Source organism: Cicer arietinum, chromosome 3 (assembly GCF_000331145.2).
Source record: "Cicer arietinum cultivar CDC Frontier isolate Library 1 chromosome 3, Cicar.CDCFrontier_v2.0, whole genome shotgun sequence".
Classification (NCBI taxonomy): domain Eukaryota; kingdom Viridiplantae; phylum Streptophyta; class Magnoliopsida; order Fabales; family Fabaceae; genus Cicer; species Cicer arietinum.
Genome location: NC_021162.2, coordinates 64,791,806 through 64,849,390, shown reverse-complemented (window position 1 = coordinate 64,849,390; position 57,585 = coordinate 64,791,806). Strand labels below are relative to the sequence as shown.

General features: G+C 31.3%; 4 protein-coding genes across 6 annotated transcripts in view; 2 read left to right on the top strand and 2 right to left on the bottom strand.

The window, feature by feature from the left end:
- The first annotated feature begins 28,400 nt into the window (after window positions 1-28,400).
- Window positions 28,401-32,650, top strand: LOC101512057 (cation/H(+) antiporter 15-like). Its single transcript, XM_004493119.4, has 5 exons — window positions 28,401-28,830; window positions 29,588-30,604; window positions 30,849-31,097; window positions 31,201-31,538; window positions 31,718-32,650. Exons 1-5 carry the CDS (start codon window positions 28,600-28,602, stop codon window positions 32,361-32,363), a joined length of 2,481 nt encoding a protein of 826 aa, XP_004493176.1. The 5' UTR covers window positions 28,401-28,599; the 3' UTR covers window positions 32,364-32,650.
- Window positions 32,651-36,150: 3,500 nt separating this feature from the next.
- LOC101511741 (uncharacterized) lies at window positions 36,151-37,978 on the bottom strand. Its single transcript, XM_004493118.4, has 2 exons — window positions 37,839-37,978; window positions 36,151-37,301 (listed from the first exon to the last, which is right to left on the bottom strand). The coding sequence occupies exon 2, from the start codon at window positions 37,278-37,280 to the stop codon at window positions 36,318-36,320; it is 963 nt and encodes a 320-aa protein (XP_004493175.1). The 5' UTR covers window positions 37,281-37,301; window positions 37,839-37,978; the 3' UTR covers window positions 36,151-36,317.
- A 1,512-nt stretch (window positions 37,979-39,490) lies between these two features.
- On the bottom strand, window positions 39,491-43,056 carry LOC101511409 (probable glycosyltransferase At5g03795). 2 transcript variants are annotated; one of them, XM_004493117.4, is made up of 3 exons: window positions 42,586-43,056; window positions 40,536-41,103; window positions 39,491-40,078 (listed from the first exon to the last, which is right to left on the bottom strand). In XM_004493117.4, the coding sequence occupies exons 1-3, from the start codon at window positions 42,935-42,937 to the stop codon at window positions 39,580-39,582; spliced, it is 1,419 nt and encodes a 472-aa protein (XP_004493174.1). In that variant the 5' UTR covers window positions 42,938-43,056; the 3' UTR covers window positions 39,491-39,579. The 2 variants fall into 2 exon arrangements, with proteins under 2 accessions (XP_004493174.1, XP_027188203.1); XM_027332402.2 differs by having other exon boundaries at window positions 42,613-43,056.
- An 8,950-nt stretch (window positions 43,057-52,006) lies between these two features.
- The window catches only part of LOC101510884 (uncharacterized), an 11,001-nt gene continuing 5,422 nt past the window's right edge, over window positions 52,007-57,585 (top strand). The window contains exons 1-12 of one of the 2 annotated variants that reach the window (XM_073365896.1): window positions 52,007-52,860; window positions 53,230-53,788; window positions 54,053-54,256; window positions 54,850-54,954; window positions 55,379-55,444; window positions 55,527-55,691; window positions 55,852-55,926; window positions 56,046-56,197; window positions 56,417-56,552; window positions 56,628-56,697; window positions 56,794-56,921; window positions 57,007-57,063. In XM_073365896.1, coding sequence (XP_073221997.1) covers window positions 52,187-52,860; window positions 53,230-53,788; window positions 54,053-54,256; window positions 54,850-54,954; window positions 55,379-55,444; window positions 55,527-55,691; window positions 55,852-55,926; window positions 56,046-56,197; window positions 56,417-56,552; window positions 56,628-56,697; window positions 56,794-56,921; window positions 57,007-57,063 — 2,391 coding nt within the window. In that variant the 5' untranslated portion in view covers window positions 52,007-52,186. The remainder of the gene's footprint in view (window positions 52,861-53,229; window positions 53,789-54,052; window positions 54,257-54,849; window positions 54,955-55,378; window positions 55,445-55,526; window positions 55,692-55,851; window positions 55,927-56,045; window positions 56,198-56,416; window positions 56,553-56,627; window positions 56,698-56,793; window positions 56,922-57,006; window positions 57,064-57,585) is intronic. The other variant, XM_004493116.4, reaches the window with a different exon arrangement.

Here is a 57,585-nt window from a genome sequence, read left to right as displayed (position 1 = left end):
TAATAATAATAATAATAATAATAATAATAATAATAATAATAATAATAACAACAACAACAACAACAACAATAATAATAATAACAACAACAACAACAACAACAACAACAACAACATAGAGTAACAATTCATTGAATCTAGTTTTCAAAAATGGTCAAAATAACATAGAGTAATAAACCGTCAATTTCACCGTAACAATGTATTTTGTTTTTAAAACTAAAAAGAATTTGTTAATAATAGTAATAAAAATAATGATAACATCAAACGCTATATTTAAAATTATCTGTTGTCATAAAACCATTTATTATACATTAATTTTCTTTTATGAGTAACAACATCAACAATTTTACCATAAGAATACATATTTTAATTTACAAATATAAATCTTGTATCAAAAATCATCATTTCAAAATCAAAGATTTTATCAAATTGAGTCAGAGAGAAAGCAAAAATATTAATACAGTATAGTAATAAATTAAGCATAACGAAACCAATATATTTCCTTTACTTCTAAGTTTCCTCACAGCCTTTCTGTGTGGAGCGTGGGGCACACCTTTCTCGTTATTTATTTATTTTGTTAACCTAATTGGAATTTATACTCATGTACTAACATGATTTTTTGTTTTAGCATTATTTCAGTTAATTTATATTCGATATTTTTTTTAAATAAAAATTAGCGACATATAGAGTCAAATCAAATAGGAATATATATGTACTCAAAAAATAGTAATTAAAATTAATATAAAATACGTAATTACATAATAAAATTAAATGAAAAAAATACATCTCATTAACTGTTAATAATGGGAAAAATGTGTATCTTACATTATATTCACGTATAATAGTTTCGTCCTCGAAACTAGCATCAGGGAAAAGCTTTGGGTACTGCTCCCTCATCTTGTGTTCACGTTCCCAAGTGACATCTCTGGTGGCTTGATTCCAAATTACATTCACCAAGGGAATTTCCTTGTTGTGGAGCATCTTGACCTTTTTATCTTCAATTCTTATGGGTTTACTTCAAAAGATAATTTGTAACACCCCGTTTTTTATACAACGCGACGCGAGTGTAATTTCTTTTTAAAAACAAAAATCAAATTTTAGAAATAAAGGAAGAAATATTTTTGGATAAAATATTTAAGTCGTAACACAACGACAAAAGTCAACAGGCAGCGAAAATAGTTTTTGAAACCAAAATCCAAAGTATGTAAACAAGAAAATACACTGGGGCTATGAGACCTATCAGACATAGCTCATATCCCTGGGGTATTCTCGGCAGACACCTGTGTCGCGGCTTAAAATTTCGAGTGTTTCTCGAAATTCAATGGAGTTGCCACTAAAATTTATTTTAAGATAGGGAAAATATTGGGAAATCCTTAAAAATAGAAAAAAAAAATAAAAAAAATGGTATTTGAAACCAAATTTTGAGTTCGGGAGTCGATTATGCAGTAGGGAAGGTATTAACACCCTACGACATCCGTTAAAACTTCGGTTACCTATAATTAATTGTGCAAAATTAATTTAACTTAAAGTGTAATTATTTATCTTTATTATTAAATATGAATAAGGATTACTATTATTATTATTATTTTTTAAATACGATTTTGGAATAAATGTGTTCAAGGAATAAAGGAAACAAAAATAAAATAAAAATTATAAATGCGCTTGGCAAGAATGCGATTTTGCTCCTACGTATCTTCCGGTGCGATGGAGAAATCAAAGCTACGTAGTTCTTAATTAGAAAATGTTGATGTGTTGAGTGTGTTTTAAAGAAAATTTGTTTTGTGATAAAAAAATGTTTTGACAAAATAGAAAAAATAAATGAGTTTGATTAGAATAAATACTTTAAAATACGAGTTTTAAGACGATCAAGCTGTACAACTCGTGTCCCAAAATTCAAGGAATAAAGAAGATGTCACATCTAATTTAATCCTCTAAAAAGTATTTTATTATTCTCAATTGAGTTTCAAAACCACCAAGTAGTACAACTTGTGTTTTAACAACTCAGAGATAAAAAAAAAAAAGAGTTACATCTAATAAATAAGTCAATTTTAGATTAGCTCATTAAAATAAATAAATGAATGAATAAATAAATAGAATAAAATAAATAAATAAATAAATAAATAAAAGAGTTTTAGAACTATCAAGTTGTACTACTTGTATCCTAACAACTCAAAGATTAACAAGAGTTGCATCTAATAAATAAGTCGATTTTAGATTAGTTCATTAAAATAAATAAATAGAATAAAATAAATAAATAAATAATGAAAAGTTTTAGAACTATCAAGTTGTACTGCTTGTGTCATAACAACTCAAAAATTAAAAAGATGTCACATCTAATTAATTTTTAACATAATATTTATTTATATTTTTTATGATATAGTTGATATTTAGTTATGAAGGAAATTAACTTATTTTCTTTAATAAAAAAAAAGTAAAATGAATAGATTTAAATGAGTTGAGTTTGAATATATTTTAGTTATTAACCCAAAACCTAGGCCCAACCCAACTTAATAATAAAAAAAGGGTCAAAACTGAAACTAAGAAACCCTAATTTCATTTAAGGAAACGGCCAACTTGAAACACAAAGGAGGCGGCCAACATGAAATTGCAAAGGGGGCGACCAGAAACGCGATTGGAACCAGGATGCGAAAACGAAAACGATATGAGGGAACAACGACAGTGAGGAATGTGACGACAACCTCGGCGACAGTGAGGAAGGTGATGCAACCTCGGCGACGGTGATGAAGGTGACGACAACCTCAACGACGGTGGCAGCACCGACAACAACAATGGCGACAGTGACATCCACGATGGCAGCAACAAAAAAGACATCATCACAGGTTCAGATTTTTAATCGTTTTATATTTCGTTCATTAAATAAAAAGTCTACATTTTTAAATAAACGAGTGATTGTATGATGATGATAAAGAGCAAGAAGAAAAATACCTTATTGTTTCGTGTTTGTTATTTGTTAATGAAATTCTCTCTGATTTCTTCCCCTTTTCCTTCTTTGTATATGTGTTTGTTTTTCGTAGAGTTAATTTCAGATCCCCTCTCCCTTTACTTTGAAATTTGATAAGGTGTTTTTATAGAGTTTTTGATCTGTTTAGTTACTTTCTTGCCTGCCTTTGTCCTTCTCCATCAATTTCTTGTTTGATGTTTTAATTATTTGCTCATAATCTGCGTTTTTCTGCAACTCTGATGCCATCATAATTTTAGATTATTTTGTTTTTATCTGATGATTTGCTGAGCTTTTATTTGTCTTTTAGTTTCTTTTTTTTAAACTAAAAAAAATGTCTTTTTGTTATGCATAATGTGTACAATGGTTGATTTATAAAAGTTATCTTTTTATTTCTCTAATTAGTTACAACAAGTACAAATGTATCAATGAGCATGGCTTGTGCATCAATGGCAGTCAACATCAATATATCAGGGTTTGGCAGTGAGCAAAGGCAACAATAGAGAACAAAACTGGAAACAGCTGGCTTGATTTGAGTTAGTTTGACCTAATTTTTATTGTAATTTAATTTGGCTTTATTTTTAATTTGTAATTTGATTGTAAATGTAATCTGAAATTGTAATTTGGTTTGATTTTAGAATTGTAATTAGATTTTAAATTGTAAATTTATGAGACATAATGAAATTATTTTTTGTAATTATTTTTATTTCCTTTTTTAAATACATATTTCCTTTTTTAAATACATATTTCCTTTTTTGATTTATTTTCCTTTTGATTTATTTTTAACAAAAAATGGATAAAATTGGGGTACTACAACCTGCATAAAAGCACTGCCCCAAGAATCTCGACTTTCTCCACGTCACATCAAAAACTAGAACATGGATCCATCAAAATAAAAATCAAACTGACAATATAAAGTATAGGTACAGTCTTCCAAATTGAAATAAATACAATCACAAAAGAAAGACATATAACCCTTATACAACCATCTAATCTGATCATGCTACAAAAACTATATGACCCAAGTGATCTCCACGCGCCCCGCAAAATTCTCCTAACACCGCATCAGTCTGGTATGTCTAACAACCGGTAGGATGATCTTGATCCTCATATGAGAGCAAATCCCAGATTTCCACAATAATTGTAAAGGTCACCAACCGAAATTAACAAATATCACATAGCATTTACAGAAATCTCGTATTCGAATATAGTGCAAGTCAGTGGCAAAATGTGTGTTGTCGTATTCGAATACAACTGCGAAAAATGCAGATTTTTAGTTTTTAAAACGTTTTGAAATCATTCAACACTTACAACACAAAATCAATCATCACACTTACCAATTACGACACAATCACAAACAACGATTGAGTATGTTTATACAATCATCACAGTATATCAAACATGACTCGCGTTTCAAACACCCTATTGCAATGCGTATGTGCCAAAATACATGATTCCAGAATTCCAACCAAAACCCTCCTCGAAGGGGCGTAAATCATAATTGTACCGTCTTTCACATGCCTTGTACTAATTTCCAAGTGCCACCCATCACATTCTCGCACGATTTACTAAAGTGTCGCCTATCACAAGTCTTACACTGTTTTCTAGACTGCAATCGCTCACAGATCAGCACATTATAGAGTGCAATCTCTTACATATCAGCACGACGCGATAATCCCCATAAGGATAAGATGAACCAACAAATCACATGACATCATATCGTGGCCCATCCGGTCACCACTATCACCATGGCACATCCGGTCACCATGTACTATGAAATGTATGAGCATACTCTGACACTTTTCACCAAAATCATTAAGTAAATGCAGCTTTTAAACGATTCTCTATTTTTAATACTAATTTAACACTAATGATTTTTCAAATGCAACACAGAGCATACTCAAACATATTTATTCACTCCAATTTCTACTTTCACAAACACACATAAATCACATCTCCAAATTCAATCTACACATAAATTGAATTAAATCCATTTTCCACCAATTCACACATAAGTTTCTTCTCAAAAATTCATAATATTAATTATGAACACATCAATCACACCAAACATGAATCACCATAATTTTCAAACATTAATCACCCATATTCAATCTCCCCAAATTTCAACCATAAATCACCAAATTCAATCTCCAAAATTTTCAAACATTAATCATCAAATTCAATCTCCAAAATTTTCAACCATAAATCACCAAATTCAATCTCCAAAATTTTCAAACATTAATCATCAAATTCAATCTCCAAAATTTTCAACCATAAATCACCAAATTCATTTCCACAATTTCAAACATAATCGCACACAAATCACACCAATTTTCATTTCCACAAAATCCACACATAAATTAAATCTCATCAAATCGCACATAAATCGGTTTTGAACACATAAATAGATCAAAACTTAATCCCATAAATTCACATATAAGGTCATATGTGCAATCTAGAAATTTGGTAGGAGCCGTTACCTTCGTTGTAGCTTTAACAACTGATTATGGCACCGCGATTAATTACGGTAAAATTTTCGCTCGCGTCGTCTCTTCGAAAACTAGCTCACTAGCACCGCAACGTGGCGATGAACAACTTCCCCTTCTGTCACTTCTCGAAAGGAAGCTTATATCTAGAAGAAAAATGATGATTTGTGTTGGAGTTTTTTAAACTCACCCACACTTGGTTTCAAAATAGAGAAAAACGAAGAAGGGAGAAAGCTATCGCGAGGCAGGAGGAAAACATTTTTTTTTCTGTTTTCTTTCTTTCTTTTTCACCAACACATGTGTTTTCCTTGAAGTCAAAGAAAGAAAAGAAAAAGATGAAGGCTAGAAGAAGAAGAAAAGAATGGACGGAAGCGAGCTGCACGAGAATGTTTTCTTTCTGTTTCCTTTTCCTTTCTTTCTTTCCTCTCACATGAACCTATATATATAATTAAAACTAATTCAACGAATATCTAAAAACTCTTACACACATCTCAATCTATTTTGATAAAAATATATACTCTCGTCGCAACTCAATTGACAAATGAATTTTTCAGCAACAAGTGATATTTTTAAAAAGTCTGCCCGTTATTAAATTCTTCGTAACATAATTAAATTATTCTTCAACAAATAATTTTAATCGAATTTCCAAAAATATATTTTTTGGCATTTAACTCACAAAATACCGAAATTTGGGTTAAAAGCCTAAGAAATTCAACACAAAATACTCTAAAATTGTATAACTTAGGATTTAAAATTTAGGGTCTTACATAATTTATCTTTCAATTGCACTACATCTGGTTCAATGGCATGTGATGTGTAACACCCCGATTTTTAACAGCGCGAGTGCATTTTTTTTTTCAAAAACAAATTAATAAAATACCATGTCGTAACACAAACGACAAAAGTCTTGAATAATTACATCATATATACAAACAAGCTAAAATAGTTTTTGAGACGATAATCCAAAGTATACAAATAGAAAAATACATCCGGGTTGTGAGACCTATCAAACATCGCTCATACCCCTGAGGTATTCTCGACAGACACCTGCACAAAAGTACTGCTCCAAAAATGTTATCTCCTCATGGTCACGTCAAAAAATGGAACATAGACCCACAAAAGCAAAAGTCAACTGACAATACATCGCCCATACCCCTGAGGTATTCTCGACAGACACCTGCACAAAAGTACTGCTCCAAAAATGTTATCTCCTCATGGTCACGTCAAAAAATGGAACATAGACCCACAAAAGCAAAAGTCAACTGACAATACATCGCCCATACCCCTGAGGTATTCTCGACAGACACCTGCACAAAAGTACTGCTCCAAAAATGTTATCTCCTCATGGTCACGTCAAAAAATGGAACATGGACCCACAAAAGCAAAAGTCAACTGACAATATATGTTATAAATACAGTCATCCCAACACAAAATAAGTACAACTACAATAACAAGGGTGACCTCCACACACTGCACAAGTCTCATCTGACGCAATATCTCTCTTCGAAGTAACCTCCTCCTCATCAACATCCATAGAAGGATCGGTCTCCTCAGAAGTCAGATCCACCCACGAGATAGGTGGCTTCGACGGTGCTGGGATCTCAAAACAATTATCTACTTCAGCGACAGTGGATAAGGGATCACTCACCGGAAGCAGATGCTCTGACTCGACCCGTCTAGACGGTCTTGCAATATCTCTTCCCAATGGCATTGACCCATTTTCCTTTCCGACAGTCCTCGGTCCAGCCACTGTATCTCCAGCTCCTACGGTGGCCTCCGCCTCAACTCTAACTACGGAATCCCATGCATCTTCCCATGTTCCACTTATCTTGAGCACCAGTTCTGAAGGTACCAGACAGTCGACCCTCTCACAGGTTAGCTCCACGAGATATATTGCCCCAACTCTCTTGCTTATCCTCACTACCCTCCCCGTATAAATAGCCCTGCTTGAGGTGGGGTTGTATACCCAAGCAGTCAGCGAGTCTCGATCAGGGAAGTCTAACGACGTTTCCGTCGTCAAGGTAACAATCGGTGGAACGAACTCGGGTATCATCTGAGGGCAAAGCCCAATTTCCTCAATAATGTAAAGGGTGACAAACCGAAATTAACAAATAACATTTAACACTCACGTCATAAAGACAAGCAATAACAGAGTCTGTGTATACAATTATCATATTATAACAAACATGACTTGCATGCCAAGCACCCTAATGCAACGCTTATATGCCAATGCACATGATTCCGAAATTTCCAAAACAAAACCCTCCTCTAGAGGCATAAATCATAAATGTACCGCCTATCATAGGCCAATACTAATTATCGAGGTGCCACCCATCATAGATCATTACTAGAGTGTAGTTTATCACATACCTACACAATAGTTAAATCCTCGTAAGTATATGATGATCCAATCAACTCATGGAACCATCATGTGGCTCATCACAGTCACCGGTTAACCTCGTGGTCCATCACGGTCACCACTGACACTGTGGCCCATCATGGTCACACTAGCTATGAAATGCATGAACACCCTCTGACTCTTTTCACAATAATCATTATGTAAATATAGCAATTAAAAGACTATCCTTTTAATACTTATTTAACACTAATAATTTTCATACTTATCACATAACATACTCAAGACAAATTTTCCTCAGTAAAATTCATAACATATAACACGTATTTTCACTCTAGAATATATAATCACGTCAATATTAATCATCAATTCATAACATGTAACGACACGTATTTTCACTCTAGAATATATATTCACGTCAAAATTAATTATCAATTCATAACATGTAACAACACGTATTCTCACTCAAAAATATATATTCACGTCAAAATTTATTGTCACTCATTCACACATCAACCACACATATAGAGTCCTTGTATGCAAATTAAAAATTTGGAAGGAACCCTTACCTTAGTTATAACTTTTCCAACGATTATCACTACCACAATCAAATACAGCAAAAAATCTCGTTTTTGCCGACACCTTTAATCAAATAGTGTTTGACTTAGTCAAATTAATCCCTTAAACTTTAACTACTTTACAAATAATTTCTTACTCCTAACCTTCTTAGAGTATATTTTACTAAAAGAGTTTACAATGAGTAAGGACTAATAGTATTATTAACCACAACACACTTTCAATATATAAAACATATTTTTTGAAATTAACATCCTTATATTTTTGGCATAAGCTTTTTTGAGTTGACGACTCTACCAATCATAGTAGTGGGTGTAACACGTAGGAAAACATGCTCACCTTCTTCGAATTCTAAGGTTCTACAACGTTCATAAGTGAATACGTAGTTGCAGGAGAAGAAATGATGCAGGGAAGAGAAAAAAAAAATTAACCCTAATTTTTTCAAACCCTAAGTAAAGTTAGTGCAATTGGGACGCGATGGGTAACCCGCACCTGGTACTTCTTTTATCTTGTCTCTGTCTTGTCTTTTTTTTTTTGTTCTTGTTTTATTTTGGACCGGGTCAGACCCAACCCGTTGCTTATGGGTCAGGTCGGATTCGTAGGACTAACCGGGTCTAATGCAACCCTCAATTACAACACCTGAATCTACAAGTCAGTTCTCTCAACTTTCAGCCTAAAACCTTCAGATCATTGAGACACTACAACACTTTCACCCTATAAGTCAAGTCTTTTGGTTGCAAATGTTTGGTTCCTCCAACACAAATTCTTCCTCTTGTGAACCTTCCAATCCACTAGATTAGCCATACAATCATTATTATGCCCGTACACTTGCTTATTCTGCAGAGGCAAGTACTACTCCATTTGCCTTCACCATAAATGGATCTTGATGTGGCTGTATACTCAATTATGCAATTTAAAAATGTATTGTGCAAAACGTTTACATTAGTTACTGTTGTTGTTTGACTCTTATCATGTAAGCCAAAACTAAACTTCTATTTAAACCCAAGAGTTTTAATTTAAGTGGCATGTCCCTTTGCAAAACCAAAGACATCTTTTGATTTCATTTTCTGCAATCTCGATAGATTAATTACCAGGAAATTGGTCAATATTTTGACAAGACGATTAACGGCGTCAATGATGTTTACCTAGGCAATAGCCTCCCTAGCTACTAGTGTAGCGTTAGCCCGAGCCACTTGCAAATCATCAAAGAAAATGAAACATTAGTTGCCAAAATAACCTAGAAATCAAGCAGCAAAGCACCATTGCCATGCAAGCACCATGAAACTTAAAAATCTCAAATTCTCATGATGATCATTATTATAATGGTGTTCCATAAATTATCTCATTGTAAAATAACAGTTGAAAACCATACACCTTCCTTGATATAATCATTTCCTTATTCAGCAGACGTTTTTTATGAAGGAATAACCCAACAAAGTCTTCAATTAGTCAATCATGAAGAGTTGCACGAATTTATCACATTTCATATCATTTAGACTCAAAAGTCAAATTTGCATCCAAGATTATCAAAGCATAAACCATCATTTTAATTTATCAAATTTAGAATATCTAGACTCAAATATCATACTTTGCATCCAATGTCCTCGAGGAGCAACATCATCCAATCTAAATTATCAAATATAGTACCATCTAAACTCAAATATCAAATTTTGATTCCAACGTTATCGAGACAATTTACTATCATTCCAATTTATTGAATTTAAGACCATCTAGGCTCAAATAAATTTTGTATTTGGTCATTGAGACACAACATTGTCATTATAATTTATCGAATTTAAGATCATTAAGACTCAATTATTAAATTTTCCATCGAAGGTACAATATCGTCATCTCAATATCAAATTTCACGACTAAGGTGATCAAAGCACAATATTATCATTCGGGTTTATTGAATTTAGGACAATCTACGAGTCTCAAATATCAAATTTAACATTCTAGATCATTGAGGCACAATATTGTCATTCCAAATTATCAAATTTAGAGTATCTAAGCTCAAACCTCAAATTTGTCATCGAAAATCATCGAGACACAATACTCTCATCCAAAGCAAGCTTGTTATTGTCATTCCATTCAGGTCATCCTAATATTCATACAGAAGTGATATAGCCCATCAATTTACATTCATACAATCACAATTTCATATGACTAAATTGGTTCATATTGCTAGTCAAATTTTAGGTCAAAAATCATTCGCGTGATTAATTTAAGGGTCATTCAAGCATATAATCCTAATTTCATAAGAATAAAAAGAAATCATATTGAAACCAAACTTTGATTCAAGAATTCATCTCGTAATAAAATGTAGGATCTCCAAGCATACATCCCAGTTTCATACAAATACAAAATTCATATTGCAAACCATATTTTTGGATCAAGAACTCATCTCGTAATTAAATTTAGGGTCATCCAAACATATTAGTCCTAATTCATGTGAATAAAAAAATTCATATTACAAGCTCGTTTTTGGTCAACTATCTATCTTGTGATTAAATGTAGAGTCGTCAAAGCATACATCTCAATTTCTTACGAATATGAAATCATATTGCAAGCCACATTATTGGGTCAAGAATCCATCTCGTAATTAAATTTAGGATCATTCAAGCATACTATCCCAATTTCATATGAATATAAAATTCATATTACAAGCCACACTTTTGGATAAAAAAATTCATCTCGTGATTAATTTAGGGTCATCCAAACATAATATCCCAATTTCATATGAATATAAAATTCATATTACAAGCCACATTTTGTAGTTCAAGAATTCATCTAGTAATTAAATTTAGGGTCATCCAAGTATACTATCTTCATTTCGTATGAATAAAAATTCATATCGCAAGCCACATCTTTGGGTCAAGAACTCATCTCATGATTAACTTTAAGATCATCAAACATAGTATTGCAACTTCGTATGAATAAAAATTCATATTGAAGTCACATTTTTAGGTCAAAAATCCATCTTATTATTAAATTTAGGGTCATCCAAGCATATTATCCCAAATTCATAATGCCAACCAAATTTTGGATCCATAATCATTCTCGTGAATAAAATTAGATAATCACATTTTTTTTCTCAATCTCTTTATTAAATTTAAGGTTATCCAAGCATGTTATATCAATTTCATATGAATAAAATTCATATTGCAAGCCATAAGAAATTTAGGATCAAGATTCCATCTCATAATAAAAATTCGTATTATCTAATCATAGCAACTGACTTGTCTTAAGGTTGCATATTGCAACTTTTCAGTTTTTATCAACTTTCTTAAACATGTATAATTAAGAATTGTCAAGATTATACATTCTTGATAATCGATAATATTACATTAATGTTGCAAACAAAAAACTTCCTCAAAACATTCATGCCAAACATGGTTTTGGAGATGGATAATGTTTGCGCAATAGAAGAAAAGAATTGATGGATCAATAATCCAAAGGATAGTCGATTGAAAATGGAAAAAGTGATAGATGAACAAGTGAATAAAGATATCAAATTCAGAAGAAATACACTGCAAAACTTGAGAGGACGACAAATTAATTGAAAATTCAATCAAGAAGCTTTATACCTACATCTCTATCTCTTTCGAATCGAGGCAAATTCCATGGATAACATAAATTTATATTTGAATAACCAAGCTTGTGACTCTGTGGTCGTCTTTTTCGACACCAATTTAAATCTGATTTTGAGGGTTTGCATAATCCATATTCATGGATGAGATTTCTAGGGTTTAAAAATTCAATATTCATGGAATTGAACATTCAAGAACCGTCACAAATGATTTTCTACATTTGTAAAATTTTATGAGTTATTGTGTTGTGGTTTTTGTTCTTCAGAATGAATCCCTTTATATAGCATGAATTAGAGTTTTAATATTGTCCCAAACAAATTCTGAATATATCTTCCTTGTGTGAGACCAACATAGATCTTCATAAAAAATAAACTTTTATAGATATGGTATGGGAATATGTTGTTTGAAGTTTGAATAACTTCAAAATGAATCTTTAACTGAAATTTCTATAGTGATTTTGAGCAAGAATGTCCAAATAGTGCTTGAAAATAATTTACCTTGATTCTTGTGTTAAACGTATGTTTAAGAGCAGCGGGAACTTTTCAGAATATGTTATTGGTTCTTCAGAATCATGAAACAGCTCAGTCACCATCAGAGTGTTAACTTTCCATCAAAGTCATTGACTTTCTTCATCATAACATAACTTGATCATTGGAGTTAGATGTTGTGTTTTTTGGTTCAAGTAGTCATAAGCGGAACTGCATGACTTGGAATTAGTGGCATGAACATTGTCACCTTGTTGCATCTTTAGAGCATGTTGCTTATCATAGGCAGTTGTTGAGGCAAAATCTCAAATCAAGTGTATTGAGGATAAACAAATAATTAATTAATCACTAATCATGATTTTGATTATGTTGTTATTTAACTTGTGTTTTTGAGTATCAAGACTATTCAAATCAATAGTCAAACCCAGAACTCGAGCTGAAGGCTTAAATGAGCAAAATAGCCTCTAGGTCGATGACGAGATTGATCTTCAAATTAATGAGTTGTGAGTCAAGACAACAAGGACATGACTACATTGTTGATGCATCCTTTTGCAAAAAAAATTGCAAGCTTGGAGTCATTGACATTTCACAACTCATTCGATCATTTATTCACGTTCTCCAAAAACCTCAGAAGCAAGAGCATTTTGGTTTTATAAAATAATATTCTGAACCAAATAGCACATGTGTTTAATAGACTTCAATCTGAACAAACAACTTGCAAAGGTTCAGTAACGGCTATACTTAGTCTCTTCAATTCTCTTCACATTTGTAAAAGGAATATCAAGGAGAAGACAAAAGAGAGAATTTTAAAAATAACCATTCCATACTTAAACATTCATACTCAAGAAATAAAGTTTTTCTCTTAAGCAAAACTTCAGCTCTCTCTCATTATATTCAAGGATCACTTTATTGAGTTCTTGCTGATAATCAATCTCAAACAAGTGTTGAGTATGTTTTTTATCCTTAATTATTTTATCATACACATCATTTATAAGTCAAGTCTATCTCTTAAGATAGTTTAAATATTTTGTGAAAATTATTTCTAGACTGAAAGGTCATTGTAAAAATCCTTTCAAAATTGAAAGGTGGATTCTGAAACTGATCAAGAGTGATCAAGAAAGATAGTGTGAAAACAAGAACGTTTTAATGTTAAGCACATTAGTAAAAAATCTCGCAGATTGTGAAAACTGCACGTAACCCACCTTAGGTGAATCATGATACATAATTGTATGATCTTGTTATGTTTATCCTTATTTATTTTCCATTCACTAATCACATAATACCTAAAATTAACCTATTTAATTTATCTCTAACTCATCCAGAACGTTTTCGGATTTTTTGTTTGAAATCAAGATTGATCTAGAGTTAATTTAAATTAAGTTTAAGAATTAATTTTTTTAAAAGGGGTCACAATTCAAACCTTCATTCCTTGTGATTGATATTGCTGCTTTAGTAGCATCTTGGAGCAAGTTGCAGTGTTTAGAGTGAGTGGAACTTGAGCTTCAAAGACAACTCAAATAGAAGCTTCAAAGTTACTGAAGTAGGCGCTTTATAGACATGTTTTAGTCTTCAGAGGGAGACGCGAAAAGCTTCAAAGACACATTGAACAGACGCTTCAGAGGCAGATGCGCACACACATCAGCATGTGCAATAATCATAATTTGGACGTTGTGTTGACTTCCTTTGACTTTACTTAATTCTAATGCCTGCTTTCTTTAATATCATTCGTTTCATCTGACATCTTCACTTCCTCTTAAATAATTTCCTTTGACATATTCACTTCCTCTTAAATCATTTCATGTATTTCCTAGTTTTATTTATTGCACACTCAATAAAATTATTAGTATAATAAATTATTCTCACAAAGTACATTTTTTATCATCAAAATATGACAAAGAAATTGTTTTTAGAACTAACCTGATTCCAACAATTGAAGGTGTTTTGTGTTTTAATTTTTATCAATTAAAATAAAAAAATATCAAGAAAAAATGGGCCGAACAAATACAAATTTATCATCTTTATAGTCTTTGCAAATACAAATTTATTTTAAAACTTATACCTATAATATGAAAAATATTTGATATTAATCTCTCTAATATGAGTGACATAAAAGACTAAAATAAATATTACATATATTATACAAACCAATTTCAATATGAACATATTCAGCAGAGATTAAGAAACAAAAACAAAAACAAAGTGAGATGTGTTTGCATGGATAAAAAGCCGGAAAAAAATAGAGATTAAAAGCAAAACAAATTGTATATTTAAACCACAAGTTTATAATAACTTTTATTTATATAAAATATAACTAAAATTTATATAAACGCAGATATAAAGTAAAACAGAGAAACAATTTTTAATATTTATTAAAGGTGAGCAAAAAATATTGAAATATGTCTACTAATTAACATAAGAGTGTGGTGTAATCTATTCTTTTGGGTGGCCATATCTTATACCTCAATGATAGAAGAGGAACCACCCCTTTATAAGTGCTTTAATTTATTTGGTACAAAAATAAAAGGAACAAAAAAGAAAGATAAATAATAAAGTAAAAGAAAATAAAGATGATAGAAAGTGAGATATTTTTTTGTTGTTTGTAGAGAGAAAGTAAAATAAAAGAATGTAAACTTTTATTTCTCTAGTTTGGTCGAAAAGAAAATGAGAAGAAGTGATTATAAAATGATACAATAACTATAAGTATAAACTAAATAGGATAGAGGATTTTATTTGATTTGGTTGATAAAAATTTAATTCATATGAAAAAAGTAAATATCAAATGGAAAGTTGGTTTTTAATTAATGATATACACACCCCTGTGTAATTTATTATTGTCAAAATAAATTGCATGGTCTTGAACTATTAAAAAAAAAAACACTGCATGGTCAAGACTCAAAAAAGAAAAGTATATGTAATCAAATCAAAGAAATAAAAAAATTATTCATCATGTATTCACCCATGGTCGCCATGCAGATATTTTTATTTAAGTGAAGTGATGATGCACATGATATACTTGAAATAATTTTATCATGTGTTGTGAAAACCTCTAGAGGCGGCACAAGGTTTCACTTCCTCCTACTAATAATCATCACACAAATTTCAAATAACCATAACCTCACCCAACTTGGTATGTTCTTCTGCTCAAAGGCGGCACAAGGGCCAAACAGAAAAAATTAGAGTTTTAGTCTTCAAAATTTTGGATTAAAAAAATTCAATTTAGTTATGAATCTATAATATTATAAATTAGTTAGAGAAATTCACCTATCTTAGTTAGTCAAAATAAGGGTTGCATATTCATTCTAACCTGGTTCGAACGTGAATGGAGCAAAACTTGATTTCTTTTATTAAGCATTGTGTTATTTTTTATTTATTTAAAAAAGTCTCCTTGTAATATTTGTCTTAGACATCTAACCGTGTTGGGCCTAACCTGATCTTACTGAAAAGTAATACAGCATCCATTGCTTGCCAATATCATTTTCCTAAAGTCACAAAGAAATCAAATTTATGATATATTGTTTTATCTCTTTTTTTCTAAACGTTGTAATTTAATAAGCAAACAAGCATGAAAGCTAAAAATCAAAGAACCACTTTCTCACCGCATGTTGTAGAGTTAAGAAAGGTCCCCCAAACCATCAAACCAGTTGGCACAGCTCAGCAGAGAAAGGAGATAAATCTAACATAGCACATTTTTTCAGTAACGAAAACATCCTGTCATAATTGAAAATGAACAAAAACTGGACCACATTATATCAGTTGTATAAAAAGAAATTGAACAGATCCATATTATGGAATTTCAACAAAATTATCACCACCTCATTACCCCAACACCAAACAAACTCATACAAAAGGAAATAGATTTGCTTCACCCTGTACAACACCAAAACGTAGCAAATAGATGTTACCTTTGATTCAAATAAATAAATAATAGAACAGGAAATAGATATATTACCTGTCACACAATCAAGAACACAAATCATTTGTAACAAGAATAGAAACAATTTTTTGAGGTGTGTTTCAGTTAAAAAGATATAATATCATTTGAGGACTACTAGAGTTAACGTCAAACAACTATATGTGAGGATTACCAGCTTCCAGGTTTATCTCCCAAGTATATCGTTCCTTAACAACCATATATTGTCACAAATTAGGGTTTGATGTCCCTCTTGCTTTGATATTTCTCCGTATATATAATCGTTACCATATTTACATCTCATAATTACAAATTAAGGAGATCAAATTAAATCCTGATTTGTCTAACTTATTTTTAGAAATTTGATAAATATAATTACAAATTAACATTATTTCCTGATTCACACCCCCCTCAAATTGATGCGGCTGGTCAAGGAGCATCAATTTGCTAACTAGAAACTGATGGCGCGGGAGAGGAACATCTTTGGTAAGAATGTCTGCAACTTGAAACTGAGTATTGATGTGAGGGATGGATATAATCTGATTGTCATAGGCCTCACAGATAGAGTGACAATATACTTCAATATGTTTGGTGCGCTCATGAAAAACAGGATTTACAACAATTTGAATAGCACTTGTATTGTCAGCATAGAGAGACGCCGGCTCTGTTTGAGGGAATCCAAGTTCAGCTAAAAGACCACGAAGTCAAATTAGCTCAGAACAAGCAGTATACATAGCACGATACTCTGATTCAGTAGATGATTTAGAGACTCGTGTTTGTTTCTTACTTTTCCATGATATCAGTGAAGAACCGAGAAACATGCACCAACCGGTGACAGATCGCCGAGTGTTGGGACACTCAGCCCAATCAGCATCACTATAGGCAATCAATTTGGGAATTGTGCCCATGGGAAAGAAGAGACCCCGTTGAGAGCTACCTAGCAAATAACGAATTATGCGACGAACTGCGGCCAAGTGAAGGTTGCGAGGAGAGTGCATGAACTGACTTACTTGTTGAACAGCAAATGATATGTCAGGTCAGGTAATTGTCAAATAATTAAGACTACCCACAAGTTGTCGATACAATAAAGGATTTGGCAATAGATCACCCTCATCTCGGTGATATTTCACATTAACCTGAAGAGGAGTATCTACCAGATTAGCTGATTGGAGGACTGTCATAGAAATAAGGTATGTCGCATACTTATGTTGATGAAGAAATATACCCTTGGGGGTAGAATGGGCCTCAAGGCCAAGGAAATACTGCAAGTTACCAAGATCTTTCATATGAAATGCAGTTTGCAATTGATGTTTAAGTTCCCGGATGGATGTCTGATCAGATCCAGTAATGACCATATCATCAACATAAAGGAGGAATAGAACAATGTCGGTAGATGTGCGATGAATAAATAAAGAGGAGTCATGTTGACTTTGAGTGAAAGAGAAACCAAGTAGAGTGGAACGAAATTTCTCATACCATGCTCGAGGTGCTTGTTTCAAACCATATAAAGAGCGTTTGATCTTGTACACACCATGAGATGAAGAAAAAAGACCTTGAGGAGGAGTCATATAAATATCTTCAGTGATATCACTGTGAAGAAATGTATTCTTCACGTCCATTTGATGAAGAGTCCACCCATTAGAAGCAGCTATAGAGAGTACAGTGCGAACAGTTGTCATTTTGGCTACTGGTGCAAATGTCTCATCATAATCAATTCCATATTTCTGTTTGTTTCCTAAAGCAACCAATCGAGCTTTGTACCGATTCAGGGACCCATCAGAATTTAATTTAATAGAATACACCCATTTGCAGCCTATGGGTTTGATATGAGGAGGACAAGAGACAATATCCCATGTGAAATTCTCTTGAAGAGCCTGAAGTTCCTCATTCATTGTTATTATCCAGCGCACATCTTTAACAGCTTGTGAGTAACAAGTAGGAATAGATATACTAGAAAGAGATGCAGACAAAGAGGTATGTGAGGAATTATACATGTCTGGTGAATATCTATTATGTGCACAAGACGCTCTACCAGAACGTCGTGGTGCAACCGCTACAGGATCAGGTGGCGGATCAGGGTCGAGAAGGGGGATTATAACCTGCTGTTTGTGTTTTCTAACATACACATTTCCTGGTTTAAAATGTTCTATAGATTGAGGCATAATAGAAAAGTTGGAAACATTAGAAGACCCTAAACTTAGAAACATCATAACCCTTATGAGAGTGACTATATCCCATAAATGCGCATTGAACAGACTGCGTTCCAAGCTTATGTCTTTCAAAGGGAGGTAGGTGAACAAAACACACACATCCAAAAGTATGTAAATCACTATAATCAGGCTGAATTTTAAAAAGACAAAAGAAAGGCGAGTCAAGATCAATAACTGTGGAGCCCGTCATGTGATTGGATGCACAAGAATCAAGAAACCATGGATTCGAAATATTAGAAGACTTACTCTGAATTCCCAAGGCTGAAAGAGCAGAAAGTACCATTTGTTGAATCATTTCAGGCTGTAGAGCATCACCATTAGAGGCACTAGAAATGGAAGGACCAACTGCGGAGCTCGTAGTGGCATGGAGTGCCTGCACGGAATGTTGTGTTGGCCGTGGAGGGCGCGTGGGACAATCAGCGATAATATGACCTTGCTGCTTGCAATAATTACAAAACTTCTTATTGCAACTACGAGCGACATGTCCAAACTGTTTACACGAGAAACATTGGACTTGTCGCATATCACGACCTTTACCTCGGCTCTGAGCAGCATACACAACAGGTTCAGAAGTGACAACATCATGAGACATGGTTCCTTGAATAAGGAGACGTTGGTCCTCTCTGAGAAGTTCACCAACACATGTATTCAAAGATGGAACAAGATTTCTGTTCAGCAAAGCACCTCTAACAACCTCAAATTCCGGACGAAGTTTCATGAGAAATTGATCCTGCTTACTAGTGTTGTAGACAGCTTGGACATCCGCAAGAGAAGTCTTGGGAACGGTAGCAAATAGAATAGCATAGTGTTTTGTCCACAAATTCAAAAATTCAGAATAATAATCTTGAATTGACAAATTACCTTGTTTGTAATTGGTTATCTCTAGCTCCAACTAAAAACGTTTGGCCGTATTGTCTTGGTTGTAAATACGCTTCAAATAGTTCCACATTTCTTGAGCAGTTAAAAAAGAGCGCAAATTATTGATCATATGAGGATCAATAGTATTGAGAATCCAATAAATAATATGAGCATCTTTGATGTCTCACGCATCTAAGACAACTTTCTCTGTCGGTGCCTTAGAAACCCCATTAAGGTGACTCCATAATCCCTTTCCTTTAACATACATTTTGAATTGAAATTCCCAAGCAGCATAATTTTTGCTGGTAAAACGGACACAAAAATTGTCTCTTTCAGAAGCCATGAATTAGGCCAAAAGGAAATAACCAACAAAATTGAATTAGGCCAAAAAAATACCGGCAAAATTGAATTAGGCCAAAAAAGAAATACCCAACAAATAGAAATACCCAGTAAAATGAGTAATGTGCAGCAAATAGAAATGCCCAACAAAATTGAATTATGCCAAAAAGAATACCCAGCAAAATTGAACCAGGCCGTGAGCAAAAGAATAGGTTGTAAGCAAAAAAAATCACTCAACATAATGACCATTTTCACGATCAGGCACGAAATTGACGAAGACCACGATCAAGCAAGTGAGCAGCAGCAGCGAGAAGCAATAACGAGCAAGAATGACGATCAACAAATCCTGAATCACGATCGAGCAGCAGCGAGAAACAACCCAGAAGCACAATCTCAACACCGAAAAATTGTAAAAGACAATAACGAATCGCGAAGATGAAACCAAGAGTCGAACAAGCAACCGCATGCAACTATGATTGAGAGTTCGCAACGTAATCACGAAACAAGCAAGGACCAAGAACGAAAGGAACGATTTCAAGAGCGACCCAGTGGGGTGTCGCTGAATAAAGCCGAGATTAACTAAGAGCTCACAGGTTTGATCGAACCTCCTGATACCACGTCACAAATTAGAGTTTGATGTCCCTCTTGCTTTGATATTTCTCCGTATATAGAATCGTTACCACATTTATATCTCATAATTACAAATTAAGGAGATCAAATCAAATCATGATTTGTCTAACTTATTTTTGAAAATCCGATAAATATAATTACAAATTACCATTATTTCCTGATTCACATACATATCCCCCAAGTATTAGCTGCCCAAATCAAGAACCTGACCCAAGCTCAAAACCCCTCAAACTTGTGATCAAACTTCGAAAATTACTCCAACTGCCCTTACCCACTAGGATAGTGTTGTCGGCAAATTGCATAATGCTAAATGGATATCATTTGAGACTTGAAATCCAGATAACCTTCTCATTTCAACCGCTTTGTTCACCAAGGCTGTGAGCCCTTCGGCAACAATAAGATAAAGGAATGGTGATAGAGGATTGCCTTGCTGCTACCTTTCACTACTTGAAAGTCATAAGTAGGGCTCCATTCACCAAAATCTGACATCGAACTATGAAAATTGCATGTTCGCATCCATTTGATCTAAAGATGAAAAACCCACTCTACCAAGAAAATACTCTAAGAAACCCCAACTCACCGTATCACAAGCCTTCTCGAAATCAACTTTTAGTAATAAACAAGTCATCCACATTCGGTCTTTCATGAATACCTTCAGTGAACATTGAATGAAAATGCTGTCTGATCACTTGTTTAACATCATTCAGCCCTATAATCCACCAATTATTATAGTAAAAGGTTTCTATCTAATTCCTTCTTATATAGCTCTTCATAGTAGCATGAAAAAATCTCGTATTTGTGTCCAAAACCGCGTTACTGCAAGAAAATCTCGAATTTCTTGTCACTGTAAAATGCATCCAGGTTTATCTCCATCCCTACTTGCTATACAAATTAGATATTGAAAAATTAGTATCCCAGCATAGAAACTAAAATCACCAGTAGTCATTCTCTATGATAAATTAGTTACAATCACCATTTAACTGAAGACATGCATAGAATCACAGAAACAACTAAGCTACAATTTAGTAGCAAATAATCTTCACTTCAAAACAAACACACAAAGATAGCATTCAACAGAAGAGCAAATCAGCTACAACTTTTATTGAAACTTAAAAATAAGGTATTAGAGAGTTTATGCAAGCAAACTTTTCTCCATAAAGCATGTGTCTAATTATCTTGTATTTCAAAATACTAGTTATAAATTTGTGATCAGAAATTAAAAAATGTAGTAAAGCCTATGGTAGATAAGGGTTGTTACTCGTGCACTCTAACTAGTGTGTTGTTTTTACATTGTCTTGAGTTGGATCACAAATTTGCCAGACTGAGTAGGCATCAAATAAACCAGCGGTATCGTCAATTTAGGCACAGTCTATCTCCTTAAAATATGCTTGGAAATTATGAAGCAACTGCTTATACATACAACTTGGTGTTGCTTGTTTCTAGAGCTAAGGTAATAACTGGATTGGGAACAGCCAATAATCATTTGTGAATCAAAGGATTTACGTCAATTGTAACTTTGATATTGGATGTACTTTTCGGTACTGCTCTAGCATTACAACATGTTTGTGGATTGGTTTTTTCTTTTTGACTGTAGAAAATTGGCTTTCAAATAGTAAACAAGGTTTGAGAAATTTCCAACCCAAATTCTTAGATCCTGCATTTTTATCAACTCCTAAAAGACCATCGGCTACACCATTCCTAGACCTTCTGATGATGTTCACTGTGGTGTTTTCCATCTGAAGCAGGGTCTCTTTACAGTCAACTATAATGGGGTCAATTAAAGCAATCTTGGAATGTTCATAGAGACACTTAACAAACAACTAAGCATCAGTTTCAATAACTAACTTGCCAAAGTTTTGCTCCTTTGCCCAAAGCAGGCACCACTCATTCAAAGTCAACGACTCAACGTGGGACTAACCATTATGGTGAACCCATAATCTGTATGAAGAAAACTACCGAAGTCAACACCTCCTACCAAAGAGATAAACTCTCCTAACCAATTTTGCTTAACAATTTCCTGAATGCCCCCAATATCCTATTATCCCTCTATATTACAAACTTTCCTCCTTGTAACTAACTCTCCCCTTTCTCTAACTTCTCTTATGGGTGACTTTAAGTGAGCCTTGGACAATTGGGTCTAGAAGACACCCCTTAAAATTCTGTTTTGTCCTCAATGCAAGAAAAAGGAATCTACACATTAATAGCTGCTGCCACTTTCCAACCCTCCAAGAAGAAATGAAGGGTGTTGTTGCTACTTCATAAAATTTGGTTCCTCCTACACAACTTCTTCCTCTTGCGACCCTTCCAATCCAAGAGATTAGCCATACAATCATTATTATGCTCATACACTTACTTGTTCTGCAGGTAAGTACTACTTCATTGGCCTTCATCATGAATGGATCTTCTTGTTGCTGCATACTCAATTATGCAATTAAAAATGTATTTTACAAAACATTCACATTATTTACCGCTGTTGTGTGACTCTTGTCGTGTGAGCCAAAACCAAACTTCAATTTGAACCCAAGAGTTTTAATTTCAGTGGCCTGTCCCTTTGCAAAACCAAAGACATCTTTTGACAAAAGATAGACATCTTTTCTGCAACCTCAGATAGATTAATTATCAAGAAATTGGTCAATGTTTTGACAAAAGGATTAATGGCAGCCATGATGTTTCCCTGGCCAATAGCCTCCCTAGCTACCAGTGTAGCCTTAGACCCAGTCACTTGCAAATCATCAGAGAAAATGAAACATTAGTTGCCATAACAACCGATAAATCAAGGAGCAAAGCACCATTTCCATGCAAGCGCCGTGAAACTTAAAAATCTCAAATTCTCATGAGCATTATAATGTTGTTCCTTTAAATATCCCATTGTAAAATAACAGTTGAAAACCACACTCATTCCCCAATATAATCATTTCCATATTCATCATATGTTAGTTATGAAGGAACAACCCAAAAAAGTCTTCTATTAGCCAATCCTCCATTCCTCCTCCTCTTGAAGAGTTGCACCAATTTATCACATTTCATATCATTTAGGCTCAAAAAGTTAAATTTGCATCCAAGGTTATCAAATCATAGACCATCATCTTAATTTATCAAATTTAGATTATCTAGACTCAAATATCATATTTTGCATCCAATGTCATTAAGGAGCAACACCATTCATTCTAATTTAACAAATTTAGGACAATCTAATCTCAAATATCAAATTTTGCATCCAACGTTATCAAGACAATTTATTATCATTCCAATTTATTGAATTTAAGACCATCTAGGCTCAAATCAATTTTGTATCCGGTCATTGAGGCACAACATTGTTATTATAATTTATCGAATTTAGAACCATCTAGGCTAAAATATCAATGTTATCAAAACGCAACACCATCATTCCAATTTATCGAATTTAGGGTCGTCTATGCTCTAATATGAAAGTTTGCTTCCAACTTATTGAGGCAATATACATCATCTAAATTTATCAAATTTAAGATCATCAAGCATTCAATTATCAAATTTTGCATCCAAGGCACAATACCATCATCTCAGTATCAAATTTCACGTCTAAGGTGATCGAAGCACAATATCATCATCCCGGTTTATCAAATTTAGGGCAGTCTACGAGTCTCAAATATCAAATTTAGCATTCTAAGCCATTGAGGCACAATATTGTCGTCCCAATTCGTCAAATTTAGGGTCATCTAAGCTCAAATGTCAAATTTGACGTCCAAAATCATTAAGGCACAATACTCTCATCCAAGGCAAGCTTGCTATCGTCATTCAATTTAGGGTCGTCATGACATACATGTCATTTCAAGTTATGAATAAATAATATTCATACTGAAGTTATATAGCCCATCAATTTACATCCATACTATCCAAATTTCATATGATATGACTAAATGGTTCATATTGCAAGCCAAGTTTTTGGTCAAGAATCATTTGCATGATTAATTTAAGCGTCATCCAAGCATACAATCTCAATTTCGTAAGAATAAAAAAATTCAAATTGCAACCTAACTTTGAGTCAAGAATTCATCTCCTGATAAAATGTAGGATCATCCAAGCATATATCCCAATTCCTTACGAATACAAAATTCATATTGCAAACCACATTTTGGAATCCATAATCCATCATGTGATTAAATTTAGGGTCACTCAAACATATTATCTCAAATTCATATTGCAAGCCACATTTTGGGTCAAGTGTCTATCTCATGATTAAATTTAGAGTTATCAAAGCATACATTTTAATTTCATAGCAATACGAAATTCATATAGCAAGCCACATTATTGGATCAAGAATACATCTTGTAATTAAATTTTGGGTCATCCAAATATATTATCCCAATTTCATATGAATATAAAATTCATATTACAAGCCACATTTTTTAGGTCATGTATTTATCTCGTGATTAAATTTAGGGTCATCCAAGCATACTATCCCAATTTCATATGAATAAAAATTCATATCGTAAGCCACATCTTTTGGTCAAGAATTCATATTGCTATGAAATTAAAATGTATGCTTTGAAATTCATATTGCAAGCCACAATACCATCACCTCAATATCAAATTTCACATCTAAGGTGATCAAAGCACAATATCATCATCCCGATTTACCAAATTTAGGGCAGCCTACGAGTCTCAAATATCAAATTTAGCATTCTAAGTCATTGAGGCACAATATTGTCGTCCCAATTCGTCAAACTTAGGGTCATCTAAGCTCAAATGTCAAATTTGACGTCCAAAATCATTAAGGCACAATACTCTCATCCAAGGCAAGCTTGCTATTGTCATTCCATTCAAGGTCGTCATGACATACATGCCATTTCAAGTTATGAATAAATAATATTCATACTGAAGTTATATAGCCCATAAATTTACATCCATACTATCCAAATTTCATATGATGTGACTAAATTGTTCATATTGCAAGCCAAATTTTGGGTCAAGAATCATTTGCATGATTAATTTAAGTGTCATCCAAGCATACAATCCCAATTTCATAAGAATAAAAAAATTCAATTTGCAACCAAACTTTGAGTCAAGAATTCATTTCGTGATAAAATGTAGGGTCGTCCAAGCATATATCCCAATTCTATACGAATACAAAATTCATATTGCTAACCACATTTTGGAATCAAGAATCCATCGTGTGATTAAATTTAGGGTCACTCAAACATATTATCCCAAATTCATATTGCAAGCCACATTTTGAGTCAAGTGTTCATCTCATGATTAAATCTATAGAGTCATCAAAGCATACATTTCAATTTCATAGCAATATGAAATTCATATTGCAAGCCACATTATTGGGTCAAGAATCCATCTCGTAATTAAATTTAGGGTCTTCCAAACATATTATCCCAATTTAATATGAATATAAAGTTCATATTACAAGCCACATTTTTTAAGTCAAGAATTTATCTCTTGATTAAATTTAGGGTCATCCAAGCTGAATTTCATATGAATAAAAATTCATATCGTAAGCCACATCTTTGGGTCAAGAATTCATCTCGTGATTAACTTTAGGGTCATCCAAACATATTATCTCTTGATTAAGTTTAGGGTCATCCAAGCATACTAACCCAATTTCATATGAATAAAAATTCATATCGTAAGCCACATCTTTGGGTCAATAATTCATCTCGTGATTAACTTTAGGGTCATCCAAACATATTATCGCAATTTCATATGAATAAAAATTCATATTGAAGCCACATTTTTGAGTCAAGAATCCAACTTATTATTAAATTTAGAGTAATCCAAGCATATTATCCCAAATTCATATTGCAAGCCAAATTTTGATTCAATAATCAATCTCGTGATTAAAACTAGGCAATCACATTTTTTTGTCAAAAGTCCATCTATTGATTAAATTTAGAATCATCCAAACATACTATATCAAATTCATATGGCAAGCCTCAGAAATTTAGAGTCAAGAATCCATCTCATAATTAAAATTTAAACTATCTATCATTGCGACTTGTCTTAAGGATGCATATTTAATCTATTCATTTTTTATCAACTTTCTTAGATATGAATAATCAAGAATCATCAAGATGATACATTCTTGACAATTGATAATATTACATTAATGCTGCAAACAAAAAAACTACCTCAAAACATTCATGTCGAACATGGTTTTGGAGATGGATAATGTTTGCCCAACAAAAGAAAAAAACTGATAGATCGATAATCCAAAGGAGAGTGGATTGAAAATGGAAAGAGAGAGAGAGATGAACAGGTGAATAAAGATATCAAATTCAGAAGAGATGCAATGCAAAACTTGAGAGGGCGGCAGATTAATTGAAGGTCCAATCAAGAATCTTCATACCTACATCTCTCTTTCGAATCGAGGCAAATTCCAATTCCATGGATAGCATAAACTTAAATCCGAATAACCAAGCTTGCGACTCACTGGTCGTCTTTTTCGGCACCAATTTAAATCAGATTTCTAGGGTTTAAAAATTCAAGATTCATGGAGTTGAACGTTCAAGAACGGGATGTCACCGTCGCAAACGAAACAGAAAAAAAGATGCCTCAAAACATTGATGTCAAACACGAAGATGCCACGAGTGGAAACAACTATAAAGAATTCAATTCAAAAATTAGAAAGATTGAAACCTGAATGCGAATCTTGAATTCAGAAAAAGAGACTACAGATTCATCGAATCTCGAATTCAGATGAAAACATGTAGCAGCGGCGAGAAATCGAATTTGGATTGATGATTCATTGATTCGGCGACAACAGATTCATCGAACTTGAATAAAGAAGCTAAATCTGTTTTTCAGTTTCGTCACGCTTGTATATCTTTTTCGCTACACCGTTAGTTATAAGTTTTACGCTACAGCGTTAGTTATAAATAGGACTGAGTATCTTTTTTTCTTTTTACAGCTGGAATTATTGACCAAAATAACGTGTTTTTTTTAAACCAAAAATAACGTTAAGTATTTATAAGACTTTTTATGAAAGGTTTATAATATTTTTTGAATATTTATTGAATACAGAATATTTAAAAATAATGGAATTTTTGTTTTTTCATTATTATTATAATTTTTTTAAAGTTATTATATAATTTATGTCGCCTATTATTTACTCTTTCTATATTTATTTTTACTAGTGTAGGTATATGCCATGTCATACACGGGTTAAATTAGAATTTTTAATAAAATATCAATAATAAAAATTATAAACTGATAAATTTAAGTGAAAAAATATATAATAATACAAACAACAAAAATATTTTTTATAATTATTTATTTATTTTCTCTTCTTATATTTGTTTTTATTAATAAAGTATTTTGTACACTATACAGTTATATGTTTTATAATAAAAAAAATTATATGATTATTTTCATCTAATGAGATATGAAATTTAGGGAGAATTTAACTTATAATTTAAAGAAACAAAATTTAAATTTAAATCTCATTTAAAAAATTATAAAAAGATCATTTACTACGGCTTATCTAAAAATAGATTATTTACTAGGTGAAAATTAGTACACTTTGATTAATCAAATTTTTTATTAGATTATCTACTGAAATTTTATTTTATTTATTTATTACTTCTTCTTTGTCTCAAATTATAAATATCATTTGAAAAAAAAATTGTCGTTAAAAATAAATCATCTTTCATATTATTTTCTGCATTTACTATTTTTGTTTTCAAAAATAGTTTGTATAAATAGGACCTAATAAATCTTAAAAGATGAAAATTTAAAGTTAAATATATTTAAATGGCAAATTTTAGATAATTATTATTCTTCTCAAAATATGTTTGACAATCCAATTGGTCAACTTTATATGATCCAAATGTATTATTATGTCAGATGATATGCTAAACATATTGTTTATCTTTTTGGTAAAGTTCCTTTTAAAACGAAGAAAAGAAAAACAAACGTAGAAATATATGTAAACCTTAATTAGAATTATAAAACAGATATGGATTCTCCAAAATTAAGAAAGCAACCGTATCTTACTCGCAATGCTACAACATTATGAATTGTAATGTGCCACCTTGGCTTTGGCTTTTCTAATGTTTTACACTTTTTTGTCAAAACCCCTTTCTTTTCCTTTGATATTTTCCTGCTTCCATGGACGTGATTTCAAATAACGTTTTTATAAATTGTATGTGTGTCCATTAATAAGATTGTAAAAGTTCTTACAAATGCAAAAATTGTGCATATAATTAAGTTGAAATTAATGAATTCCTCAAACGTTATATATTCGATTTTGACAAATCCAAGAGACAAAACCACACAGGTCTGTTTTGATAGGACAACATCTCATGGTTCGGCGCTTTGGATTGAAAATTCATTAGAAACAACATTGCCTGCTTTTGTTCTGCAATTTGCTCTTATCTTAGCAGTCAATCGAATTTTCCTCTTTCTTTTTGAATCATGCAATATACCTCGTATTGTTCCCAACATTTTTGTAAGTATATATCTTCTAACTCTTTTATTTTATGATCATTGGCTAACGAGTAATGGTTGGTTTTCTAATCTATTCTTGTTAAAATGACTATAATTGGCAAAATTAAATACTAGAAAAATAATTAATATGTGAGAGTAGTTTGCTTGGATTGGCTCTAGGCTCGACAAAATCACCGTGGCAGCATAATCTTGTAAAAGCTCTGAGTAGCTTTTGTCAAAAAAACGATAACTCACATGATGAGGTTTTTTGTGTGTTTGTATTTGCACAAATATATAAGATAGATAATATGTAGGGACATTATTCTAAAAAAAGAACAAATGCTAATGCACAAAAACATCACCGTGATTCCATCAATTTTACTGGCAATCCAAATGCGCACTAAATAACGGTAGCCATAATCGCGTTGTCGCATTGTGACACCAATTTTTTTAATATTGTATTGCAAATCTCATTCCCACAATGTATGTTTGAATGAAGGGCATGTTTTGACAAAATTATTGTATCACTATGATTTTATAAAAGCTCCAAAGTGTAGCTTTTGTCATATATGTGGTAACTCACCGTAATTCTATCAATTTCACTGTCAATCCAAACATGCACTAAATAACGGAAGTCAAAATCGCGAACGCATTTTGACACCAACTTTTTTTATGTTGTAGTCCAAATCCCAGCCCTAACGAGACTTTCTTTTTAAAATAATTTGTTTATTACTAATCAACATGCATCAACTAATTAATTTTTGTGGTTATGTTCCTAGACTGGTTTTTTATTAGGTCCATCTGCTCTGGGAAAATGGAAAGATTTCTTCACAACCATATTCCCTTACAACAATATGTTACCTTTAGAGACAGTGGGAGCATTGACACTTATTTACTATGTGTTCTTGGTTGGCTTAGAAATGGACTTGAAACCAATTAAAAGGGGTTACTACAATAAGAAAGCAATGGTTGTTGCAATTGTTGGCATAGTCTTCACTTTACCAATTGGTGCTGGCTTATATTATCTTCTTGTAACAGACATGGGTCAAAAATCATTGTCACATTCAGATAGTGATAAACACGTGAGGGGTGCAATATTTTGGGGAATCACTCTTTCATGTAGTAGTGAGTTTCCTGAAGTTGCTAAAATCCTTTCTGATTTAAAGCTTTTGTTGACAGAGAATGGACAATTGGCTTTAACTTCTTCTTTGATTAATGACTTGTTCTCTTGGACACTCCTTTTGTTGGTTCTAACACAACTATATTATGCTTCTTTTTTGTCACTGTTTGTGATACTCTTACTTGTATTAGCATGTTTTTATGTGATTCATCCTTTTGCTAAGTGGCTTGTTAAAAAAGTTGGAAATGGCGATCGCGAGTTTACCGAGTCACAAGTTGTGTGTCTTCTTCATGTGGTTTTGGTCATTGGATTAATCTCTGATGGGTTGGCTGCACATTCAATTACTGGTGCTTTCTTTTTAGGTGTTATTATCCCAAAGGGTGCACTTAACAATGCGGTTCAAGATAAGGCTTTTGATTTTGTGTCTGAGTTTATGATGCCATTGTTTTTTCTCATTATTGGGGAGAGAACCAATATTCAAGACTTGGCTTTGGATACACATTGGATAACTGTTGTTATTGTTATTGTGTTGGCTTTTATGGTAAAATTGGTGTGCGTATTTGCAGTTTCTTGGATATATCAGATGCCAGTCATTGAAGGATTGTCCCTTGCACTCCTCATGAACACTAAAGGGACAATGCCACTGATAATTTTGTATACTGCCATGGATAGACTAGTAAGTTATCTAACAACCTTAACATAGTAATTGTATGCAGTATATAATATGGTTCATTAGCACATTAATAAATCAAAATGCTACCAAAACACTTTTTTCATCACATTCTTCTATTACCTTGTGAAATTTATTAGTTTTTTCAACTAAGATATGCCTAAGAAGAACTAAGGGATCCAAAATTTGCTAGGTAAAATATTATACAACATATATTAACATATAAATGTAAGAATATATTGTGATGTAGGAATTGGAGAGCCAAAGCTTTGTGGTGATGTTGTTGGCATGTTGGTTAATGACAGCAATTGCGGGTCCTGTCTTAGTTATGATCACAAACTCACTTACCAATGGCAAAGCTATTAGGAAGAGTATGCAACACGGCACAAAACCAGACTCGCCTCTTAGAGTGTTGGCATGTATCCACTCAAAACATGATGCTGAGGCAATCATCGACCTTCTCAAAGCATCAAGTCCATCAGTTAGGTCCCCAATTCAGGTATGATCAATACTATTTCTAAACTCTCTTAGTATTATAAAAAGTTTTATCCTATTTTATCATGTGGTGACATACTCTTGAATAATACAAATTTCAAATGCAGGTGTTAGCAGTTGAGCTAATCAAGATGACAAACCGACCAACTTCATCACTAATTATTAGAGACGCTCCGAAGCCATCGTTTCACTCAAATTCAAGCAAGGTGGATACCTTAAAGCGAGACAACGGGGACAACCTCGGAAGCTTTGACAACCTCAGTCAGGCCATCTTTGCTGACAAGCTCAGAGTTGTCTCCCACTACAATACCATGCACAAGGACATTGTAAACCTATGCACCGACAAACACGTGAACCTCATCGTTGCCACTCTCAATAAGCAACCAACCTACGACGGGTTGGGTGCAGGCACTGCCACCGCTAGAGCCGTCAACATTATCAACAGGTATTAGTGATATAAAAGTTAGCTATTAAAATATCAAGAAAAAAATGACAACACATTGTAACTAATTTGAGTGTGACAGAAATATATATAATATCAAGGGGTACACGAAGGATTATATAGTCAATGAGAACAACTAGCTTTAACTAGTGTAACTAATTTGTAACTAACTCTAATAACAGGGACCAGGCGAGCAAGGATGAGAAAAAAGTGGTATTGGAGAATCTAGTGAAAGAAGCACCTTGTTGTTTAGCCATTTTTGTTGATCGTGAGTTCAGCGGTGGTCAGCAACATTCTAAAGAAATGAGAATAGCAATGTTCTACATTGGCGGCGCCGATGACCGTGAAGCCCTTTCTTATGCTTGGAGGATGAGTAGGAACATGGAGGTTCAGTTAACAGTAGTGAGGCTTGTTTGGGACAATCCTGAAGATAGGTTTGATGAAAGGGACAGAGAATATTTAAAGGTGTTTGTGCATCAAACAATAGATACACCAACAGTGAGGTATTTGGAGAAGGTGGTGAAGGATGAGAAAGAAACTGTGAGGCTTTTAAATAGGATAGGGAACAAAGGGTTTGATTTGTATATCATTGGAAGAGGACATGGGATGAAGATGTCGTTGGCACAAACAGTGGATCCTGTGTTGGATGAACCTGTATTGGGTCCTCTTGGAGATACTTTATCAGATTTGAATTCTGCTGCTAACACATCCATTTTGATATTTCAAAGAGAAGCTGAACTTCAGCATGGAGATGGTTTGGGGAAACACGAGCGCAATGCTTCTGTGGCGTCTGCACATTCTTTTTATGGTGATGCGGATCCACAGTAGGTGATGTTTCCTTACAAGGATATCCACCAATGACATTTTGTCATAATGTTGCATAAAAATGAAGCATGAATGGTGGAAATATTGCCATTGGAACATGTTTGTGATGATTTAATGGCTGGAAGGGGTTGTGTGAATTGGCACCAAGCTAGTACTAAAAAACTCACTTGTTTCTTACTTGTACATATTTTTTGTTTCTCTGGTAGGAGTATAGGGAGCAGAGTTATAAGCTAGGATTTTAAGATATGAACAACTAGCCTTTTTTTCCCACAATAGTATTGATAATAAAGTTATGGCATTTTTAACTATGTTATATTATGTAAGAGTTTACCAGTTTTGTTACGTCTGATAATTTGATTTGCTACTTTATCTGCTATACATCATTTTTGAACAAAGAACTAAACCAATAAGGTCTTTTTAGATAGACCAAAGTATGAAAATTGAGGCAAAATCCCTTATGTGAAATCTCCTTATGAGAGATCCAAATTCCTCTTTTTACTTATTCAGCTTACCATACAACCATCAATTCATTAAAATAAAGAGATTTACAATTTAGAAAATAAAAGACTCTTTTTCTAATAAAATAGATTTTAACCCGTGCGTCCGCACAAAAATAACGATTTTAATAAATAAACACAATAAAAAAATTAAAAAAAATCTAATTTTAACTTAACTTAAAAACTACTTTCTTATAGACTCAATGTTATTAATAAAAAGTATGACTCTAACACCATTCTTTAATCTTACTCGGATGCCTTATTTTTGAATTCTACACATAATCTTTTTTCTTTCTAAAAAACTTATTATAAAGCAATACTTTTAATTTTAAACAAATAAAAATAATAATTATTAAAAAAATTAAATTAAATAATTAGATTAGATGAAATAATTTTTTTTAAATAATGGACACGGACATATATAAAATAAGTAAATTAGTAAATGTAAAGATGAGTAAGTAACTTAATAATGAATTTTTATTTTTATTATTCAAAGTATGTTATTTATATGAAATACATGACATTTAAGAATTAATATAAATTTTGCTGTATCAAATGACAAAATATATTTCATTTTAGTACTACTCACAAAATACTAAAGAAAAATAATTTTCCTATTACAAACAAAAAATTACAATACACATAAAAATTATGAGTATCTTTTATCTTTGAATTTGCATATTAGTCTTCATTAATCTTTCAGGAATCCTTTGAATATAAAATGTATAGTATAGTAGTTTTTAAATTTGATAAAATAGTGTTTGAAGTTTGAAAAATCACTACTTTCAATGAATCGATGAAATGAATTGTTTTTTTAATTTATACATAAATTTTATATTTTCTTAAATAAATTATTATTTTTCTCTTCAATATTTAATTGAATTCATGTTAAGAAGCCTAAATAAATTTTATATTTACTTAAATAAATTATTAAGACAAATATACATATACAAATGTTATATAAGAGGATAGAAATATACATATATAAATTTACAATTTTTTGAGACAAAATTAAGAAACATAAACAATACAAAATATATATATATATATACATAACAAAATAGTAATCTTTTTTTATAAATAAAATAAAATAAGATTAAAAAAAATTTACCATTTAAATAATTCGTGTGAACGTATACTCCAGAAAATTGTTAGAAGCACAAACAAATACATAGTTTCATCAGCAATATTAATCTCAAATCGAGAAATAGAAGCTCGCGAATCTCAGTATTATTTCCATTCCATAAAAGTTTTGTTTGACATTGAGGAGATCAAGACAGAAACCACAGTCGCACAACTCTAACAACCAAATTTCATGACTCATTTTTTGGAGAAATTGAAGCAACAAAAAATACCGAGATTAATATTTATAATAGATAAACAAAAAATGAGAGAGTATTGAAGAGAGACGGTTTACGGAGTACTAAGAAAGAAAGTATGAGGGAATTAAAAGAATTTCTAAAATAAAATAAATTAATTTGAAGAGGTGGTTGCTACTGTTTAAAAAACAATTCCAAAAAGTGTCCCGTTGTGATGAGTGTAATTGAACGTTATTATTTTTCTTTTCTAACTGACCACTAAATTTTCAACGGTGAAAAGTAAGCCACTAAATTCTCAACGGTGAAACGTAAGTAGTGGTGTAGTGTATTTTATTTTTAATTCATTCTTTTATTTTTTTAATTGGCCACTAACTTTTCAACTTACGCATGGTGTATTTTATTTTATTTTTAATTTTTTAATTGACCATAAATTTTTTAATTAAATTAATTTGAAGCGGTAGTTGATAAAGTAGTGTTTAAACAACACTTACCTTCAAAAAACTGTCTAAGTAGTCGTGTATTGTATTTTATTTTTAATTTTTTAATTGGCTATAAATTTTTTAATTAAATTAATTTGAAGCGGTAGTTGATAAAGTAGTATTTAAAAAACACTTACCTTCAAAAAACTGTCAAGTAGTCGTGTATTGTATTTTATTTTTAATTTTTTAATTGACTATAAATTTTTTAATTAAATTAATTTGAAGCGGTAGTTGATAAAGTAGTGTTTAAAAAACAGTTACCTTCAAAAAATGTCAGTCGTGGTGCATTGTATTTTATTTTTAATAAAATCTTTTATTTTGTTGGCCATTAACGTCTCAACAGACACATGTATAAGATCGTGTAATTGAAGTTTAATTTTATTATTAAAAAACAAAATCTGCACGATGAAGTATTATTTCTATTAATAGAAACTTAATATATTCCTAACACTCTATTTGGCTGACACGTGGCAAACTTGCCAAATTATTATCTTTGCTTTATTATAATGTATAGATATATCTAATATAATCTTAGGATCTGTTTGAGAGAGGAATTTTAGAGAGGAGGGTGGACTAGACTTATTTTTCTTTTTGAAATTAAGCTAGTTATGAAATATTTTTTTAATTATTTTAAAATCTCAAATGTATTTTAAAATATAGATTTGGTCCTCCAAAATTCTCCTCCCAAACAAACTCATAAATATTTACTAATAGTATTTAGGGGGAAAAACTATACACCTTAAATAAGATGTATAGTTTGAAGTGTAGTTTTCACTGGTATATTATCAAAGGGTACAAATAACTTATAGCTTTAGTTTAGTATTTTGAAAATTAAGATTATGATGGTTCAGTTAGTCGAGGAAGCTAAATCACTTAAACTCGTAACTAACAATAATACCAAATAAGCTAAAATATTAGTAAGATTGAATCAGAGTTCTAAAAACTGACCCTTATTTTTTAACAAAGAAGACTATTAGATAAAGTGGACGGTGGTTAATTAATATAAATAGTGTTCTTGACGAGTCTCTTCAATTGTAATTCAAAAATACTGTCTTTTTTACGTGTTATTTTAAATTTCCCCTAGCATATGTTCATCAAGGGGTTAAAATTCTTAATTATTTTTATACATAGTGTTGCAAGCTCAGTTTGAAGTTTTGTAGACATAACTGATAGTGAAGGGCATATGTGAGTTGTTTGATCTTCTGGCAATAAACATACCAACTAGACCTAGTAAATGGTTTGAGTTGTGCTTTGAAATAAGAGTTATTATGCAGATAAACAATACCCATTTTTTGTTAACTTGGTAAAAAGTCTTACCCTGTGGTTTCATATATTGAGCTTTTCATTAGTTATTAGTGAAGTCTAGGATTGAAGAAATAGATTGCAGTTGGTTTGGATTAATATAATACCTCCATTGAATGGTAGTTGACATGTTAGACACTATAAAAGGAGCACACCCCCCTTCAACGAGGAAGAGAATGAGTTGAGAATGGAATCAATGAGAAAAAGTATAAGTAGGATATACACAGATGCATCATTTTTTACTCAAACAGAAAATACAGCTTTATTACACAAAACAAAACCTCTCACCAAGTGCAAACATAGTATGCATAGTCTTAAACTATTAATGCAGGATAGTATTTTATCACATTACATGACCCTTTATATATCTTCCTTGTCCTTCACAATGACTCCATGTCCTCCATCTTCAGCTTCTTTAATCTGCCTCTCTATATCTGCCTTCTTTTCCAAGAGTGCTTCTATTTTTGCATTCATTTTTTCAAGCTTTTGTTTCAGCTTGCCAACATCATTGGTCTTGTCCTTTCCAGAAAGTTTTTTCTTCTTATCTTCCTTGTCTTCTTTTTTCTTCTTCTCTTTAACTTCTTTCTTGTCATCTTCCTTTCCGCATTCCTTCACAGTTTCTTCTATATCAATATCCCTTACATGTACTTCTTTCACATCCACCTCCACATCTTTATCCTTCTCTTTCTCTTCATCCTTGTTCTTCTTTTTCTTATTTCCATCACCATCATCATCATCATTCTTGTCCTCCTTTTCCTTTTTCTTGTCCTTCTTTTCCTTTTTCTTGTCCTTCTTTTCTTCACCATCCTTACCTTCATCTTCTTTTCCCTTCTCCTTCTTTTCCTTTTTCTTTTTCTCCTTCTCCTTATTTTCATCACCATCTTCTTTCTCATCTTTTCCCTTTTTATTCTTCTCCTTGTCCTTCTTTTCATCACCATCTTCGTTGCCGTCTTTTTTCTTTTTCTTCTTTTCCTTGTCCTTCTTATCCTTACCCTTCATCTCCTTTTCCTTCTTCTCTTCACCATCCTCCTTATCATCATCTTCTTTCCCCTTTGCCTTCTCTCCATCAGTTTTGTCCTTCTTTTTCTTCTCCTTATCCTTCTTTTTCTTTTCTCCCTCTCCATCTTCCTCCTCCTCCACCTCCTTCTCTTTCTTCTTTTTCTTTGATTTATCTTCTTCATCCTTATGTTTCTTCTCTTCCTTACATTCTGTCTTCTCTTTCTCTACTGATTTTGTCTCCAAATCCTTTTCTATCTCAACCTTCTCTTCTTTTGCATCACTTGGTGTTTTATCCTCAATATTGATTTGAATGGAGTCTTCCATATCTATAATATCTTGACACAGCTGAAACATATATGTGAATGTGAATTGTGTGAAGTCGAACATGAATTTAAGTAATTTGCTTAAAACTATATAAAAAACAGTTATACAATATTGTAACAGAATACATTACACATACACATTTCAGTATTTTAAAACAGTTATAAAACTCCATAGAAAAACCGGTAATGAAGAATTGAAGTTGAACTGAATTGTTTAAAACTAGAATATCTATAAAAAAAAAATTAAAAATCCCAGATTATGTAAGTAGAATTATTATAATATGTAGAATAACAACAGATATGAGAGTATGACCAATAATAGAAGCTTCGTTTAAGATTATGTACAAGATCAGATCTGAGACTATAACCAATAATGTCCGACATAAACAAGAATTTTCTGTTCATCCAAAAGAAAATGAAATGAAATCTGAACATAAAATTACATTACAAGCAACAAGATTGATGAATATTCAATATGCCAGTTAATAATGCATCGATTCAATTTGGAAGGATGAAAATTAAAGAAAAAAGAAACTGAGGAAAGAATGAAAAGAGTTACCGTAACGATGACAGTAATAGTAGGTGTAGTGAATGGTGCTTTCGGTAGAAGAAAAGTGTTGGTAGCTTAGTAGTATGAGTTTCGGTTAATTGTAATATTTATAAGATTTTTTCATCATCCATAACCGTAAGATTTTGTGACGTGGCATTTACGCGTAAGCAACAAATAGAGTTTTCATTTTCAACGGTAAAAGTCGTGTCGACCCAACCACATTGACGGTGCCTCTTTCCTTCCTCCGTGTTGCGTGCGCGAGTATATATCATTTTTCGAAAATTATTACGTAATTTCTTTATTTCATATTCAAATTGTTTTTAAAATAGTTATTTAACTATCGTTTAGCAAATACTAATATTTGAATTTAATTTATAAGCACCCATAATAATTTCTTATACCTTCAATGATCACACTGATTACGTTGTTAATAATTTCTTATTTTTTTATAATTATTTATAAATTTACTTATACAATTAGTTATAATTTATCGAATGTATAATTTTTTATATATATTATATGTGCATAAAAATTAAACTCGTAATATTTAGAGTCAAATTCATGTAATATGTGTGTAGTTTTTTAAATAAAAAATTAGTACTATTATATGATTATTTAACTTTTTTTTACAATAACGGATAAAATCCAAATAAAAAACTAAAAAGTTAAACGAATATTTTTAAGCACGTAAATTTTATATATATTATCAAAAAAGGAGACTTGTATCTCTCTCGAGAAAGATTCTATATAGTTTGAGCTTCATAAGAAATCTCAACTAGATTAAAATTAGTTAGCTAATCAGCGTATGTTACTTTCACAACAAATGTGATTAATATGGATAAGTCAGTCCAAATCCATAAGGTATTTAATTTGTTGAATGAGGGTGGGGATGATCCCATTAAAACTATAGTTGTCTCTTACCATGTCTACCAAAGTCTTCGAATGGCTTTCCATATTAAAGTGAGTGATATCCTATCTTCTAGTCAAATCTATTCTAATGAACATGCCCCATGTTTACGCTTGAAGAGCATCACAATGCTCAATTTTGTGAGTGTAACCTTTAAGGCACCAACCAATTGTCAACCTATGTAAAGGGTTTCAGATCGACGTGTGTTTCTTGTCATTTGATCAATCTTAAAGTTGTTGATCATAAAATATGATTTATAAAAACATTCTTCCAATTACTATATAATTATTTACTATTGTATATGTTAATTCAAACATTATTTCGGTGTCAACGAAAATGATTTAAGCTTTATAACAATACCTTAAGGATCCACTTAAGTGTCAAAGATATTAATTACAATGAATTCCTATAAGAAACAAAAATCCGGTCAAATAATATAATATGTGGAATAAACCTACTTATCCCATATTGGTCCTTCCCCTTGTCAAGCTTGTAACCCCATTTTACCAATCTCACAAGCCAGGCCCTTGAAAACTCTCAGATATGTAACATATGAGTTTTTGTTAGATAGGACTATGAATCAGCCTTTCATCTGTTACTCTTGTTAAGATAAAGATCACGTTTCATGTCAGCACATTATACCTAAGTTGAAGTCATTGCTTATCAAAAAGTAAAAAATAAGTTCAAGTCATTTTTATGTTCCATGTTTTCATAAACTAAGCATATTTATGTGAAGCACTTTGGTAGTAATTATGTACAATTAATACAACAAATTATTTATTTCTGAATAGCTCTATTATATAGAGTAACCAATTCAACACTCAAATAAATCTAGTTTAGTTCCTAGTCCCTAGAATCCCCCAATGAAATTATTATAGAACTTCGTCTAAGCCATAATTCATACACAACCATGTAGAATGCATCAAAGTCAATGGGAGGTGAATGCCATTGGAAGTGTTTCCTCACCTTCAACACATTCCTTTGTAGCATCAAATACTCATCAGAACTTATACCTTTCAAGATCTTTTTCAATAAAGGTATGTCTAATGTAGTGACAACAACAGAAAAGCTCTTCCAGTTTAACACATCTGCAAATGGAAGATCATAATAATTGGCAATGATCACTGGAACACAACCATAATATAACGAATCTCCGATTCGAGCTGTGTTCACTTCAAAGCCTTTAACATGAAGACAAAACTTGCTTCCTAATAACTCGTCCGCGTATGGTGTTTTCAGTCTTCCATGGTGAACAAAGATTTCTGAATCATTTTTCCATGTCTCAAGAAGTTTTATCCGTACTGGGGAATTAACTCCTCCGGCAAAGAAAGCTAGCTTTTTCCTGTCATTTTTCACAGGAAAAAAAAATGTTCAAAATGAGGTTTAATTCAAGGCTGGCTCAAACATAAGGCGACCTAAGCCCTTACTTTAAGTCTACCAGCAAAAAAACTTTTTGCTTAAAGCGTGGTAACTAATGTGTGCTTTTTCATTGAATAAAATGAATACGTTCAATTTTTATGTTACTATGTCTCACTTAGTAAAATCTCGCCTAAAAGTTCGCTTCATACTTTAAAATATGTTCGGTCGGTCTTGATTTAATTAAAATACATACAACAAAATATTTGAGAAACTATGTGGGATTGGTAACATGAAGTCATGAATCAACCATATACAATTGTGTTTTGTCAAGAAGTTATATAAAAGGATGTGAATGATCATGTGATAAGTTTAGTACATGAACTCTAGAATATGTATGATTCAGAATAATGACAAATGTATGCAAGAAGAAGAAATGTTACCTATTTGATGAAACAAGGTTGGGGGGATTTTGTTTTCTAGGCCAAATTTGAGGTAAACATGTATCCTTATGAGCAATATAGCCAGTTAGGAAATAGCTTGATGAACAAACAACTTGAATAGCATTGAATTTGACATCAGGTGCTTTCTCCATTGCAGACCTTCCAATTGAATGACATGCCACATAAAAGTGATCCGCACCTCCGGTGCGGTTCCAATAAGGATACTTGTGAACGATATTCTGAACATAGTCTCTAATGAAATCTTGAATACCTTCCACACCAACTCGAGGATCATGCCGCAAACTTGCTATGGAAAAAGGCATAAAGAAAAGGTCTGCTTCTGTTGGATCATTTGTAATGAAATGACTCTTCATAAGCACTTTTTTGAAGTAACTTTCACTGGCATAATTTCCACCAGGTTCATGTTTCATTGGCAAAAGCACGTTTGCAAAAGGGTCATCTTCCCTGTGAGGATAAACATATATCTTAAAGCTCCTATTCATTTCTTTATAGTCTTCCAGAAAGAGATCTCTATCATGGAACAAGTTGTTGTTTTTCTCTAATTTTCCTGAACCATAAGAAACAACATTCTTGGATTTGGATCCTTCAAATGGTCTTGTGCAAATCTCTTAATATATAGCATCATTATTTGAAATTTTCAAAGATGATAGAAATATGTTAAGGTAAGCTACTACTACTTATTATTTTCTACATGTCCAAGATAAATTTGTAATGCTATCTTTTTTATACAGTCACTACTCACTATATATATATATACACAGACACATACATATATACACATTTAATTTAACTTAGAGATAGAAAAATGAGAATCCGGCTTCAATTACCATAAACTGGTCACAATTTAAAACAAAAAATAAGCAAATTGGACAAGTTCAAGATCAAAAAAGAATTATTATATCAAATGCAAAATAGGATACAAAACAGTCAATTTTGCTAACATATGTCTTTATAACACATGTTTAAGTATTTTAAAAGTATAACTTTTTTCTTGAAAAAAAAATCACTTTTAAATTTTCAATGAATTGAATGCACAACTTTCAAAGAAAAGTTTCACATTGAATTTCTGAACTTGTGTCTTTTTGAGATATATGTTAACTTTTTCCTATTAAATATATATTACTATCTCACAAGTTTCATTTGAGTATAACTTACAATAATTCCTTATAGGGTGGCATAAATGTGAGCCATTTACTAAACTAACAATTAATATGAAAATAGAATACAGCAAATTAATATGCTATAAACTTTTAATCAGTCCTCATAGGGTTGCATCAGAGATACATATTAAGATAGTAAAATTCGGAAATTTTCTTTATTAAAATAGAATAGTAATCAATTAGTATTGATCTTCTAATACCAAAAATTTCGAAATTCATGCCTTGATGCCACCAGCTTCATATCAATTGCGCATGCACATGTTCATATATCAACTTAGAGTAAATGGCACGCATGTAAATAAAAAAATTGCAAGTATCATGTCAGGTACACATGTTCATATATATCCACTTACAGTAAACAAATAAAATACAAATAAGTTTGTCTCATTGAGAAAAAATTAAATCAATTATGTTACCAGCATCTACATCACATAAGACAGTATCATGCACGTTGCAACAACAGCATAATGCATTTATCTGTTGATAACTACGAAGCACAGACATCTCTAAGATTAGACGTGTCGTCGTGTTCGACACGCACCAGTGTCCGATACATGTCCGTCAACTCAGACAATTGTATGATAAAAATATATTTTTTCTTTGTATCGATACCTCTTAGATACATCTCAGACACATATATGTGATTAAATATGTGTAACATTTATGATATAGACATTAAATTTAGATTTTCTTACAAAAAAATCTCATGAATCAACAACAAAGTTCCACCTCCTCTAACAAAGGGCACATTAAAATTAATGAATGAATGATTATTTTGAAAAAGTCAAACCATTATAAAAATAAAAAAAGTCTAGCCATAATAAGCATGTTAATGAATAAAAAGGTTAAAAATGGAAACTTTTGCATACTAGTTGAGTTGGATTGAGATGGCAGACCCCGTTGACTTTGTGGTGGAAGGCCATGACCCAATTGGAAAGTCTGAAACTTGGTGAACTCAGAAGCATTGTTGTGTAAGGTGGTGGTTGGAGAAAGAAGAACGGGAAGGGAAGATAGTGAAGTGAAGTACTGAGAAGTGGATTGGAGGTGGTGGTGTTGATGGTGGTTGATGAAGATGATGGAGGTAGTGTAAACATAGAAGAGAATGGAAAGAGAGGTTAAGAATAAGAGAGCTAAGGTAGTAGGAATGAAGAAGAAAAAGTTTCTGAATGAGGCTGCAACATGAAGATGAGAGTATTGGTTGAGAGAGGAAGGACAAACCATGGCATGGAAAGAGAATCAATAAGAACTAAAGAATCACTAGTTTTGTCTATAATAGAATTGTAGAGATTGCTCAATTTCTTCTCAAACTTTAGAAACCACAAATTCAATTCTATAGTTGAAGATTAATAATCAATTTAGTTTCGCTATAAACTAGTTTAATCTTTTATTCTCCAATTCTTGAATTCAACGCTCTCTAATTATTTTTATTATATTTAATTTAATATTATCATTCTTTAATTATCCTTGTATTAATTTAAAATTTAATTTTTAATAACTCTTTTATTCTCTTAAAATAGTTATGAGAGGTAATTTGAAAAATACAATTAATTATTTTATTACTCTAAAAATATTAAATGAATGGAATTGCACTTTTCTGAAAATAGTGTTTTTTTTTTACTTATATATGATATTAGATGGAATATTTCTCTTGTCTTACTATATTAGATAAACCAAAACTTGGAGGCTTTACAAATCCACGTATAATCTAGAGACATAATAAAATAAAATTGAATAAAAATAAAATATTGATATGATAAATATGATTATATTTTGTATTTGTTGATATACACACAATAATCAATAGGATAAAATATTTTATTTTATCGTGTATTTGATATTTAAATAATAACATTATTATTATAAATAATTATATATTATTATCTTTTTAAATTAATTTATTATATCTATAAACATAAATTAACAACAAATATTAAAAAATAATTTTATATTTAAAACTCAATTGACACTACTAAATAAATAATTTAAATTTTTTAAATAAGGAGTAACTAAATAATTCTAATTTATTTGTTAGAAAATCTAAATAAATATATGATATATATTATGGGTGGAAATTCGTTGATTCTATAAATAATTTTGTGATGAGTTACTCCGCTTAGTAACTCAATATCAACGATGAATTTCATCAATCTAATCGTCAAATCAAAAGTTCTTATTGAGTAGATCAATTTTATAAAAAAATATAAAATTTTAAAACTATTTGATAATTCATTAAATAATTTTAAATAAATATATAATAAGCTTTTTAAAAATATAAGTAAATATTGATGGGTAGATTACATAGTTAGGAATTTCAAATTTACATAAAACTTTGTGTATTTGATCATTAATATATTATGCCAATAATCAACAATTGTATTAAAGAAATATGGTGTTGATATTGAGTTATTAAATAGAGTAACTCATCACATAATTTCTTTTGGAGTCAACAGATCCTCATCAATATATTATATGTAAATGACAAAAATATTCTTATAAATAAATTTTATTTATTTTAAAATTTCAATTAATTATCATATTTTTATTAAGTAAAATTTCAATATATTATACGTAAATGACAAAAATATTCTTATCATATTTTTATTAATTATCATATTATCATAAATTTTATTTATTTTAAAATTTTATTTATTTAAATAAATTTGAGTACTAATTTATTAAGTTATATAAAAAGACAAAATTACTATTGTAATAAAAGCATAAATATTTTTTAAATTAATCAATTTTTTTTTTAAGTTTAATTTCAAAATCAATTTTTTATATTTATATTTATATTTTATTCGATGTACATTTTTATATTTTTTATTATATTTTATAAATTGTTTTATATTTATATTTTATTATATTTCAATTTTATATTTTAAATATTTAAATATTTGATTTGTCCCTGTAAGTTCACGTCTTTTTAATTTTGATCCATGTAAGTTTTTTTTCTTCAATTTAAATCATTTAAGTTCAATTTAATTTTAAAATCATTTCAGTTATTAGTTGTTGTTAAAAAAAGCTGATGTAGCAAACATACGAGTGACGTGACAATTTGATGGATGATTATTACTAATTAAATAATTAATAATTTAATGGAAAAATTAAATAATTATTAATTTAATGGAAAAATTAAATAATTAAAAAAATGCAATTAAATAATTGAATTGATTAAAAAAAATAAATTAAATTGAAAGTGTTATGTTTTAGTCCTCCATCTAAAATCACAAATTTAAGAGGTTATGATTCTCAATCCTTGCTCATTTCTCTATTTCTCGTTGTTCTACAAACAAAAACAAAAAATTAAACATTAAACTTAGTAAATGTAAACTATAACTATAAAAAATAAATATAAAAATCACGTATTTAAGAAAATTACTAAATCACCGTTTAGATTTTTCATCTGTGTTAGAGATAAATATATACATTAATTTCTTACACCCACGTGTTGAGACAAAATCTATCTCAAATATTTTAATGATAACAAAATTATTTTAAATATTTTGATTATACATGTTATCTAATTTGTGTTCTTGAATGTATCAAATTTAGAAAACAGGTTTCTCACCTTCTTGTTCATAATAAGAGTCTTTACAAATCTTTGTTATGTCTTATACGCGAAAGGATAAGCTAGTAGAGTATGAAAGTATAACCTCTATTATAGAGGATAAAACAATATTGAAGAAATGATGTCAAAAGATAAACAATACTGAATAAAATGATGAATATATGTCTTCTATGTCAGATGATAAACAAAACATAAGAGATGGTGAACTTGTCCTCCATTCATCCTCATACATGAGAAAATAAGTAAAAGTATCAAAGTACAACAGGTGTTGTCCTTGACTAAAAAAACAAGATCTTAATGTTATTGGAAAAGGAAAAAGTCAAAAGCACAAGTCACGTTATAATTCATGGAAGCTCAATCCTCATATCCGAGGACGAACTGAAAACTCATCCTCCTAAGCTTTCGTCTTACAAGGACATATGGATGACATTTTTGCAATTCAAAATAAAGACCATAGACAATTAACCAAGACTTTAATGGATACTTTGCATTTATCTTTGTAATTGAAACATCATCACCTCTATAAATTGAGATGAACTCATCCTCATCAAAACACACAACTCATACAAAAAGTTGTGAAGAGCACACTCATCCTCTTATAATACTTTATACTATTTTAAATTATATCTTAGGAATCATCCTATTCGAAAGTTTATTAGAGTGAAAGAATCATACACTCGTCAATACTCTCAAAATCTATATATCCTCAAGTTTTTACCAACTTGGTGATAGTTGTAAATCAAGAAGAAAATATTGTAAGTATGTTAAGATTAAGAAAATACACAGTGAAAAAGAGTCTTGTTAGAGGACAACCCATTTTAGCCATAGTGAAAACTCATAAGTTGGTGAGGACTTGATATAACCCATTTTAGATGAACCATTATAAATTTAGGTGTGTCATTTCTATACTCTCTACTTATTATTTTGTCTAACTCATATTTCAGCTTCAAACATTTATCTTCTAAAACTGTATTACATCCTCTCACAGAGGATACAATTTTAAAATGATAAGAAAATTCTAGAAAACTATAATATCTCTATTCAACCCCCTTCTAATGATATTTTAGCTACTTCACCATATTCACGCAATTGATAACGAGTTGAGTTTGTAGATGAATATGATGTCATGGTTGAACGAAGAAGAAAAAAATGAATTAAAAATAACTAAAATTTTAGGTTGCAGAAGGAGGAGGAGGGGGAGGAAGAGAAGAAAGGGGATTTTGTCAAGACAAATTCTCAAATTAAAGTTTTGATAAAAATAAACAAAGGTTAATTAAGAGTGTTAATTATGATTCTAAAATGTTATGTCAATTTAACTTGTGCTTTTGAGTGAATTAATTAAAAGATATTAATCAAACAAAACAAATAAATCAGATAAAAACTGAACATATAAATAAAATATAACATTTCTGGACAAAATGGAGAATGTTTTTATGATCAATATTGATCATCACAACCTCAAGATCAATCAATCTCCATTAGTTCACATAAGGTTTTGCCTCTGAATTTCATGCTAATGTTATCAGTATTTGACAAGGATCAAATAGAATCCATTATAGTCAAAGAAAACAATTGAATCACTAAGATAAAAGCTCATGAATCAAACAAGTTAAAACTAGTATGAACCTTCTCCAGCTTAACTGTCAAGAAATTTAATCGATCTTGATATGTACAAGTCATTCAGATTAATCAGGAAGTCATCCAGAATGATCAAAGATTGAACCTCTAGATTGATCATCAATCTCTAGAAAGTTCAAAAACTGACAATCCAGATTGATTATAAATCTCCACGATTATACAAAAGATCAGTATCAATCTCCATATTTATGCAGAAGTTCATCATCATTCTCCAAACTGTTTTGGACATAATCAAATCTCCAGATGAAAGCAATAACATCAACAAATATATCTGAAGCATAAAAGATCATTAAACACAAGAGAAACCTGGTAAAAAAAAACGAAGAAAAACGCTCAGTTAAACATATTACATAAATTGTTCAAAGGCTAAAATATTTTTATTCATATATATTAGTTTTAGTCAAAACTGACAGAGCACTACCAACAACTCTTTTGACCATCATTAAATGCTCCAAAACTCCTATAAAAGAAAAGTCAATACTTATTTTCTCAAGAACAATTCAGTTCTGATTATATATCTTACTTTGTTATTATTGTACTGAATTATTTGTAAAGAATTAAATCTCAAACAAAAGTTGATACATCTCATATTCTATCAAAACAATCTCATCGTTATTGTAAAACTCAAATTATAAGAGTTTAGTATATTGAATAGATTGCAAGAAATCCTATCAAAATTGATAGTGCGAAGACTGGATGTAGCCCAAGTTGGGTGAACCGGGATGCATCCTTGTGTGGTATTCTTTCTCTTATCTCCTTATTTATTAAGCTTGATTAATTACCTGAGTTAAAACATAAATCAAATTTCAGTTTTTTAAGTTAACCAATAAAGTTATTCGTGTTCTGTTTTCTTAACCAAGATCATTCTTGAGTTAAATCCTTAAGTTTTTCAGAAATTTTTTTAATATGAACATTTACAATTCAAACCTTATTCCTTGTAAATCGACATTGCTGCTTCAAATTTCAGATTTTATATTTTGCAAATTTGAGAATTTTTTATTTAGTCATCATAAATATACGTCAAATATTTGACATATCATCGACTGTTGTCATGTCACTCATCTTGTTTGCCACATAAGATTTTTTAACATAGCTAACAATATTTTAAACTAAATTGAACTTATTTAAATTTATCATAAAAGTATCAAATATTTAAGCCTCTTTTAAATTATATTTTATATGCGTAATTAAGTAAATTATTGCTATGATAATTTATTCATATCATACCTCTTATCTTATGTATCAAATCAACCCTTATTCCTCATAGCTTTGAGCCAATATAGTCCCAGCCATATTGTAGTTTTCTTCGAAAAACTATTCATGAAAAATTATTAGCCAATGTGGAGCGCAAGACAAATCATAGGTATATAGATCACCTCTCCATATGTCATATTTCAAGTTGAAGAGTTTTAACATAGCTCTATCATTTGAATGGTGAACTAGGACAAGTCCTTCTGTTTATCTTATTTCCCTAAGTCTATCTTTATCTTATAATTGGTTATTTTAAAAAACATTTCAACAATGCTTTTAATCTTATATTGTGTTTGCAAAATAATTTCTCAAAATTGTTTTAACTTAACAAATAAATTTAAAACACAATCAAAATCTCTATTTCTTGTGCATTTCACGCGTGTTTTCACTATATTTAACATGGTGTTGTAGTCGTAAGGCCAAATGTCATTTTTTCAATTGAACATCAAGTTGTTGTTGTGAAGTTTTGTCTACCAAATGCATGAAATACGAAAAATCTCGATGATCATAAATTATTCATGTACCACCAACTAAGTATCACGAATGAGTCACACACTTCTACCGATCACAAACAATGAACATAGAAATAGGCTGCAAATTAACATTAGAGAATAATCATAAAATTGATATCTTGAAATAAGGTGTGTGAAAATACAATATTCTTAAGAAACTGACAATTCACTAGACTATTCCGAATAAAAACTTGGATAAAAGAACTATAAAAATATATTCATTGTTACTTCCATGAGATTGAAATATACAAGAAAAAAGTTTATTTGTAAAAGACGATAAAAATATTTGAGAACTAAACACTCAATCACTTTTTTTTAATCTCATTTTTATTCGACCATTGTTCGAGATATATCCGTGTATATGTCGTTATCTCTTAAACATACATAATATATATATCACCACTTTAATCTTCCATTGGGGTTACCTTTCAATATACAAAATTAAGACAATAAATTGGTATTTAACTTTCAATTGTTTAGCAGCAATTAACAAAATTTACAACTGAATTAATTGACTTAAATATTGTTATAACTACAACATGAATAAAACTAAATGTAAAATTAAAACTCTTCATTCAAAGCAAATATTTTAATTTAATAATGTCAAATAAATAATATAGTATCCTATCGAATTTAAAATCATTTCTAAAATCATTTTAAAATATTATCAAAAAATTCAACCATGATTCTTCCTAAGCTTATTGTTTTTGAGTTTACGAGGTTCAGGGCCGTAATGGACATGTACAGACATATCAGCATCAACTGCACGTAGTCTATTTTTTTTAGAGCATTATAAGGTCAAAAACATATTATTAAGAGATAAAAATTTACTCTGCACCGTAGTAGAGGCAACAAATCAAAAAACCCATACAACAACAAAAGGTCCATATATTTTGGCAAAAAAATCAATAAAAGAGTAAAATTTATAATTTTAATATTATTGATATTATTTATAAGTTTTTCTTTTATGTTGTTGATGTTATTTACAACATGAATAAATAATATATTTTTTTTAATTTTTAATATTTTTTACTATAGATTTAATTTTTAAGATTATAATTTAATCTAAAAAATATTTGAGACAACGGACGTAAGAAACTGTATTGTTATTTTATTCTTCTTTTTTCCACTTAAGTGCAAGTTGTCTTTGATGTCAAACAAATAATTCTTGACTCATTAAATTGTTTACGAAGCTCAGTTATTGTTTGTTCATTCTATTTTTATCATCTTCCACTGTATATTAGTCATTTGATCATTTATGATGTGCATTGATTTTGTATTGTAAGAAAATCCAAGAATAATAAATTCAAGTTAAAGTTTATAATGTATTTCATCTGTAATAAAATAAACATTATTATAGAAAAAATATTAAAATGAAATTATTTTTACTTTTCAAGGTAAGATTAGTTATTATTTTTCTTCTAATTATACTATATAATTAATACCTTTTATGATATTCTCAAATTGTTATATTCCAACTCACGTTCATGAAATTAAAAAGCATATCGATTGTTAATAAATATGATTTGATAAAATTACTATTTATTTATTTTCTTTAGAATTATTTTTTAATATGTGTTTTATAACAAAAACGACACTCATTATAAAATAATATAAATATTTATTTTTGTTGATAAAATGACGATAAATAATTTAAATTTATAATCTAGGTGAAAATTAATAATGCATTATCTAATATACAATTTCCGGGTGAAAAATACAAAAAGCTCACTATTCCAAATCAAAATTTATGTTTTTAGTTAGTTGCAACTGTTTCTATCTAAAAAGTAAAGCAATTGTGTCTCATTGTTATCTATCAATCATAATTATTGATTAATTTTGAATTTTTAAAAAATTACTTAATTAATTAAAAATATTGTTAGTTCAATTCATCAAAATATTTGAGTATATGTTAATCATGTAAAAATTTGAAGAAAAAATATGCATTAATTTTCTAGGATGTTTTTTTAATTCTTATATTCTTATATATACGAATAGTAGGTGAAATGATAAGAAAAATTGGTGAAGAAATAAAGAGAAGTGTAAAAAGAAAAAAGGCAATAAAAAATAAAAAAGTATGAAAGAGATCAAAGTGAAAAATAGAAATAATGTAATAAAAATATAAATAACTAAATAAAAAATAAAAAAGAAAAAGAGAAGAAAAATAGGAATACAGTTTTGGAAAAAAATGCGCATTGATGCCATTAATTTGTACTAAGTGTGGTTCTGATATTTTACTAGTACATTGTATTCTTATATTTATATCTGTTTTAATTTTTGTTGTATATAGTAATATAAATAAATGACGCAGATCTTATATAAATGATTTTCCAAAAACTGATTGATACTTGTATATATTTATTTATTTAGACATTCTTTTCAAAAAAGTAGTGTGTTTAAAATTGGAAAGAGTAGGATACATTGTACTCAAAAAAATAAATTAAATATTTTCAACAAATTAAAAGAGGAGGAAATTATTATTAATTCAAGTAATATCATTAATTATTTTAAAATTGTTTATTAGAAAATTTAAACTCTGTCTTTTTAAGTTAAAAGATTAAACTACTACCACAAAAAGTAGTATTTATATGTAAGAATAAATTTTTCTTACCATATATATAATTAGAGAGGATGTATATTTTGGAAAGGTCTCGAGGACGAGAAGTCATTTGAGAAATATCTGAATTTTATGCTATTACAACATAATAGATGCGTTTGTTTTAAAAAAATTTAAAAATAATTTTTATAATATTTTATTTTTTGTTATAACATTTAAAAAGAAAAATAAAAAGAAAACATCAAATAAAAAATTAGTTTAAATAGTTTATCTTAAAATATAATTTTAAGTATTTTATCTATTTTTTATAATTATTTTTGAACAATAAAATTTAAAATTAGTTAAAATGAAAAACTATTTTAAAAATTATTAATAAAAATTACTTTTGCAAAATATCTTTTAAAAAAATAAAAAATTTATATATTAAAATATCTAAATTATTAAATATTAAATTACTTTTTTTAACTAATAGCAAATAAATTTAAAAAATTTATATAATATTTAAATAAATTTTGATAAAAATCATCTTTAAAAATATAAAATAAAATTAAAATCTTAAACAAATTGCAATAGATATAATAAAATTGAAGCGTATCTAAAAATTAAAACCGGTATGATTTACATGAATTTTGTAAAATTCTGAATTGAAACCGTCCGATGTCCAATTAACGAGCATGATGTAAAAACTAGGTAATTTATAAGTGGAGTCAATCTCGGTAAAACGCAAGGAAGCGTAGGATAAGAAAGTCGAGGGAGCCGCATCACCCCGCCATTCAAATAAGAAACAGAAACCCTCGTTGCGTTTTCTCTCATTCTTTCTTTTCGACTTTCGAGCGAGGCTCACCCACTCTTCCCTCCCTTTCTTTATATCTCTCTCTCTCTCTTCTCTATCCACTCCAATAACACTATTCAACTCCGCAACCCTTTCTCTCTCAATTTCATCAATGGCGAACGATCCAAATCAAACTCAAATGGCTCTAATTCTAGGACAGGATTCAACTCACTTGGAATCCCTAATCACAAACCTCATGTCCTCCTCCAACGACCAACGTTCCCAAGCCGAAAACCTCTTCAACCTCTGCAAACAAACCTACCCTGATTCCTTAATCCTTAAACTCTCTCAACTTCTTCACACTTCCCCTAACCAAGAAACACGTACCATGTCCACCATCCTTCTCCGCCGTCACCTCACGCGCCACCATGATGAATCCTTTATTTACCCACACCTTTCACCTTCAACTCAATCCACCCTCCGTTCCCTCCTCCTCTCGTCTCTCCATCAAGAGCCAGTCAAATCAATCGCTAAAAAACTTTGCGACACTGTTTCCGAACTTGCCTCCGCTCTTCTCTCCGATGACCTTGCTTCCTGGCCTGACCTTCTTCCGCTTCTTTTTCAGTGGGTTACTGCATCTGACACTAGGCTTCAGGAAATTTCTTTACTTGTGTTCGCTCAATTGGCTCATTATATCGGTGAAACCCTACTTCCTCAATTGTCCACCCTTCACTCTGTTTTCCTCCGCTGCCTCGGTGCTTCCACCTCTGCCGATGTCCGTATCGCTGCCCTTGCCGCTAGTATCAACTTCGTTCAGTGCCTCTCCAATCCCTCCGACCGCGACAGGTATTGCAAACTCAAATTGTGGTCCAATTTTGATTAACTTCAATTGAGTTATGTTCATAGGTTTCATGAAAATTGAGATTCACTTGTTATTGATTCCTGTTGGTATTTGTTGAACTGTATATATGAAGTTGGTGGAACTGTTATTGTTACTGAATTAACTATTTCCACCAAATTATGGTCCAATTGTGATTGATTAACTTCAATTGAAGTAAGTTTATTGGTTTCATGAAAATTGAGATGCACTAGTTATTGATTATTGTTAGTATTTGTTGAATTCTATGTTTGAAGTCTGTGGAACTGTTATTGTCACTGACTTAACTATTCCAACAATAAGAATATGGCTGACTAAGTGTGCATGTGTAATTATAGGTTTCAGGATTTGCTTCCCCTCATGATGCAGACATTGACTGAGGCATTGAATTCTGGTCAGGAGGCCACTGCGCAGGAGGCACTTGAGCTTCTCATTGAGCTTGCTGGGACTGAGCCACGGTTCCTGCGCAGGCAGATTGTTGATGTTGTTGGTGCCATGCTGCAGATTGCTGAGGCTGACTCTCTAGAAGAAGGGACTCGCCATTTGGCTATTGAGTTTATTGTTACACTTGCTGAGGCGAGGGAGCGTGCTCCTGGGATGATGAGGAAGCTACCGCAGTTTGTGAGTAAGCTGTTTGGTGTGCTGATGAATTTGCTGCTGGATATTGAGGATGATCCTGCTTGGCATGGTGCTGAGACTGAGGATGAGGATGCTGGTGAGACTAGTAACTATGGATTTGGACAGGAATGTTTGGATAGGCTTTCAATTGCTTTGGGTGGGAACACGATAGTTCCGGTTGCGTCTGAGTTGTTGCCAACTTACTTGGCTGCACCTGAATGGCAAAAGCACCATGCTGCACTCATTGCTCTTGCACAAATTGCAGAGGGTAGTTCAAAGGTATACTCTTACTAGCCAGTGTTATGCCCATCAATCGTAATTGATATGTTTTCTAAAACATTTATGGTATTAGCTACTATTATGTTTTTCTTTTGTAAAATTTTACTTGCTTATAATTATAATAGTTATAAATTATAATTGGACAATGTCTGGTGTTTCTGTCTCAATTTTTATTTTATTTTAATTTCAACATTTATTTCGTCTGCATTCTGGGTGAATTATTCTGTTTGTTCATGTCTTTGATCATAATCACTGATGGTGCAGGTGATGATAAAGAATTTGGAGCATGTGTTGTCAATGGTTTTGAATTCATTTCATGATCCACACCCCCGAGTGCGGTGGGCAGCTATAAATGCAATTGGGCAATTGTCCACAGACTTGGGGCCAGACTTGCAGGTTAAATATCACCAATTAGTGCTTCCGGCATTAGCTGGAGCCATGGATGATTTTCAAAATCCTCGAGTACAGGTTTGCACTTTTATCTTGACTTTGTACATTGTCCCCTGTACTAGTTCAAGTCACTTGGGCTCCACCATTGTTCTCTAAATATATGTTAAATTTATTTTTATCGACCATTACGTGTCCTCAATCATATTAGGTTAAAAATGGACTTGATAATACAGCTTTACTGGATTTCATTCTTGTTCTTCCATTTGTCCCTTGATTATGTATTCTACTGGAGGCAACTAATTTTGTTTCTAGTGCTTGATCAAAGTAATCTCATGCATTTATCATCTTGTGTTACCTATGGATTGTTTTTTAGGTTCTAGCACTTGTTCACATAGTTTTTATACTGTCCTCAGTTCTCTAATGGCTTTATGCAGAGGTTTTTCTCATACTCATCAGACATTTACTTTTTAAGAATATTAAACTGTCTGGGCTAATTTTCTGGAATATGCTTTTTTAATACTTCGGATTTTTTAAAATATTTTTCCATCAACTGGACACGGGTTATATGAATAATTTATTTGAAATAGTTGAGTTCTTCTTCCCCAAGTTATTACCCCTTCATAATTAGAGGTCATTAATCTTCTTCATCACTTATTACTTTTATATTGCAGGCACATGCTGCTTCTGCAGTGCTAAATTTCACTGAGAATTGCGCCCCAGATACCCTAACACCTTATTTGGATGGGATTGTGAGCAAACTTCTTGTACTACTGCAGGTATTTGTTTGTTGTTGACATTTATCTCAAAGAATATCAAAGTATGTTTTCATAATTTTATATAGATCATATGGTACATTCCTTGATTATACCTCTTGATTTTGTTTGAAACTAATGGAACTTCATGGATTCTCCTTGGTTTATTGTTTTGGTCTCCAAGGACCGAGGGGATCCACATTCTATCTATTTTTTTACCCATCTTAATTTTAGTTAGTTACTTAGTTGAAGCCTTAGGTTTCCCTATTGTTTCTTTTCTTTGTATCCTGATTGTGTGAATACTGTTGTATATAAAGTCACTTTGTTTGATCCATTGTTACAAAATGTGTCATAATCAAAAGCTGTTCCGCTGTTTTATATTTTATGGATTTGGGATGATAAATATAGAATTATATGATTTTCACTTCTTTTTATGCATGAATGATAGACTGGAAAGCAAATGGTTCAAGAGGGTGCTTTGACAGCTTTAGCATCAGTTGCTGATTCTTCACAGGTGATTTACATAGCCATTCTTCTTTGTAGTAATCACACTGTTTTAAGTCTTAATTCTTAATAAATAAATTTCATGTTAACAGGAGCAATTTCAAAAGTATTATGATGCTGTGATGCCATACCTAAAAGCTATTTTGATGAATGCAAATGATAAATCTAATCGAATGCTTCGTGCCAAAGCAATGGAGTGTATTAGTTTGGTAGGGATGGCTGTTGGAAAGGAGAAGTTCAAGGATGATGCCAAACAGGTGATTTTTAAAATATTTTAGCTTGTTATTTTGTGTTTCTTTTTTTATTCAGATAATCATGTTGCTGGTGGAAAGAGTTTTTTTATATGTTATTTCAAACGATCTGATCGTTGTTCACTTTTTGTGTGCTAATGTATGATTTTCATTCTTCTTTTACTAGGTCATGGATGTCTTGATGTCACTACAACAATCTCAACTGGATGCTGATGATCCAACCGCAAGTTACATGTTACAAGTATGGTCCTTTTCTTTCCTTCCATTTTTTGGCATTGACTTTAGAATATATTGTTTTATCGTTATAATAATTTTAATCCATTTATACCTCAGATTTTCACTTGGCTTTTATTTTCTCAGGCATGGGCACGGCTTTGCAAGTGCCTCGGGCAGGATTTTCTCCCATACATGGGTTTTGTCATGCCTCCCTTGCTCCAGTCTGCACAACTTAAGCCTGACGTGACAATTACATCAGCAGATTCTGATGCTGAATTTGATGAAGATGATGACAGGTGTCCTTTCAGCTCTGGTTACTGTATTTTGGGTCACAAAATTGATATCCATGTTATCACATCATGTGATGTGTTTCTAGATCCATTTTATTCTTTATTTCACTTCAATGTGCAGTCCTTTCTTTTGTTTGAGTTTCTACATCTGCCTTTATTTTAAACAACGTTTTTTTTGGCCATGTAACTTTCTTTTGACTAGGCGTCTGGTTGTTCTTGTTGTAGCATTGAAACCATCACTCTTGGGGACAAAAGAATAGGCATTAAGACCAGTGTCCTGGAGGAGAAGGCTACTGCATGCAACATGTTATGTTGTTACGCTGATGAGTTGAAGGAAGGATTTTTTCCTTGGATTGACCAGGTTGACATTGTTTTCTATTTTGTTGGCATTTCTGTAGCCAAAATATTTATTTGCTAACTTTCTTGAATCATCTAGGTTGCTTTCACATTGGTCCCTCTTCTTAAATTTTACTTCCATGAAGAAGTTAGGAAGGCTGCAGTTTCAGGTATATTCTTTATTCTGTAAGAACCTTTCTTCAAGCATGTCTATCTCTGATAGCCCTTACTGAATTTTTAATGCAACCTACTTGCTTTGTTAATAGCTATGCCAGAACTGCTGTCTTCAGCAAAATCGGCCATAGAGAAGGGGCAGTCACAAGGCCGTGATGCGTCTTACCTAAAGCAGTTGACTGATTATATAATACCAAATTTGGTGGAAGCATTACACAAGGTTAAAATGCTGCCTAATCTTCTGGTCTTTTGGTTCTAATTTTTAGTTTTGGTGCTTGTATCAATGTATTTTAACTGTTTGCCAGGAGCCAGAGGTGGAAATTTCTGCAGGCATGCTGGACGCACTGAATGAATGCATACAGGTTCGTAACTTTCATATATCAGGATGTATTTGTTGTGTTAATGGAAATAAATACAATTCCATGACGTGCAATCTTTTTTACCTTCTTTCAAATAACTATATGAGTGAAGGAGAAATTGGTAGCCAAATGATTTATTGTGGCACTTTTTCTCTAGAACTATGTCTTGGAAGGATTTGGTATATAATTTACAATGAGATATGAAATACTATGTTGTCAGTCTCAGATAGTGGCGCAGAGCGCCGAACCCTAAAAATGGGATAGCGGGATGACCACTATTGCGAAAGCCAAAAAAAAAAATATAAACTAAACATAAAATACAAACAGTATACAAAAATATTAAAACAGTAGCAAAATACACAAAATTAAGGGGTAATCATACTTAATAACCAAAATCCAACATCAAAGTCAAGTTCTAATAGTAATTGTAATCAACAAAATAGAGAACAAAGTAAACAAAACAGAGTCCAAAAAAGAATGAAAACAATAGAGCAAGAACATAACGATGTTGAACAGAGCAGGAAT

What these genes read in the sequence shown, in the direction of transcription:
- LOC101512057 (XM_004493119.4), top strand. Translation starts at nt 28,600, where the DNA reads ATGAATTCCTCAAACGTTATATATTCGATTTTGACAAATCCAAGAGAC. An exon ending in ATACTGCCATGGATAGACTA is followed by an intron (nt 30,605 to 30,848) that starts GTAAGTTATCTA and finishes ATTGTGATGTAG; the next exon opens with GAATTGGAGAGCCAAAGCTT. An exon ending in GCCGTCAACATTATCAACAG is followed by an intron (nt 31,539 to 31,717) that starts GTATTAGTGATA and finishes CTCTAATAACAG; the next exon opens with GGACCAGGCGAGCAAGGATG.
- LOC101511741 (XM_004493118.4), bottom strand. Translation starts at nt 37,280, where the DNA reads ATGGAAGACTCCATTCAAATCAATATTGAGGATAAAACACCAAGTGAT.
- LOC101511409 (XM_004493117.4), bottom strand. Translation starts at nt 42,937, where the DNA reads ATGGTTTGTCCTTCCTCTCTCAACCAATACTCTCATCTTCATGTTGCA. An exon ending in ATCTCAATCCAACTCAACTA is followed by an intron (nt 41,104 to 42,585) that starts GTATGCAAAAGT and finishes CTTATGGTTCAG; the next exon opens with GAAAATTAGAGAAAAACAAC. An exon ending in AACCTTGTTTCATCAAATAG is followed by an intron (nt 40,079 to 40,535) that starts GTAACATTTCTT and finishes GAAAAATGACAG; the next exon opens with GAAAAAGCTAGCTTTCTTTG.